Source organism: Mytilus edulis, chromosome 2 (assembly GCF_963676685.1).
Source record: "Mytilus edulis chromosome 2, xbMytEdul2.2, whole genome shotgun sequence".
Classification (NCBI taxonomy): Eukaryota; Metazoa; Mollusca; class Bivalvia; order Mytilida; family Mytilidae; genus Mytilus; species Mytilus edulis.
This window is the reverse complement of record NC_092345.1, coordinates 36,534,757-36,606,845: the sequence shown is the minus strand read 5'-3', so window position 1 is coordinate 36,606,845 and position 72,089 is coordinate 36,534,757. Positions and strand designations below refer to the sequence as shown.

Sequence of the window (72,089 nt, the reverse complement as noted above, 5' to 3'; positions counted from 1 at the left end):
TTGCAAATTATGTATTGCCAATTATGTTTAACAAGAAAAGATGTTGAAAGCAAACTTTTCGGCTAGTTCAAATGGGCATCGTGTTCAAATTAAAAAAATGATTGATTAATTGGTGAACGGATGTTTCACTCTCAGCATCAAATACGACATACGTTTTTTTAGAATATAGAAAATGAAATTAATAAGTTAGACATGCATTTGATATACAACATGAATAAATGAATAGATAATATACAAACAATGAATTATTATTGAAAATCTAACGTTAACATAATAGCCTGACAGTATTTAGATATGTGTTCGATATAACGACCAAATAAGTCTATATCAATCGCTAATCACTCAATACGTTGACGCTATGGCGACAATCTACTCAACTACGTATAATTGCCAATATTATTATTAGTTATCTGTTAAAATATTATCATTTGGGAATACACCAGTTTAATAACTATAACGCATATATCCAAGAACTGGATATTGCCGGATTAAAAACATCAAAAACAGAGTGTTCATTCGACGAAAATTCAGAAACGATTAAATTGTCAATCAATTATTTTTTTGTATTCGGTATTTGTATCGAAAATGCTATTTTCTTCGTTATAAAGTACTAGGTCTACATGTATAAAGTGTACTTGCTTGCACTTGTGTGTGAACGAAAAAAATAGATAAGCAAAAATTAGAATAGCGTTGATCATGAGAAATCCTGGATAAAGAAAAGGTGGGTGTCACAACAATGATTTCAGCGATCAATTGCAGATGCTTTGTTTCAAAGGGGAAAACATGGTTTATGATTAGACTGACTTCAAAGCAACAGGCTATCAAAATGGACTAAAAAATGATACTTAGATTTAAGGTTCCACTTAAGTCAAAATATAGGACACTGCATAAACATTAAAACTTTGCCTGTATTTTTCAACATAAAATGAATAAAGTCCTACATTACATGTAACAGTATTCATTCATAACAATTTTAAACAAATAAAGTCGTCTAGTAGGCCTCAGATTTTTTTGGAAAATTTAGTGTTCACCCCCAAAACCGGTTTTACCATAACACAAAAAATTCATTTTTTTTTAACAATTTACACAGTGTGTATATGTTACGTATGTTTAAATGAACATATGTTCCCATAGTTCAGGACTTTACAAATACAGGCAAAGTTTTCATGTTTATGCAGTGTCCTATATTTTGACTTTTGTGGAACCTTGATAACAGCATGTGTGTTGTATATATTGGTACACATGTGAATTAGTATTATTGGGCTCCCAGTAGGATTTTTGTAGTGCAATTAATTGTATATGTCTTCATACAGTTTTGATCTGTTTCTGTAAAACTTAATCAAACATAGTTATTTTTGCCAATAATGTATTGGATTTATCTTAAAAAATTCTATTTGCATCATAAGTTATATTCCCGTTGTACGCGCTTTTGTTTGTTTATAATCGATTATGCAACGGTTTTTTTCAATATTTTCAAAGTTATTTGTGTTTCGTGATATTCAAGTGATCGATATAAAGATCGCATTGGTGATAGAACCTTAAACAACTTTTAGACAGTCATATTGATTTTTAGCACCAAGATTCGCAATACAGATATATATAAAAAAAAAATAGAGAATGACAAGGAATAACTACTCCGACAATAATGCATTAATTCTGTCATAGTCTAGGTTTATTTATTATTTAGCCTATTTGTATTTCGAAATATCTTTAATATTAAGATTGATTAGATGATAGCAATTGGCTTCACAACCATTATCAATATTTCTGCATATTAAAGACCTGATCAAAATATTGATAAATTCAATAGGTTATGTCTTTAAAGTGGACTGACCGGAATAAAAGACGGAACTTTATACTGCCAGTAGGAAAAAAGGGTTTGTCACGTGGAAGCAAATTCATTTATCGTACAAAACTTTACGCCATGTCCTATGCACATTGTAATCCTGGCCTACAAAAGACTTATCAGTGACACTTGAATCGAAAAAAGGGAAATGACCAAATAAATTACGAAGTTGAAGAGCATTGATGACCAAATTATTCTCAACTTTTTGCAAAATACAGTTAAGGAAATCTATTTCTGGTATTAAAAAAATAATAAAAAAATCTTAGTATTTAAAAAATTCAAAGTTTTATAAAACTGGTAAATATGACATTACTGTCATTATGTATTAGGAGGTTACGTGAACTGAATATGACTATTTTAAAGATTTTATGCGTTTTGTGAGCAACAGGACAGGTCCCATAAGTATTAATACTTATACATACAACAAAGTCAATATAACGACCACAACAGTCTATGTCAATTGCTTATTACTTAACATGTAAATGTTGTCTATTCCACTTAATGTAATTGTAAATAATTAATTGTTTTTCGAAGTATCATATATATATAGTTGTCAATAGTCATGTTTTATGAAGTTCACACATAAACCAATGATTTGTTATACGTCGATGGATAATTTCAAGTAGTGACCATGATGGCCCATTTGACACCGGAAAAAGGTAGATGGCAGTAAAAGTCAACGACAGCAACCTAATTGCCAAGATACCTCTATAATGTCTCAATAACATTCAAGTGTTATTGATAAATAAACAAAAGATGATAATCAATTTTACAGCTATACACCGTCACGACTAAGCTCGTATTTTGTGTATTTTTTGTTACTTCATTTTATAAGATATTGAGTAAATATGACTTATTCCAAGTTTTAAAAAATCAACCCAGTGACCTCCTACTATTTTCATATCTTTACACGGAAGTGTGAAGCAATTATATAATCTTGTTAAACAAAATTATATGAATAAGTTTGTCAGACATTGCTAATTTAGTCCCTAAAAAGTCGTATTTATGACTTTCATGCTGCATTTAGTATCATATGACGTTCTTTTGATTATCTCTTATAACAGGCATCATAAAATTGATCGAATTTATATGCCCCATGGGATGCAGGAGGTAATATCAATGTGTCTAGTCTTCCGTTTAATAACATTTATACTATCAGCAAATAAAAATCAGAAAAAAAGACGAGATAGAACAGCTAGCGATTCATATGGTCATACAAGTTATCCATTTGATGACAGAAAAATAGATGCAATATCCAATTTATTTCGAATCCATCTTCTTAGAGGGTACCTTTTATTGTTTTATCAAAACACATTACTATGTTTATAATAAGTTAGAGAAAAGACAAAATATTTTCGTATTACTACTACATGTATATAAATTAGATAAGAATCGTCTCATATGCCAGATATTAGTGACTATCAAAAGTTAACCAAACAAAATACATATTTAAATTCCAAATGTTATTCTTAAATTTCAAATTGAAGGACATTTTGCAATAAGGAATGCTGATATATGTACCACTAAAATTTGGTTTAAGTCTGGAATATTATTATTCTGTTTGTTTTGATTAAGACAGACTGAGTATGTAACTAAAATTGCAAATTAAACATTTATAATGCACAGCATATATTGTCTTTTAAAGTATACACATTAACTTATAATTGTAGTAAAGAAGAAATTGACATTAAATTGAAATAAAACTAAGGAAATTAGTTCCACGTCTTTGTGAAAAACGTCATCAGTAATGTATAATTTAAGCAATTATAATTGCTTTCATGTACAATAAACGACACAAAATTGATATTGAGCACGATCAGTCTATTTATGTTGCTCAAATACTTATAAACTCTTTATTATGATATTTATTGATTTTAGTCCCAAAATACATTGTGTTAATTACGTAGTTATTTGATAATTATTTAGTTAATGCATTATGCTGACATTTAATACTTTTATTCTCACTGTAACATTGTTTATTAAAACTTCTATGATTATCTAGGATAAGTACCATTTTTTTTCTTTTGATAGACTTTTTATAAGAACAAATAGAATAATAGGAAAAGTGACATCTGTTATGTCGACCAAAGTTTTAAAAAAAAGAATCCTGTTAAAAAATGCACAAGAGGTAAAGAAGGGAACACTAGTATAACTGTGTTGCTTCAAAAAAAAACCCGGTAGCGTCTAGATTCTACACACTTGGTAAAGCAGGAAATGAAAATATACGTTAACATTCATGCATTTCTGCAAGAAACATACACCAGAACTTCTATTAGTTGTTTAAAAACATTCAAATTGTTACTTAATATAGTCGTATGTTTCGGGATGTAAAGACTTGTTGCACGATAAGCACGTGGCAATTGTTTACATACACTTTCTACATTTTACACGTGGTCATGTTATAGGAGCTTTTTGATTGGATGCAGCGAGTTTCGACTGCAACCAATAAAAATCATTACCGAATTCTATCTCAGTCTGCCAGGGGTGGAGAGGAGGGAAGTGGATCGTAACCCTAGGCTAGCGAAGATGGCAAACAACTGGCTTTCGAATAAATGTGTTTATTTAATTTCCAAAGCAAAGACCCTTTGAGTACATCAATATAGACACTAGGACTTGGGGAAACACTTGCTGTTATGTAAAAGTAAACCGTGTTAATTTTATATCAATATTTGAAATAATCAGTAAATCCTTAATCAGTCACACATATCCAACAGTTATGTTCTTATGAAGCCATCCATTTATAAACCCCGTGTTTGCAAGCAATATTTCAGTTTCTATATTGATTTCTTGCTTTCATTCTTTGCATTGTATTGATTCACAGAGAAAGTGGACGACATTGATTCAATTTCATTTCAGACTCCCACATCATAATTTAGTATCTATAGACAGAGAGAACTTGTACATTAAAATGAACAGAATTGATCATCTATACTTTTGCGTTGATTAGCACTTGTAAAAAATATTACAAACAACAAATGGATTGGAAATGACCGTTTCCGCTGAAGTCATCCCACACAAGTTAGTTTTATTAGCTTTACAGATCGTATATTTAACATACTATTTGAGAAAATGTTCTTTCTCAGAGACATTTAAAATGGCAGTTTTGACACGTGATCCGCTTTTATAAGATTTGAGATACGGAGGCAGTAAAAGGATATGGTTTACAGTATAGATTGACAGATTGTTGGTTTTCAGAATACAGAATAAAGTATTTAAAAGAATGAGTTATTTAATATACAGCATACCTTAATTTATTAGATTATCGTATACATGACATATGCATACTTATGTTATTAAATATTATAACTACTCAATAACATTAACAGTACCAATTGCAATCCGAATTTTCATTCCAGTACTAACCGATTAATTCGTGGTTTGATGCACCAATCCACTATTGTCTAATACGTTATTAACGGATATGACTCATCTATTTGTTAAGGGAAGAACACGACCAGTTTCGTTATTTGAGCAAGAATTACTGACCCTTCCATGGCATTTGAGTTATTCACAGGTTTTTATGAGGATCATGTAGCTCCAGTTTTCTGTGTAATGATTTGTGGAATTTGTGTCTTTTGTCGTTTTGCGAGAGAGTGCATGCGTTTTTCTTTGAGTATAGTTTTTTCTGCATTGTCCCTTTGGTGTCTCCTGTTGTTTGTTGCCTTTTGTGGCACTCCAGCGAATGTTGTGTGATGCTTTGAGGTGAAACTTAATCATAAAATTTATATTTTTTCTTTTAAACATTGTTTAACGACATGTTAGATTGCCATTTATAATGTGAATTTAACTCTTTAAAACAAAAGCTAGTGTTAAGGTTTCTCATTTTGTCATTCAATCAGATTTTCAAAAGATGACAAATATAATTTGATATTCCAAAAAAGGGCCCTTAGTACAATGAGGAAACAAACTGTAATCGATTTTTCGCTTCTATTCTCTTCTTTTAATTGCTTTGAAATAGACAGAATTGCTTACACCCACGAACAACACTCGGATAGGCTACCTACACTAATTTAAATGTCAAGTTGTCCACATGTTTTATGTGATGTGAAGGGAATATACGGTGTTTTTTAATCTAATTAACAAATACTTACCAAAAGAAGAAATTATTTTACGACTAAAGAAGAATGCTAGCAATTCAGACACGTGATTGAGTATGGAGGCCACACCAAATAATGTAGGACTTCCACCAATGTCTTGTAAGTGCCAAAACAGGAAAGTGAATATCAAACCAATACCAAATCCCATAAACCATGCCACAAATAGTACTGAAATATACTTGAATGTTGCAAGCATCTTTATAACAGCAATCCATTTTCCTAAAAATGGTTCTTCAATGGCATCGTCGGTTGGTTTAGATACAGCATCCGTGACCATATCTGGGCGCTTGTCAAGAGATATTTGACAGTCATTAACTTCCTGTTGCCCTTCCGGTTGCTCCGATGATTGCTTTTGAACCGCAGCTTTTGATTCTAAGTAGTTTATATCACTGTCAGCATCGTCGAAGAGCGGTCCAGAATGAGGACGCTTCTCGCCTGTGATTCTCTCCATCACCCTATCTTTTACCCGAACTACAATTTCCATAAGCTGAATGTCTCGACCGCCGTGATGGTGTCTGAATTGGAGCTGAGTTGCAGTTATCAAAGCACAACTCATTAAGACAGAAAAGACGGCAAAACAAATTGTATAGTTCTTTTCGGCAATGTGCTTTATACCACAAGGATGATCTGGAAATGTTGATGAATGGTCTAACGCAAGACCAACGAAAAACATTGCTAGACCCCAACCTAGAGAGCCGAACATACGTTGACGACCGTAATTGTCAATATCTTCACCGAGATATTCAAGTGTTACTGAATCGACAAACGTAATAGCCGGTGCACTAAAGAATTCGCCAATGACAATTAATAAAAGTAAAGTGAAAAATGTGTCCTGCACGTCTTTCTTGTCGTAATATATAGAACTAAACATAGGTTTTATAGAATCGTCAGATTTTCTATTTATCGTTGTTGTCTCAAGACCCTGTGTTGACTTAGTGGTTGACATGTTTAGAAGTTTGTGCATTCCCTTATGGACCTGAACAATAATCGGGTGGTGGGTACTACCTTTCATTTCCGATGACTTATTGCTGTTTTGAAGTACATTGTGAATGCCTTTGTATACATGATGAGCTACTGTATGTATATGAGGATGAATAGTAGTCTTACTTGCATGAATTCCGACTATGTCAACTGGTTGAATCGTAGTTGAGCTAGGTATGACCTTGTATCCGGGACCTTGATTAAGAGCACGTTTATACCTGAGGACATATCCAGGTGGTATCGCATGAGTGGCATTTCCAGTCAAACAATGGTCATGAGGGGGTTTAACAAATGCTATAGCAAGGGTGAATACTATCCAACACAACAACGAGAATAGAAGCAGTTCTTTGGCTTTTCTGTACCTGTCAGCAAGACTTCCCCAAAATGGAGCACTGCAAAATTCTATAAATGGTCGGAATCCCATTAAAAGACCACTCTGAGTCGGATTCATAGCCAACTGCTTGAAGTAAATTGCAAGCAGTGGGAAGAGTGATCCAAATGCCGCAAAGAAAAAGAAGTAAAATAATTTGCATATCAATAAATCTCTATTTACATACGTGAAAAGTGTATCTATAAGATCACGCTTTGGTTTCTGATTATTATATCCGGAATCTAACGAATGAACTTTATACTTTCTACTTTCTCTAGACGGTGATCTTTCCTCTGCGTCACTTTCATCCGAATCAAATTCCAGTGCCATGTCGAATTTTTGTTAATCCTATAAAGATATTTTTATTCGAAAAGTGCTACACGTACACAGATTATTTCCTGCCCGTTTCAATCAAGTTAGATAATTGCTAGCGCATAACTCTCAATGAATTTTCCAATATCTGGTGCGAAAATGCTTTCAAATGATTATAAGAGTCAAACGTCGGTTATTAAATGTAAAATTGATCCTGTTTATCTTCTAAGATTCTTCTTGATTGCATTTAAGTGTTATAAATCCCACACAATATGTCCAAAAAGCTTCAACATAGCTTTAACATAGCAGCAAAACTGTTTCAATACAGATTAAAACAATGTTGCACATAATAAACTATTGCAGTCTGTAGCACACTGTATGAACGGGTAAATCAATGCATAATTATGTGGATTTTTATAAGAGTTTCGTCCGTATGCAATAGAAGTTTTATATATGTAATCTTTTCCTAATTAGCTGGTCGCACTGTTAAATCACTTGTCAGGAAAAATTATTTTGAAAGTCTGTAAACTATCCTGTATTCAAATTGTAAACTCTGAAACTGATCAATATGTTTCTGTAGCGAAATACCAATAATCAAGCCTAATTGATCATCTAAGTCGACTAGATTCTTTCTAGTATTGATTTGTTTGGAACCTTTTACAAACGCGGCAAAGACGTTATTAATGCTGAGTGTTCACAACTGACAAGAAAATTCAAAATCACTATATTTTGGAAACTGCTATCGCAAAGAAATGGTAAAACATTCAAAGTACATCAGTAACATTGATTTTTTTGTTGCCAAGGATTATTTAGTTTCTACCGGCGAGAAGCGGAACTTTGTGTGACAAAACATTTTCTGGATGCTATCGATAAATATTTTATTTATCTTTATCCAGTTTAATTATAAGAAGACGTTATTATTAGACATTTATTTGTATTTGACTTCTATGTTTGTTCCATTGATTTTGCATAAAAAGATTAAACAAGACGGAACAAATCGAAAAATGATTAATGACTTTTTCTTGCACATATTTCACATTTCAAAAAGTTCTAAAAATTGATCATGACTTGAATAACATTCGATGCGAATTGTGTCTATATATAACAAAGATTAACAATATAGCATGTTATAATTCTTTCACTAAATGGTCAGTTTAATTGGATTTGTGATTTCAACGAAACATTTATTTTGTTACAGAAACAGATACAAACAAACAAAACGTTGTAACAGGAATCGATCGCAAACAATCAAATCGTCTTTATTTTCTTATCTTGGCCCTTTCATCCTTTCAGTTTTCTTTTTTAAAAAGTAATTTGTCATATATATGAATAGTAGGTTTTTCTTCGATTTTTTAGCAAAGTTTTACAGTTGCAACAGTGATACGAAGTAGTGCATGGTGTTTAAACTTTCATCTGTCACCTTCCTTTGCGTCTCATCATCGGAAAGAATATGAGCTTCCATTAGACACAAAGAATGTTTGATCTCTGAAGTTGCTTTTGCAGTTCTTTCTCGGTGTTGTGTAAAAAAAATAAAATTCAGACATAGTTAAGAAACAAAGCATAAGTTCGGGGAGATGGGGTAAGTTTTTTTAAAGGGGTACAATAAGAGGAAAATTCAAAGGGGTGTAATTATACTAGTAGTTTGTTTATTACATCTTCTTTTCTACGTCTAAATTCAATACGCTAATTTTTCGTTGAAATCAAACAGTAACAATCACTTTCCAAAAAGCACAAGACATTTCATTTGAAAACCTACAACGAAATTTAATCAATTGAAACTGTAATACAAATATTTTTTGAAATACTAAGGCTTTTCTACCTCAGGCATAGATTACCTTAGCTGGATTTGGTAAAACTTTTAGGAATTTTGGTCCACAATGCTCTTCAACTTCGTACTTTATTTGGCCTTTTTAACTTTTTTGGATTCGAGCGTCACTGATGAGTCTTTTGTAGACGAAAGGCGCGTCTGGCGTATATACAAAATTTAGTCCTGGTATCTATGATGAGTTTATTTATATCCAATCTATGGATCACCTGCAGATATTTCATAAACTAATTGAAATAGTTCCCTAACACGAAGATCATGGTACTATCCTCCTTTGGGTCACCAAATTTAGTTTATCATTTCAACATAAAGGATAAGCAAGGGTTTTCCTGCCAGAACACGACTATATTTCATTACCATAGTTAACCATGATAATTGGAGTACAAAGGAGATGAGAAATAAAAATATTGTTTTTAATACCATATTAATTCTAAGTTGATACAATGTTTAAAATCCATGTTTGCTTTTTTTCAACAGCCACCATACATAAAAGAAACAGTGGATCAATTGTTCTTTATCATTGATTAAAATTATTCTTAACTGAATAATGGTTCATTATAGAAATACTTATAGTGACCTAAAGTTGTTAACGTCTATTTCATTTAGTCTCTGGGGGAGAGTTGTTTTATTTGCAATCATATCTTCCTATTTTCAACTGTACTGATTATTACATAGATCAATTACATGATCCTCTAAAAAGCAAAGTATGACCAATGAAGAAACAGACAAATGAAAAGAAATACAGACTAACATAAGAAAAGACTCTGAATAAAAGACTATTGTTTTGTTGGGATTATTTTTTAATAACCTGGGCCCGATTTTGACAAGAGGAAAAAAAAACAAATAACTGGACTATATAGATGCTAATAATATTATGTCATTCAGTCAAGTATATGAAATGTATGATGTTAATTTCATTTTTGTCGCCTGATAATTAGATTTAACTAGAGGCTCTAAAGAGCCTGTGTCGCTCACCTTGGTCTATGTGAATACTAAACAAAGGACACAGATGGATTCAAGACAAAATTGTGGTTTGGTGATGGTGATGTGTTTGTAGATATTACTTTACTGAACATTCTTGCTGCTTACAATTATCTCTATCTATAATGAACTTGACCCAGTAGTTACAGTGGAAAATGTTAGTAAAATTTTACAAGTTTTGTGAAAATTGTTAAAAAAAAATGACTATATAAAGGGCAATAACTCCTTAGGGGTCAATTGACCATTTTGGTCATGTTGACTTCTTTTTAGGTCTTACTTTGCTGTACATTATTGCTGTTTACAGTTTATCTCTATCTATAATAATATTCAAGATAATAACCAAAAACAGCAAAATTTCCTTAAAATTACCATTTCAGGGGCAGCAACCCAACAACGATATGTCCGATTCATCTGAAAATTTCAGGGCAGATAGATCTTGACGTGATGAACAATATTAACCCTGTTAGATTTGCTCTAAATGCTTTGGTTTTTGAGTTATAAGCCAAAAACTGCATTTTACCCCTATGTTCTAATTTTAGGCGTGGCGGCCATCTTGGTTAGTTGGCCGGGTCACCGGACACATTTTTTAAACTAGATACCCCAAAGATGATTGTGGCCAAGTCTGGATTAATTTGGCCACGTAGTTTCAGAGGAGAAGATTTTTGTAAAAGATTACTAAGATTTACGAAAAATGGTTAAAACTTGACTATAAAGAGCAATAACTCCTAAATTAGTCAACTGACCATTTTGGTCATGTTGACTTTTTTGTAAATCTTACTTTGCTGAACATTATTGCTGTTTACAGTTTATCTCTATCTATAATAATATTCAAGATAATAACCAAAAACAGTAAAATTTCCTTAAAATTACCAATTCAGGGGCAGCAACCCAACAACAGGTTGTCCGATTCATCTGAAAATTTCAGGGCAGATAGATTTTGACCGGATGAACAATATTAACCCTGTCAGATTTGCTCTAAATGCTTTTGTTTTTGAGTTATAAGCGAAAAACTGCTTTTTACCCCCATGTTCTATTTTTAGCCATGGCGGCCATTTCGGTTGGTTGACCGGGTCACCAGACACATTTTTAAAACTAGATACCCCAATGATGATTGTGGCCATGTTTGGTTTAATTTGGCCCAGTAGTTTCAGAGGAGAAGATTTTTCTAAAAGATGACTAAGATTTACGAAAAATGGTTAAAAATTGACTATAAAGGGCAATAACTCCTACAGTGGTCAACTGTCCATTTTGATCATGTTGACTTATTTGTAGATCTTACTTTGCTGAACATTATTGCTGTTTACAGTTTATCTCTATCTATAATAATATTCAAGATAATAACCAAAAACAGCAAAATTTCCTTAAAATTACCATTTCAGGGGCAGCAACCCAACAACGAAATGTCCGATTCAACTGAAAATTTCAGGGCAGATAGATCTTGACCTGTTGAACAATATTACCCCCATGTCAGATTTGCTCTAAATGCTTTGGTTTTTGAGTTATAAGCCAAAAACTGCATTTTACCCCTATGTTCTATTTTTAGCCATGGCGGCCATCTTGGTTGGTTGGCCGGGTCACCGGACACATTTTTTAAACTAGATACCCCAATGATGATTGTGGCCAAGTTTGGTTAAATTTGGCCCAGTAGTTTCAGAGGAGAAGATTTTTGTAAAAGTTAACGCAGGACGACGACGACGGACGACGACGACGACGGACGACGACGGACGCCGGACGCCAAGTGATGAGAAAAGCTCACTTGGCCCTTTGGGCCAGGTGAGCTAAAAACGAAAAAATATTCTTGCTATGGATTGACTAAACAAAATCTTGCTTTGCATGCTTAAATAAATATGGCTTGATATAAAGTCTCAATACTAGAATTGAAATAACACATACATATGTCTGTTTCATTTTATTTTAATTCATTACCAATTTTCTAATTATATCTTTTTTTTATATAAATTTAATTAAAATATATAACAATACAACAATAATTATAAATTATATACACTATTCATTTAATTAATTCATTACAATAATAAAAAATATCACAAACCTTGTCCAACATAATTCCCTTCCCGCTTTTTCCTTATTTTTATGTATTTTAACAATAAACAATACACACACACACACAGTAACTGAGTACAGGGAATGATAGGGTCTTTTTATTTACAGATGCACAAGTAGCACCCACTCATTTAAAATATGGTAGAAACATCCTTTATTTAGTTTGCAAATTAAAGAAAATCTGAACCAAGCTTTTTGCAAATTGAAAAAAATACTGTAAATTCATAAATTATTGCATTGGTTTAAAAATGTGAATTATGCCACTGGGTGGTTATCACAATAATAAGACTTGCGATCTGATATTTAATGCATATTTGGAGATTTCCTAATATGGCAATAATTTATTTCATTTGTTTGTCCCTTCTTAAAAAATTTAAATGATAAATTCAAACACTCTGACTTTTACAAATAAAACATGATATTTGTATGCACAAAAAAGAAAGTATGGCACCATACATATCTTAGACAATCATATATATACATACAGGTTTAGACTAATAAAGCTTAAAACATGTATATAAAACTGACATACTTTCTACACATAGATTGTTTTTTCACCAGTTCAGATAATGTTACTATAAAATTTTAATCCTGGTATCTATGATGAGTTTATTATTAGACATCATCATTGTCATGATTGTTATCATTTTACACATTTAAAATAACAAGATTGAAAAAAATACTAATTTGACATTTTCTTAAGTTTTGCTTAAAATTCAGGTTGTTCAACAAAAAATGTAAGACAAAATTCTACAATATTAATATTTATACTGTATATGATAGGCAGAAGAATATTATAAAACTCTTTGATTTTAGAAATTCAAGAGGTCAACAAACTTAATTCAGGGTAGCTCTTCTACATAACATGTACATCAATTATATAATAGATTCACACAGATTTTCACACTAATCAAAGATATAAAAAATATTTATTGTTGACATAATTTTTTTTACACTTTAATGTCAAAGGATTGTGTACATGTGAGAGCCCTCGGAATGATATTGTTTTTTATATTTAAAATTCAAAGGGGCATAATTCCCTGGAGGTTTTATTTTTGATGAAACTGGTCCTGAATGTAAATTATCATTTTTAATTTTATGATGATAGAATTTAACAAAGGAAGAAATTTGATAAAGATTACAGGAATATCCTGAGATGACAGACAATGAAAGTCGTCAGATGACAATATCTCATACGTCCATATTACAATGGATGTGCTAACAGGTCCTTCAAAAAGCTTGTGTTACGTTAAATAAGTTTCAACTTGCTGGATTTTTGTGTATGCTGGGTAATGCTATCTGGACCATGTGCTATAAAATCTTTTTTTGTATATTTATTTTTACAATAGAGTCTGATTTGGTCTGTCTTATTTTCTATAAATTCCTGTTCTCATTTTAGTATATAATAACTGAATCTTGAAATATGTATCTTTTATCAATTTAACAATTTACATAGAAAGAAGGGATGGGAGTGGTTGTAATCTGGATTCCCTAAAAATAAATTAATCTTGACATCTCACAAAATAAACAGTGAATACTGCAGTCCCAAAAAAATGAAATCATCCATTCTCCAGTCCAGATAAGTGTAAATTCCAATCCCCAAAAGTGTAAATCCCAAAGGAGTATGTTCGATAAAGTCCCAAAATGGCCCCCTTTTTTAGCGTAAATTTAAAATCCGTATTTATCGACCAATATCACGATAAATTATAGCTAATACATTGACTAGCTAGGATATAACCCATTTTGTTGAAAATTTTACGTTTCTTTGTTTCATTATGACGTCACAAGTTGTACTCATATTGATTTTTCACGAAAAAATCAACAAAAATGGTAGAATTTCTATAGATTATTGGACAGGAAACATAGAGCGCATACGTCGACAACAACGATCTTTTAAAATAATGTTTGTGAAGACATTTCACATGTCTTATTTGAATCTTAAGCTTGTCGACGCCTGCGCTCTATGTTTCCTGGTCCTTTATTTGGTTGAAATCTAGCTGATTTTGTCACATTTTACCAAAATCCCTTATCTTGACCTTTTTTGGATGCAAAAATCAACGTGTTAGAATTAAACTTTGACAAAAGCAGTTCTGTTTAACTTTCTAACATGTCTTTAGGGCAACTTTAAACATGTATTACCTTGTAACTATGAGCTTTATAATTGGGGCCAAATATGGCCCTTACCGAACTTACTCCTTTCAACAAATATAAAAGCCCTTCATCCACTTCTTAAAAAGGTCCTTCAGGCCTTGTAGAAGAAGGTAATTGCAAGAATTTATTTCCAAAATGTTATGTCTGGAACATCATATTTTTGTCTTTTCCCCAGCTTTATCCAACATTACATACTAATGACCTAAATAAGAACATTCATCAATCTCTGTATTACTTAAAATTCACTCCTGTCTCAGCCTGTCTCTTAATTCCCAATCACATTACAAATTTACATAAAACACTTATTAAAATTCAGTATTACATAACAAAAAGATGTGACAGGAAACTATCTGCTCATTGTCAATTCAATTATATCTCTAGAGAATTCAATTAGATGATAATTATTCAATGATCAATAGAATGGAGAAATCAATAGAGTAAAATGCATTATTAACTAATTCATGATCTTTTAAATGATGCATACAAATACAGAAATCATTAACTAACAATGTACTTCTCTATAAAAAGACTGATAGTTAATTGTTAATAACAGTTTATTTTCAAAATAAAATTATTCTTTATACAGTATAAAAGAACGACAATTTAAGGTGGTACCCAACACTTTCACTAAAATTAATTTGGCTCGTTTAATTTTCATAAAATTTTGTCAAAGTATTTACTTTTCTTCCTTTAATCAAAATATAAAAATTTTGTAAATTTTGAACGAACCGTTTTGTCAGAAATATTACACTGCATGGTTATATAGCAATTAAACAAAAACCAATTTTGATCATTGAGAAGCTTAATATTCCTTTTACAACACAAAGTAATTAAAACGTTAAGCTGACTTTACAGAGTTATCTCCCTGTAGTGTTAGGTACCACCTTAACTTGCAGGAGAATTATGGTTTTTTCCTTAAAAATATAATTTCTGACTATTAGTAAGACAAAAAAACCATACCCCCTCCATCGCCCACACCCTTGAAACTAAATGATCGATCCTGAAGACCAATCTCATATAGCTACCTATGATATTAAAATTTTCCTTTACATGTTATGAATAAAAATTCCTGTGATGTTACCCATCTTACTGTTGCTCTTCTTTACTATATCTCTATAAACAATACAATATAGCACCAACTGAATCAATTTGAGACATCTAATCGCAACAAGTAAATAAAATTATATATTTAAAAATCTATCAATCAAAGATACATATTTCATTAAAAACAATTTTTGAGTCTTCCTTGCCAACTTGCGGAACAGTCAATTTATGCAAAAGATTCCGAAAATAATTTTAGAATATAAACTGACTCATTTTTTGTTAAAATAATATAGATGGAATGCACTGTTAACAAGAAAATGTGTCCATAGTGCACCATTTCTAACTTGAACTTTATAAAATTTCCATGTTCAGTGAACAATGAAATCTGAGACAAAAACCTTTACTTGGAATAATATAAAAAATGTTCACAACCTAATAAATTTAACTGTGAACTAAGTTTCAAGTTGATGTGTCCATATATTTATGGTTAACTACACAAAAACCAAATCTGTAACCTGATGTAGGACAGACACACTGATTAAAAAGTATGTCTCCCTACTATCATGAGCAGGGAATACACAATTTATTACATTATACAAAAGAGGGGATAATAATAATGTAATCTAAAACATTCATCTGCGCTCATCTGCAACCATTTCTAACTTGTCTTTTTAATAATTACAGTGGCCATATGCATATAGACATGTTTCTAATTTCTGTTTTATGAATGAAGTGCTGTGGTTGGCCTGGGGGTAATTTTGGGGAAGTTTTTTTACATGACATTATAACATCAAGATATTTGCTTTGTGGCATCAAATTTGCATTTAAAAGACAATAAGTGTTGGCTCACTAAATATAAGGACACCATATTAAAATAGATTCCTATTAATCATTTATACCTTATATTTATGGAGAACAGACAAGTTACATATATGTTACAGACATATGTCATGACAAGGAAACAATTGGTTTTTGGCCGTTTTATCTTTTAAGTCATACATTTTCAGCGTTTTGCACATGTTGCTTAAATGATTTCAATTCATTAACAATTGAATTTCATAGCAATATAAACAACAAAAAACTCAGTACTTGATTCTTTTACAACCTTTTGGTATTACATGTACTGGCAGTTTTCATTATCATTTCACAACCTCCTACTAGATCTAAACTTACTTAATAAATTCTAACATGTCAAATACCATTCCTCGAATTTTGGTAATAATGGAAAGAAGTTATTTTTTTTTTAAAATCACAATATTTTTAGAATAGCTTATGGAAGAATTCAAATAGAGAAAAATATTCAACGAGTGACCAAACAACACAATAATTCTCGAATGCGCGTAGCACATGAGTTAATTATCAGTGTTGTTTGGTCATGAGTTGAATATTTTTCGATATTTGAATTCTTTAATTAGTTATTCTTTTTATGACATTGGCAAATGGCTTTTTTAAAAGAAATTAATGTAAAACTTGTAAGGAACTATATCTTTTTTTCTACACATTCACATTTTGTTTTGATCCGCCGTTATCGACGTCTTGACAACGCCTATTGTCGTATGACGTCAGAGAGTGAAATAACCATGTTTATTACCACGTTTATTTCACATGTGAAATTATCTGTTTTTATTTAACTGGGAAATCAATGTAATTCCTTGCAACCAATGTAATTATTAGCAATATCTGTACATTTTTTTGAATGATGATTGACAATTCAATGGTCTCATGTATATGAATGTTTTGTCTTGTGTTATATCAATTATATTCCTCAATACTGAACATAAACAAGCTGGGTTTTTTTTCATTTCAAAAAAGATTTTTTAAGACAAATTGGAAGCAAGAAATACTACATGTAAAAATATAACACAATAATTAATAGTCAATCGATTTGTCTAGTTTAAATACTTTATAGAAATATGCAATCCTAAGAGTAATTACATAAGAACAAAGCAGTATGCATGTCTTCTACAAGAATATAAATTCTAACTAATTACAATTGTCATATAAATGTAATTGCTGGTTAATAAAATAAAGATATAAATATACAAGTACAAATAGATTCCTTATGTTCACAAATAATTGTGGCAGATCCATGATTTTCAGAGGAGGGACATTTAAAGTAAACATGGTAACGGGAAGGATTGTGCCTGATGTTCATATGATGAAATCATAATCTTTCAGTCAGTTTAGTTGAAGTCTGGAGCTGGCATGTCAGTTAACTGCTAGTAGTCTGTTGTTATTTATGTATTATTGTCATTTTGTTTATTTTCTTTGGTTACATCTTCTGACATCAGACTCGGATTTCTCTTGAACTGAATTTTAATGTGCGTATTGTTATGCGTTTACTTTACTACATTGGTTAGAGGTATAGGGGGAGGGTTGAGATCTCACAAACATGTTTAACCCCGCCGCATTTTTGCGCCTGTCCCAAGTCAGGAGCCTCTGGCCTTTGTTAGTCTTGTATTATTTTACTTTTAGTTTCTTGTGTACAATTTGGAAATTAGTATGGCGTTCATTATCACTGGACTAGTATATATTTGTTTAGGGGCCAGCTGAAGGACGCCTCCGGGTGCGGGAATTTCTCGCTACATTGAAGACCTGTTGGTGACCCTCTGCTGTTGTTTTTTATTTGGGCGGGTTGTTGTCTCTTTGACACATTCCCCATTTCCATTCTCAATTTTAAATTCATAAATTTCCTGTATTTTCTAACTTCCAGATGAACTAGAGGCTCTAAAGAGCCTGTGTCGCTCACCTTGGTCTATGTGAATATTAAACAAAGGAAGCAGACGGATTCATGACAAAATTGTGTTTTGGAGATGGTGATGTGTTTGTACCTCTAACTTTACTGAACATTCTTGCTGCTTACAGTTATTTCTATCTATAATGAACTTGGCCCAGTAGTTTCAGTGGAAAATGTTAGTAAAAATTTACAAATTTTATGAAAATTGTTAAAAATTGACTATAAAGGACAAAAACTCCTTAGGGGGTCAATTGACCATTTAAGTCATGTTGACTTATTTGTAAATCTTACTTTGCTGTACATTATTGCTGTTAAAAGTTTATCTCTATCTATAATAATATTCAAGATAATAACCAAAAACAGTTAAATTTCCTTAAATTACCAATTTAGGGGCAGCAACACATCAACGGGTTGTCCGATTCATCTAGAAATTTCAGGGCAGATAGATCTTTGACCTGATAAATTATTTTACCCAATGTCAGATTTGCTCTGAATGCTTTGGTTTTTGAGTTATAAGCCAAAAACTGCATTTTACCCCATATGTTCTATTTTTAGCTATGGCGGCCATCTTGGTTGGATGGCCGGGTCACCGGACACATTTTTTAAACTTGATACCCCAAAGATGATTGTGGCCAAGTTTGGATTAATTTGGCCCAGTAGTTTCAGAGGAGAAGATTTTTGTAAAAGATAACTAAGATTTACGAAAAATGGATACAAATTGACTATAAAGGGCAATAACTCCTAAAGGGGTCGACTGACCATTTCGGTCATGTTGACTTATTTGTAAATCTTACTTTGCTGTACATTATTGCTGTAAAAAGTTTATCTCTATCTATAATAATATTCAAGATAATAACCAACCAGATGCTCCGCAGGGCGCAGCTTTATACGACCGCAGAGGTTGAACCCTGAACGGTTGGGGCAAGTATGGACACAACATTCAAGCTGGATTCAGCTCTAAATTTGGATTGTGATTAAATAGTTGACACAGCATAGGTTTCTGACACAGAATGAATGTGGTCTAATGAACTTAAAATTTTTTTTTTGCCTTTGAGCAATTCACTATGCTGTTGAATATTAATCCTCTCAAAAAAATGTTTGAAGAAATTTTCTTTTTATTTATGAAATCTGAAATGAAAAAAATTGACCCCCCCCCCCCCAATTTTTTTTTCACATCCTCCTTTCCCATTTTTCAAAACTGATCTCAATTCAAATTTCTAATGAAGTTTGCAACAATAACTACTCATTTAAATACATCATAAAATATTAAAATGTAAAAAAAGTGCTTGTTATCACTGAATGGTAAAGATTGTTTTAATCTATCAGTTGGTAGTAAAAGTGAATAATGAATATACATTGTATATTGTATAAAACAATGATTTAAGTTGATTCAACTACTATTCTGGACAAAGAAAGATAACTCCAATTGAAATCCAATTGGAATTTCTTGCTATTGCACAATATTGTGCAATTAGATATTTCTTGCTATTGTGCAATACTGTGCAATTGAAAATATTTGCTATTGCACAATACTGTGCAATTGAAGATTTCTTGCTATTGCACAATACTGTGCAATTGAAGATTTCTTGCTATTGCTGAATACTGTGCAATTGAAAATTTCTTGCTATTGCACAATACTTAATATAATAATTTTGGATCCTGATTTGGACCAAACTTGAAAACTGGGCCCATAATCAAAAATCTAAGTACATGTTTAGATTCAGCATATCAAAGAGGCCCAAGAATTCAATTTTTGTTAAAATCAAACTTAGTTTAATTTTGGACCCTTTGGACTTTAATGTAGACCAATTTTAAACGGGACCAAAAATTAAGAATCTACATACACAGTTAGATTTGGCATATCAAAGAACCTCAATTATTCAATTTTTGATGAAATCAAACAAAGTTTAATTTTGGACCCCGATTTGGACCAACATGAAAACTGGGCCAATAATAAAAAATCTAAGTACATTTTTAGATGCAGCATATCAAAGAACCCCAAGGATTCAATTTTTGTTAAAATCAAACTAAGTTTAATTTTGGACCCTTTGGACCTTAATGTAGACCAATTTGAAAACGGGACCAAAAATTAAGAATCTACATACACAGTTAGATTCGGCATATCAAAGAACCCCAATTATTCAATTTTTGATGAAATCAAACAAAGTTTAATTTTGGACCCTTTGGGCCCTTTATTCCTAAACTGTTGGGACCAAAACTCCCAAAATCAATACCAACCTTCCTTTTATGGTCATAAACCTTGTGTTTAAATTTCATAGATTTCTATTTACTTATACTTAAAAGTTATGGTGCGAAAACCAAGAAAAATGCTTATTTGGGTCCCTTTTTAACCCCTAATTCCTAACCTGTTGGGACTTAAACTCCCAAAATCAATACCAACCTTCCTTTTGTGGTCATGAACATTGTGTTTAAATTTCATTGATTTCTATTTACTTAAACTAAAGTTATTGTGCGAAAACCAAGAATAATGCTTATTTGGGCCCTTTTTTGGCCCCTAATTCCTAAACTAACTCCCAAAATCGATCCCAACCTTTCTTTTGTGGTCATAAACCTTGTGTCAAAATTTCATAGATTTCTATTAACTTAAACTAAAGTTATAGTGCGAAAACCAAGAAAATGCTTATTTGGGCCCTTTTTGGCCCCTAATTCCTAAAATGTTGGGACCAAAACTCCCAAAATCAATCCCAACCTTCCTTTTGTGGTCATAAACCTTGTGTTAAAATTTCATAGATTTCTATTCACTTTTACTAAAGTTAGAGTTCGAAAACTAAAAGTATTCGGACGACGACGACGACGACGACGCAGACGACGCCAACGTGATAGCAATATACGACGAAAAATTTTTCAAATTTTGCGGTCGTATACAAACAGTAAAATTTCCTTTAAATTACCAATTTAGGGGCAGCAACCCAACAACGGGTTATCCGATTCATCTGAAAATTTCAGGGCAGATAGATCTTGACCTGATAAACAATTTTACTCATGTCATATTTGCTCTAAATGCTTTAGTTTTTGAGTTATAAGCCAAAAACTGCATTTTACCCCTATGTTCTATTTTTAGCCATGGCGGCCATCTTGGTTGGTTGGCCGGGTCACCGAACACATTTTTAAAACAAGATACCCTAATGATGATTGTGGTCAAGTTTGGTTAAATTTGGCCCAGTAGTTTCAGAGGAGAAGCTTTTTGTAAAAGTTAACGACGCCGGACGACGGAAGACAGACGCCGGACGCCAAGTGATGGGAAAAGCTCACTTGCCCTTTGGGCCAGGTGAGCTAAAAAAGGAGTAGGTCCGGTAAGGACCGATTTTGGCCTCAAATTTCAGATTCATCTGACGAAGGATTTTGACCACTTTTTAAACACTTAAGTGTCTTTTTCATTTCATTCAATTAGTTAATGTGAAACATTTTATCTGATTTAGTCATTAAAAACGATCCGATTCAAGCTCAAATATGAAAAATCTACCAAATATGCAGAAAAATGTCACTTTTCAGATGGTTTTTGTCAAAAATGAAAGTGGCCGCATCCGTGTTCATCCTCAACCTTTATATATGTTATGTATTATCATAAAATACAACTTGCATTTAGATACGTAGGATGAACACGAATGCGGTCACTTCCGTTTTACACGAAAACCGTCTAAAATTTAACTAAAATGCTAGAATTGTGAAGATTTCAGTAATTTAGCATGACTTAATGGTGCTAGTATCCGATATATGTGCATTCTATTGTCAAAAACAGCCCATACTTATGTAGCAGAAGCATTCTACTGTCCAATAAATAACTAAAAGTTTACATTTTAACAATTTTGTAAAACTGCTATATTTTGGGGCCAAAAAGGAGTCTTACTGGACCTACTCCTTTGTGTCTTGTAACCCTTGATAAAAATAATCCTTGAAAATATGAGGTTAAAATTATCTACAAAACATGATAGTATTAAAAAAAGTAAAAGAGTATGCTTTGCATTAACGTGTTATAAAATGGATATGCAGATTGTCATGAAAGATTGCACCATTCTCTCATTAATGGGAGACAAAAAATGAATACTTTTTGGCACTGCAAAATAAAAATATGTGTATATTATCTGAGAGACAATATAAAATTTATTGATATTTTATATCCAGTGAGAAAACTTCACAGGAAATATATTGAAGCTGACATAAACATATTTAAATTTTTAAATAATACATGAGCTGCGTTGGATAAAAATCTACCTTATGCAAATTAATATCAATACATCTGTTAACTTATTTCAGATTAAAAAATTCTCTATGCATAGTCTGTAACTATTTGCAAATTGACTTTATATAAGAATCTTGTAACACAGACATACATCCCTTTTTATTTCGTATTTGAATTTTCTAAAATCAAGCAAAGTCTTATTCATATACATGTATATATATACTTGCATAAGGTCTTTTTCTATTAGACACATCTCATACGTTATATATATTTCCAGATCTACAATTGTTAACACACCTTTTCATGTAAATATATCTACTTGAGCAGTTATTATACAATATTAAAAGTTAACAGACCTTTTTTGTAAATATCTCTATTAGTGAGCATTTAATATTCATAATACAATTTTATATCAGTTTATTAATCATTATTTTGACAAAATAAGCTTAACAGAACATGAAATTTGAATTTAGTTGCGTAGCTGCAGTATAGCATTGTAAGAATATCCTAACAAATAGTTTAAGACATTTTTTTTAATAAGAATTTTACAATTATCACTGAGTTTGTGGGGATCTGTCATTCTCCGGACCCCTTCTTTACTATTTATTTCCAATAGCTGTGCCACTAGTATTCATTACATAATTACATTATTAGTTTTACCAGAAACATCTAAAATTACATTACACAGGTAATTTTCACTAGGAACAGCTCAAGTCACAATGGGAACAGCTAAAACTGCATTGCACAAATATCTTTCACTGTGAACTGCTCAAATTGCATTTAATACCCAAATAACTCACTGGGAACAGTTGAAATTTTTGAAGCACACAGGTTTAATACTAAGTTATATATAATACTTGGAATAACTCAAATTTGGGAACTAAAACTGGGAACAGCACTTACTGCCTTACACTGGTAAGTCACACTGGAAACAGTTCAAATTTGTCTTACACATGTACGTAAGTCACACTGGAACAGTTCAAATTACCTTACACAGGTAAATCACACTGTGAACAGCTCAGATTATGAACATGTTTCTCTATTTGAATTGTCGTCTGCCTGAAGTCATATTTCTTCTGCAGCATCTGGTTAGCTCTTTCTAAAACACTTTGATGTTCCTCATTTGGACCTACAATATAATTTCATACTGATTGGTGTTAAAGATTCCTATTTTCAGTAAATCATGTGATTCTTCATAGTGCCTTATTTTGCATTTTTAGCACATACATGTAATATTAATTCTGAGGTTTTATGGTCTAAACGTTTATAAATCACAAGAATAATGATTAAGGATGTACACCTCTGAGGAGCCAAAAAATTCTAGAATTCAACTTTCTTTCTTAACCTGATTTTTTGGATTTACAAGACTGTAAAAAAAATCATATGGTGGTGCACTTCTTTTTAAGCTACGGCCTTTGAAAGTACTCAATTTTGATGATTTTCCCATTTTTCATCAATTTTTACCTAGTATTTTTACCTATTTTTGGGCTATTATCATTAAAAAAAATCACAGTTCCACAATTAAACTTTTTGTCATACTTTCAATAAAAATGAAGTGGACCAAACTATAGGTAGGTGTTGATTTAAGAAAGTTTTATCATATTTTGATGCTTTTTTGTGTCAAATTTACCATGCTGTCAATTTTGTAAATTTGTGATTTTTCCCTGTTTTAATAACAAAATGAATATTTTTTCAACTTCTTTGTTATAAATGATTGAAAAATACATATCTTAGAAATTTGAAAAGAAGAAAAGGATGTGGGATGTGCATGTTTCTGGTAAAATTATTTCTTGTATCCCTCACCCATTTTCTCAAAATTTTGGCTAAAACAACTGACTTGATTGGTAACAAAATTTGAAAAATTGATTGCTCAGAAACCATTCATTGTAAATACACAATTTTTTCACAGACTTAAGTTTGAATTTAACATTTTTTAAATTCATTGATATTTTCCACTTGTATCACATATTTTGGAAATAATTCCAGAACGAGGCAATCGTGTTATCAATTTTTTTGGTCTTTTTTTCGAATTGCATTGTAAACTAAGTAAAACTACCTGAACTTGCAATTCAACATTACAAAATTCTCTCCCACCCTGCCTTATTAAAATACTATAATTCTATAAATACTGTCATCTTTCACTGAACCCTAAATCAAGAGTGTACGAAAAGAATACCAAGCATATTTCATCCTAAACTTCCAGAAAAAAAACCCATTGAAATGGTATAATGTTTCATCTAATCACTGAAAAATCATAGAACTTACCAACTGTCAGATGGACAGACATTACATTTTTGTCTATAGTCAAGGACCATATCAATAATGTATGAGCTGATTTGACACCCTCCACTCTCTTTAAATCTTCTATCACAGTTTTATAACACACATCTCTTGGGACTCCTATAGAATATATAAATATTTTGGCATAAAAATAATTCAAAAACGGGTTTAATTTTAATTTTAATTAAATTTTTCATGGTCTATTCCATAAAAGGAAAAAAACACAGTATCTTATAACTTATTTGTTAGGGATTTAAAATGACATAATTCAGTGAATTATCTGATCATGTCACATTTATGACCAGAAATGTGTTGATGTTAAAGGCAAAAGTTTGGGTCATAAAGATCGTGAATTATGTAAAAATGACCGAAAAAGCCTTGAAAACTAAAAAGTATATGACCGTTTCATGCTTTGCCCAGCCGGACTTTTACCGGACATTATACAAATGACCGGAATATATGACCGTTTTGGAAGCCCTGGTCATAAGAAATTATATCAATTTTCATCATTACATGTGCAAAATGTAAAGTATCTTATGCATGTGTTGAAGCACAGTAATAAAATTATCTTGCACCAGATGCGCATTTCGACAATACATGTCTCTTCAGTGATGCTCATTGCCAAACTATTTGAAATTCAAAGCTTATATAAAAGATGAAGTGTACTTATTGTGTGTACTGTGCACAGACTTACCTTCCATCATGACACGTAAAGTATCTCGTAGCACAGTTATTGTTGTAAATATCACAAGCACAGAAAATATAAATGTACAAATGGGATCTGCTAACTTGTATTTAGGGTCTTCCTACAATCAAAAGAGTATAAAAATTATATTCAAATCTTATAGCCAATTTTAACCTAAGTGGATAATGCAAAATTATAGATTTACATTGAAAAATATTTGATAATCTTATTATTCATTGGAATTGGAAATACATATATGTGACAGTTTGAAAAACATTTCCTCTTATTACTACAGCTGCAATGTGGAGAACAAAAAACAATTTTTAAACTCATTGTTGAAGTCTTACCTTATACAGATAAAAGAGAGACCACTTGTAATTCCAAATTTTTGTTCTTTAAAAAAAGCTGTTTTAGGTGACTCCAGGTTGCTTGTATTCACCACTAGCTAGGTACATGTATGATTTTTAAATATAATATTGTATCTACATTTAAGGTATGCCAGTCTCATAAATTGGATTTTCCAAGTCTTCCCTGACAGCAAGTTCTTTTAAATATAATAGAATTACAAATGCATTTTACAATTCAACTCACATACCGTAAATTTAATAATGAATGATGCTATAAGAACTCCCACGCTCTGTATAATGTCACCTATCACATGTATAAAGGCAGCTCTGACATTTATATTTTTATGGTGTACATGTTTTGGTTTATCTGCGACTTGAGATTCAAGTTCAATCTCCTGCTCATGATCAGATCTATCATCTATCAGTGGTGTATATGAATGTTCTGTCCTACTGTGGTGACTGTTACGTTGATGACTGTGTCCATGGTGACCAAATGATTGTCCTTGACTTTTACAACATACTTCAGAATGAAGAACAATTCCCATTCTACAAACAATAAAAGAAAATTTAAATAAAACTTAAATAAGGCTTCAAAGTATGTTTATGGTTCAAATACGAAATAAAACTATTTACTGAAGATCCACTAAAATGATAACATTGTGATGTCTTTTCTTGTGGTATTCCTTGTGTTGTAGGGTTGCTGTCATAATGACTTTAGCCTGATATCAATTATTCAATTTAACATAATCTTACAATTACACTGTACCAAAATGTAATATGTAAACACATCGTGACATGATGAAACACCCATTTCAAAGATAAAACATTTACTAAAACTGAATATTAAACAGAGTACAATTTACATATATTTAAAACAATATTAGAAAAGCTTTTGCACTTAAAATTACATCATTTCAGTATAAAAACTAGGAGATAAATTTGATGTTTGCCAAAAGATCCCATATGTGCACCCAAAACCAACAGATGTTTAAAACAACTGCAAGTCAATGTACAGCTTTGTTCCTATGTCTGCTGTTACGCCACTATCCCAGATTAGGGGAGGGTTTGGAACCAGCAAACATATTTAAACCAATCTCACTCTGTATGTGCCTGTTCCTAGTAAAGAGCCTGTAATTCAGTGGTTGTTGTTTGTGGCTGTTTATCATATTGGTTTTTTCTATTCTTTTGTACATAAATCAGATGTAAGTTTTCTCGTTTGAATTGTTTTACATTTGTCATTTCAAGGCCTTCTGTAGCTTACTATCGGTATCGGTTTTGCTTATTGTTGAAAGCTGTACTGGTAACAAAAGATGTTAACTTCTATATGTCTTGGTCTCTTGTGGAGAGGTGTCTCAGTAGCAATCATTCAACATCCTCTTTTTAATATTCAATAATGAGCAAAGCCCTAACTACAGGTGTATATTAAATATGTTTATCATATTTAAAAAAAAAATTAATGTTTAAATGCCACTTTTAAGCACCACATTTAGGCTATTTAGTGGTGGTCAGTTGTTATTGGTGGAGGAAGCCGGAGTGTCCAGAGATAACCAATGACCCTCGATAGGAAAACTAACAATCCATATTCCTAGTCAATTAAGATTGGAGTCCAGTGCACCTGCATGAGCTGTGTTTAATAATATACAGTATAAAATACAGATAAATTGCTTGTGTAATACGGTCAACGATAATCGTGCTGAATCAGCTATTTGTGATGATATTGATATCAGTCACGGTTGAAAAGGCTTTATCACACCTTTAATCTGTATGACGTCACATCATCCATTGCAGTCACTGTTGCACATAACTTATCAAACCCATAAACTGTATGACGTCATGTCAAACCTCTAATCTGTATGACGTCATTTCAAATTCATAATCTGTATGAAGTCATGCCACATAAAAAACATCTACATCTATATGTATTTATCATATACTTAGCATTGATATGATAGCTTTTGCATATGTGAAATGAACGGAAGTACACAAGCCATAATTTCCCACCCAGGCTGATAACTCCTTATCAGGGGCATCTAGTGCACAAAACCCATAACAGTGCCTCTCATGCAAGTTACTTCCTGTATTTCCGGTACCTAATACATGGCCTTTTTCATATGGGCCCAGGTATAGTCCCTTGACCCATATCAGCACTTCGACTTCATCTCGGGCTGATATGGGGGTCTCTGGTTGATAACCAGGCCAATATGGAAAAGGCTATGTATTAATCTCTGTGTAATAAAGTGTAAATGTATATGATATGGCTTTTTCGATATTGCACATGTACACCATATCACCCCAGTGTTCTTGCCACAGGGCCTTTTAGAATCATGGTAATGTGATGCTATAATCTTAAACGTGATGCTATCTGAAATGGTTTTCTTATAGATTATGTTATGAATGTGATGCAATAATTTTTAGAAGGAAGATGGTACATGTATTTCAATTTCCCCTGTTTACCAGGATGCTAAATGAAATATCTGGGGAGAACACCAATATCATCCCTGGAGCAGAGCTCTTGGGATTATATTGGTGACTCAGGTTGATACAGATGTGATATTGAAAAAGCCATATGATATTCTCTATATACAGTAAGCTTTAAATGACATAGAAAGTTATTGTGCATAATATCAACTTAATTAAAAGGTGAATTTGTAAACTGGAAGTACATGAACTGTGGGTTCTTTTATTTTTTGTGGGTACCAATTTTCGCGGTTTGAGAAAAACTTGCATATTCAAGGATATTCAATTTCATGGTTTTGGCAAAGTCTGAATTTTTATATATGTTCCTTCTGAAAATTGGCAATTTGTTGAATATTAAAGTTTGTGGTTCGCCTGTACCCGCATAATCCAAGAAAATTAGGATCCAACAAATATCAATGAATTCACAGTATAAGTTATCATACTCACACAATATTAAAGGCTACTCCCACACTAGCAGTAACTAACATTTCATTAGGATTGACATTTTTATAGTGATTGTGTTGTATCCTTTCCACAGCCATATAGCACAGAACACCAGTCACTAACCATATAATGAACACACTGAATAAAGCACCTATAACTTCTAAAATTTAAAGGAAAAAAAAAACAGGTAAAGATACTCAATAAATTGCATTACATTCATATAACTACATGTATGAGATGATGTGGTGTGAGTGCCAATGAGACAACTCTCCATCTATGGCACAATTTATAAAAGTAAACCATTATCATGATTATAGGTCAAAGTTCGGTCTTCAACACGTATATACGAGAGAGTTTGATCGATTACTGATCGATGACTTCAAGTAATCAATCGAGTACTGATCAAATATGATCGATGAGTGTTCGATTACCAATCTGATCGATTAGTTAAGTCTGGATATATGACCCATATATACATGATATACAAAATGTATACATAATATACTAGTATAAGAAAATGGAAATTATAAATTATGACAACATAATGTAGCAGTGTAACATGTGCATGTTATCATGTCAATCTGCATTCATTATAAATGTTTTGTTTCTGTAATTGAATATGAGATTTTACATGTTTAAGTGTTTAAATTGTATCATTCATGTCATTAGAGCACTTAATCTTTTGAAACAGAAGTAGAAATAAATAAACTAATATTTATAATTCAACCTTTTTTTAGTAAATCTCAATTTTAAAGAATAAATATCATAGTTTCATAGTTTATTAAAGAAAACTCAACCGCAGAAGACTGCGTAACAGGAGCATATTATACACAATATAAATCACAACATATTTCATAATACATACAGTATACATTTTTAGATTATACATCTTCAGAAATAAATCTCTGTTTATTGCAATTTTAAATCAGACAAGCATCTTTTCTACCTTTTGAATAAAAATTGACAGCTTAGACAGCACATTGTTATTACAATATTTAAGCATACCCAGTACTTTTTTAACATTTGGATATTTTAAATAATATAGAGGTATGAACTTCCCCCTTAAATCTTTGTATGTATTTTACAGGTTTATTGTTTCCAATAAATTTCAAAAATTACAACAGCTGTTCTAAATGTGAAAATCTATTTTTATAAATTTATTCATTTTCAAATAACTCAATGACAATATTTTCATCCTTAAAGTATATTCATTGACATATTCCCTATTTCCATTCTTAATTTTATTGAATGCATTTTTTGGACTATAAAACCGGAGTTTAAAATTGTGAGTCCAGACAGATTTTCTTGAGTGTCGGACTCCCGGATTCATCTTAGTGAGGTTACCCTGGTTCTTCAATTTTGTTTACCTTTGTTCATACATTTTGTACATGTACATTGAATTGTTGTACATCTATCATGTCACATTGTGAAAGGAGGTTTCGGTTCATGTGTTCTGTTGAAACATCTGTTCAACATTTTTGGTTATTGTTGTTATCCAATTTGCTTATTATACTATAAAGCTTCTAACCTGCTCTATGGAAGCCAAACGACATGGTCTTGGTAGCTGGTTTCTTGGACAGATACATGGCTAGAAGACTAATGAGAAAACTAATCAGATCACTGGCCAGATGAAGAACATCTGTAAACAGGGCAAGGCTGTTGGATAATACCCCTCCTGTAAAGATCAGATTGTTGTTATTTATCATGTTAATAATGTAAAGACAAGTTTAAACTATACATGCTATATATACACTGATATATAGTTATTTCAATTTCAGCAATACTGAAAAAATAAGCAAGTGGTTTTTCACTGTCTTATTTCCTGAAAATAAGGAGGTTACAAAAGCATTTATGCAGATAAATAAAACATATCAATGTACAAAAATGTACATGTATAGCAATTTTTTTGGCACTGTCAAAAATCTTGTTTTTATTAAAATACAGAAGCCAGCAAAATTAAAATAATTTTAACACTTTTTCCATATTTTCGCTTAAAAAGTTTTTGCCGGTAGTCAAACTTCATGTACCATACGTAACATTATTTGTATAAACACGATATACATGTATATATCTACCAAAATTTAATGCAAGTTCAAAGAACTAACCAGATGCTCCACAGGGCGCAGCTTTATACGACCGCAGATGTTGAACCCTGAGCGGTTGGGGCAAGTATGGACACAACATTCAAGCTGGATTCAGCTCTAAATTTGGAATGTGATTAAATAGTTGACACAGCATAGGTTTCTGACATAGAATGAATGTGGTCTAAAAAACTTAAAATTTGTTTTTTGCCTTTGAGCAATTCACTATGCTGTTGAATATTAATTCCTCTCAAAAAAATGTTTGAAGAAATTTTCTTTTTATTTATCATGTTTATGAAATCTGAAATGAGAAAAATTGACCCCTCCCCCCCCCCCCCCAATTTTTTTTTTCACATCCCACTTTCCCCTTTTGCAACAATAACTACTCATTTAAATACATCATAAAATATCAAAATGTAAAAAAGTGCTTGTTATCACTGAATGGTAAAGATTATTTTAATTTATCAGTTGATAGTCAAAGTAAATATACATTGTATATTGTATAAAACAATGATTTAAGTTGATTCAACTACTATTCTGGACAAAGAAAGATAACTCCAATTGAAAATTTCTTGCTATTGCACAATATTGTGCAATTAGATATTTCTTGCTATTGCGCAATACTGTGCAATTGAAAATACTTGCTATTGCACTATACTGTACAATTGAAGATTTCTTGCTATTGCGCAATACTGTGCAATTGCAAATTTCTTGCTATTGCACAATACTGTGCAATTAATGTGCAATTGAAGATTTCTTGCTATTGCTGAATACTGTGCAATTGAAAATTTCTTGCTATTGCACAATACTTATATAATAATTTTGGATCCTGATTTGGACCAACTTGAAAACTGGGCCCATAATCAAAAATCTAAGTACATGTTTAATAACACAAATAATTTCGAAATCAGAATTAGTAATAGTAAATTACTGATAGAAGTTGGTAGATATACTAGAACACCTGGAATGAAGATGAGTTCCATTTCCTCATTCAATGTAAAGCGTTAGAACTTAATAGAAATGTACTCTTTTGTAATTTAAGTCATATATATAGTTCCATCTTTTGTTAATATGTGTGAACAAGATAAGTTTAGTTTCATTTTGAAAAGTAATGATACGGACATAAGTACTGTAAGTGTAGCTGGAATAAGCGATATGTATGATTTGAACATTCATTTAAAGCAAACATAATGTTGTTAAGAGCTTTTATAGTATTAAAGCTGATTATAATAGCTTGAATTAATAATATTGTATGAATAACACCTCCACGCAATGTAAATATAAAATATGTATCTCTTTAATAATCATGATCATTGAGAAAATATGTTTAATAGTTTTTTTGGGTTTTTTTTGTTTGTTTGTTTGTTTGTTTATTTTTGTATTTGTATTTTGTAAATGTCGGCTGGTATCATTTCTGTATAGGAATTTACACCAATAAAATTATTTGATTTGATTTGATTTGATTTGTCTAGATTCAGCATATCAAAGAAGCCCAAGAATTCAATTTTTGTTAAAATCAAACTTAGTTTAATTTTGGACCCTTTGGACTTTTATGTAAACCAATTTGAAAACGGGACCAAAAATTAAGAATCTACATACACAGTTAGATTTGGCATATCAAAGAACCCCAATCATTCATTTTTTGATGTAATCAAACAAAGTTTAATTTTGGACCCCGATTTGGACCAACTTGAAAACTGGGCAAATAATAAAAAAATCTAAGTACATTTTTGGATTCAGCATATCCCAATGATTCAATTTTTGTTAAAATCAAACTAAGTTTAATTTTGGACCCTTTGGGCCCCTTCTTCCTAAACTGTTGGGACCAAAACTCCCAAAATCAATCCCAACCTTCCTTTTATGGACATAAACCTTGTGTTTAAATTTCATAGATTTCTATTTACTTATACTAAAGTTATGGTGCAAAAACCAAGAAAAATGCTTACTTGGGCCTCTTTTTGGCCCCTTATTCCTAAACTGTTGGGAACTCAACTCCCAAAATCAATCCCAACCTTCCTTTTGTGGTAATAAACCTTGTGTTTAAATTTCATTTATTTCTATTAACTTATACTAAAGTTATTGTGCGAAAACCAAGAATAATGCTTAGGGAGCTACCCATGCTACCATTTGATTTTTATGGGGGGGCTAGGATGAAAAATTTTGTCCTGCATTTTTTTTTTAGCGGTAATCTCTGTCCTGCTTTTTTATTTTTTCACTCTTATCGGTCCTGCCTTTTTTTTTTTAGTTTATCCTGACTTTTTTTTACCTAAATTGTCGTCCTGACTTTTTTTTTTTTGCAAGTGTCTCATCCTGCCTTTTTTTTTTTACTCAAAACTCCTGTCCTGCCTATTTTTTTTAAATTTCATCCTAGCCCCCCCCATAAAAATCAAATGGTAGCTCCCTTATTTGGACCCTTTTTTGGCCCCTTATTCCTAAACTGTTGGAACCAAAACTCTCAAAATCAATCCCAACCTGCCTTTTGTGGTCATAAACCTTGTGTCAAAATTTCATAGATTTCTATTTACTTAAACTAAAGTTATACATTGTAATGCGAAAACCAAGAAAATGCTTATTTCCCCTAAATTTGGGCCCTTTTTCATGTTTTTGGCCCCTAATTCCTAAACTGTTGGGACCAAAACTCCCAAAATCAATCCCAACCTTCCTTATGTGGTCATAAACCTTGTGTTAAAATTTCATAGATTTCTATTTACTTATAAATACTAAAGTTACAAATGTATAGTGCGAAAACCAAATGTCTTCGGACTAAGACGACGACGATGCAGACCACGACACCAAAGTGATACCAATATACGACCAAAAAATTTTCAATTTTTGCGGTCGTATAAAAATCAATTAGCCGGTGTCATATGGTATTTTGAACCCCCTAAAAAGTGAACCCGGGGTCAAAATACCATGCGGTAAAATGACCCCGGGGTCATTATACCGCATGGTATTTTGACCCCGGGGTCATTTTTCACATATGGTATTTTGAACCCCCCTGCGGTATATTGAACCCCCCTGTTTTTGATAAATAGTATTGCAGATAATCTAATTTACAATTTATTGGCTATCATTTTTTTTAATTTGTGGTTTTAAGTAGGGGGTTCAATATACCGCATGGGGGTCAAAATACCATGGCTAAGCAAAATGTTCAAAATATCTTTTCCAGCATGTTTAACACATACAAACCACTTATTGGAGTATTATAACTATGTTAAGGAGTTAGAATAGCTTGAATTTTTGAAATTCAAGGTCTATAGTAGGGGGTTCAATATACCGCAGGGGGGTCAAAATACCATGGCTATATATATATAAGTAAAATTTTCAAAATATCTTTTCCAGTATATTAAATACATACAAACTACTTATTGGAGTATTATAACTATGTTAAGGAGTTAGAATAGCTTGAATTTTTGAAATTCAAGGTCTATAGTAGGGGGTTCAATATACCGCAGGGGGGTCAAAATACCATGGCTAAGTAAAATTTTCAAAATATCTTTTCCAGTATATTAAATACATACAAACTACTTATTGGAGTATTATAACTATGTTAAGGAGTTAGAATAGCTTGAATTTTTGAATATACTGGAAAAGATATTTTGAAAATTTTACTTAGCCATGGTATTTTGACCCCCCTGCGGTATATTGAACCCCCTTCTATAGACCATGATTTTCAAAAATTCAAGCTATTCTAACTCCTTAACATAGTTATAATACTCCAATAAGTGGTTTATTTTTGAAATTCAAGGTCTATAGTAGGGGGTTCAATATACCGCAGGGGGGTCAAAATACCATGGCTAAGTAAAATTTTCAAAATATCTTTTCCAGTATATTAAATACATACAAACTACTTACTGGTGTATTGTTACTATGTTAAGGAGTTAGAATAGCTTGAATTTTTGAAATTCAAGGTCTATAGTAGGGGGTTCAATATACCATGGCTAAGTAAAATTTTCAAAATATCTTTTCCAGTATATTAAATACCTACAAACTACTTATTGGAGTATTATAACTATGTTAAGGATTTAGAATAGCTTGAATTTTTGAAATTCAAGGTCTATGTTAGGGGGTTCAATATACCAAAGGGGGGTCAAAATACCATGGCTAAGTAAAATTTTCAAAATATCTTTTCCAGTTTATTAAATACATACAAACTACTTATTGGAGTATTATAACTACAATGTATGTTAAGGAGTTAGAATAGCTTGAATTTTTGAAAATCATGGTCTATAGAAGGGGGTTCAATATACCGCAGGGGGGTCAAAATACCATGGCTAAGTAAAATTTTCAAAATATCTTTTCCAGTATATTAAATACATACAAACTACTTATTGGAGTATTATAACTATGTTAAGGAGTTAGAATAGCTTGAATTTTTTTAATTCAAGGTCTAAAGTAGGGGGTTCAATATACCGCAGGGGGTTCAAAATACCATGGCTAAGTAAAATTTTCAAAATATCTTTTCCAGCATGTTTAACACATACAAACCACTTATTGGAGTATTATAACTATGTTAAGGAGTTAGAATAGCTTGAATTTTTGAAAATCATGGTCTATAGAAGGGGGTTCAATATACCGCAGGGGGGTCAAAATACCATGGCTAAGTAAAATTTTCAAAATATCTTTTCCAGTATATTAAATACATACAAACTACTTATTGGAGTATTATAACTATGTTAAGGAGTTAGAATAGCTTGAATTTTTTAATGCAAGGTCTATAGTAGGGGGTTCAATATACCGCAGGGGGTTCAAAATACCATGGCTAAGTAAAATTTTCAAAATATCTTTTCCAGTATATTAAATACATACAAACTACTTATTGGAGTATTATAACTATGTTAAGGAGTTAGAATAGCTTGAATTTTTTAATGCAAGGTCTATAGTAGGGGGTTCAATATACCGCAGGGGGTTCAAAATACCATGGCTAAGTAAAATTTTCAAAATATCTTTTCCAGCATGTTTAACACATACAAACCACTTATTAGAGTATTATAACTATGTTAAGGAGTTAGAATAGCTTGAATTTTTGAAATTCAAGGTCTATAGTAGGGGGTTCAATATACCGCAGGGGGGTCAAAATACCATGGCTACATGTAAGTAAAATTTTCAAAATATCTTTTCCAGTACATCAAATATATACAAACTACTTATTGGAGTATTATAACTATGTTATGGAGTTAGAATAGCTTGAATTTTTGAAAATCATGGTCTATAGAAGGGGGTTCAATATACCGCAGGGGGGTCAAAATACCATGGCTAAGTAAAATTTTCAAAATATCTTTTCCAGTATATTAAATACATACAAACTACTTATTGGAGTATTATAACTATGTTAAGGAGTTAGAATAGCTTGAATTTTTTAATGCAAGGTCTATAGTAGGGGGTTCAATATACCGCAGGGGGTTCAAAATACCATGGCTAAGTAAAATTTTCAAAATATCTTTTCCAGCATGTTTAACACATACAAACCACTTATTAGAGTATTATAACTATGTTAAGGAGTTAGAATAGCTTGAATTTTTGAAATTCAAGGTCTATAGTAGGGGGTTCAATATACCGCAGGGGGGTCAAAATACCATGGCTACATGTAAGTAAAATTTTCAAAATATCTTTTCCAGTACATCAAATATATACAAACTACTTATTGGAGTATTATAACTATGTTATGGAGTTAGAATAGCTTGAATTTTTGAAATTCAAGGTCTATAGTAGGGGGTTTCAATATACCGCAGGGGGGTCAAAATACCATGTCTAAGCAAAATTTTCAAAACATCTTTTCCAGTATATCAAATATATACAAACTACTTATTGGAGTATTATAACTATGTTATGGAGTTAGAATAGATTGAATTTTTGAAATTCAAGGTCTATAGTAGGGGGTTCAATATACCGCAGGGGGGTCAAAATACCATGGCTAAGTAAAATTTTCAAAATATCTTTTCCAGCATGTTTAACACATACAAACCACTTATTGGAGTATTATAACTATGTTAAGGAGTTAGAATAGCTTGAATTTTTGAAAATCATGGTCTATAGAAGGGGGTTCAATATACCGCAGGGGGATCAAAATACCATGGCTAAGTAAAATTTTCAAAATATCTTTTCCAGTATATTAAATACATACAAACTACTTATTGGAGTATTATAACTATGTTAAGGAGTTAGAATAGCTTGAATTTTTTAATGCAAGGTCTATAGTAGGGGGTTCAATATACCGCAGGGGGTTCAAAATACCATGGCTAAGTAAAATTTTCAAAATATCTTTTCCAGTATATTAAATACATACAAACTACTTATTGGAGTATTATAACTATGTTAAGGAGTTAGAATAGCTTGAATTTTTTAATGCAAGGTCTATAGTAGGGGGTTCAATATACCGCAGGGGGTTCAAAATACCATGGCTAAGTAAAATTTTCAAAATATCTTTTCCAGCATGTTTAACACATACAAACCACTTATTAGAGTATTATAACTATGTTAAGGAGTTAGAATAGCTTGAATTTTTGAAATTCAAGGTCTATAGTAGGGGGTTCAATATACCGCAGGGGGGTCAAAATACCATGGCTACATGTAAGTAAAATTTTCAAAATATCTTTTCCAGTACATCAAATATATACAAACTACTTATTGGAGTATTATAACTATGTTATGGAGTTAGAATAGCTTGAATTTTTGAAAATCATGGTCTATAGAAGGGGGTTCAATATACCGCAGGGGGGTCAAAATACCATGGCTAAGTAAAATTTTCAAAATATCTTTTCCAGTATATTAAATACATACAAACTACTTATTGGAGTATTATAACTATGTTAAGGAGTTAGAATAGCTTGAATTTTTTAATGCAAGGTCTATAGTAGGGGGTTCAATATACCGCAGGGGGTTCAAAATACCATGGCTAAGTAAAATTTTCAAAATATCTTTTCCAGCATGTTTAACACATACAAACCACTTATTAGAGTATTATAACTATGTTAAGGAGTTAGAATAGCTTGAATTTTTGAAATTCAAGGTCTATAGTAGGGGGTTCAATATACCGAAGGGGGGTCAAAATACCATGGCTACATGTAAGTAAATTTTCAAAATATCTTTTCCAGTACATCAAATATATACAAACTACTTATTGGAGTATTATAACTATGTTATGGAGTTAGAATAGCTTGAATTTTGAAATTCAAGGTCTATAGTAGGGGGTTTCAATATACCGCAGGGGGGGTCAAAATACCATGTCTAAGCAAAATTTTCAAAACATCTTTTCCAGTATATCAAATATATACAAACTACTTATTGGAGTATTATAACTATGTTATGGAGTTAGAATAGATTGAATTTTTGAAATTCAAGGTCTATAGTAGGGGGTTCAATATACCGCAGGGGGGTCAAAATACCATGGCTAAGTAAAATTTTCAAAATATCTTTTCCAGTATATTAAATACATACAAATTACTTACTGGTGTATTGTAACTATGTTAAGGAGTTAAAATAGCTTGAATTTTTGAAATTCAAGGTCTATAGTAGGGGGTTCAATATACCGCAGGGGGGTCAAAATACCATGTCTAAGCAAAATTTTCAAAACATCTTTTCCAGTATATCAAATATATACAAACTACTTATTGGAGTATTATAACTATGTTATGGAGTTAGAATAGATTGAATTTTTGAAATTCAAGGTCTATAGTAGGGGGTTCAATATACCGCAGGGGGGTCAAAATACCATGGCTAAGTAAAATTTTCAAAATATCTTTTCCAGTATATTAAATACATATAAATTACTTACTGGTGTATTGTAACTATGTTAAGGAGTTAAAATAGCTTGAATTTTTGAAATTCAAGGTCTATAGTAGGGGGTTCAATATACCGCAGGGGGGTCAAAATACCATGGCTTAGTAAAATTTTCAAAATATCTTTTCCAGTATATTAAATACATACAAACTACTTACTGGTGTATTGTAACTATGTTAAGGAGTTAAAATAGCTTGAATTTTTGAAATTCAAGGTCTATAGTAGGGGGTTCAATATACCGCAGGGGGGTGAAAATACCATGGCTAAGTAAAATTTTCAAAATATCTTTTCCAGTATATTAAATACATACAAACTACTTATTGGAGTATTATAACTATGTTATGGAGTTAGAATAGCTTGAATTTTTGAAATTCAAGGTCTATAGTAGGGGGTTTCAATATACCGCAGGGGGGTCAAAATACCATGTCTAAGCAAAATTTTCGAAACATCTTTTCCAGTATATTAAATACATACAAACTACTTATTGGAGTATTATTACAATGTTAAAAGTTAGAATTGCTAGAATTTAAAAAAATTTAAGGTCTATAGTAGGGGTTTCAATATACCATGGACATGATGGAAGGGGGGTCAAAATACCATGGCAAAGTAAAATGTTCAAAACATCTTTTATCATGTTCAATACATACAAACTACCTATTGGAGTATTATTATGATGTTAAGGAGTTAGAATAGCTTGAATTTTTGAAATTCAAGGTCTATAGAAGGGGGTTCAATATACCACAGGGGGGTCAAAATACCATGGCGAGGTATGTATTAAACTTGTTGGAAATGATATTTTGAAAATTTTACTTTGCCATGGTATTTTGACCCCCCTGCGGTATATTGAACCCGCTACTCTAGACCTTTAATTAAAAAAATTCTGGCAATTCTAACTTTTTTATGTAGTTAGAATACACCAATAAGCAGTTTGTATGTATTAAACTTGCTGGAAAAGTTATTTTGAAAATTTTACTTTGCCATGGTATTTGGACCCCCCTGCCGTATATTGAACCCCCTACTCTAGGCCTTTGATTTCAGAAATTCTGGCAATTTGAACTTTTTTATGTAGTTAGAATACACCAATAAGTAGTTTGTATTTATTAAACTTGCTGGAAAAGATATCTTGAAATTTTACTTTGTCATGGTTTTTTGACCCCCTGCGATATATTAAACCCCTTTCTAATAGACAATTAAAAAAAATCTGGCAATTTTAACTCTTATATGTAGTTAATATACACACACAAGTAGTTTGTATGTATTAACTTTGATGGAAAAGATATTTTGAAAATTTTACTTTGCCATGGTATTTTGACCCCCTGCGGTATATTGAACCCCTCACTCTAGACCTTTAATTTAAAAAGTTCTGGCATTTCTAACTTTTTTATGTAGTTAAAATACACAAATAAGCAGTTTGTATGTATTAAACTTGCTGGAAAAGTTATTTTGAAAATTTTACTTTGCCATGATATTTTGACCCCCCTGCGGTATATTGAACCCCTCACTCTAGACCTTTAATTTTAAAAGTTCTGGCATTTCTTACTTTTTTATGTAGTTAAAATACACAAATAAGTAGTTTGTATGTATTAAACTTGCTGGAAAAGTTATTTTGAAAATTTTACTTTGCCATGGTATTTTGACCCCCCTGCGGTATATTGAACCCCCAACTCTAGGCCTTTAATTTCAGAAATTCTGGCAATTTGAACTTTTTTATGTAGTTAGAATACACCAATAAGTAGTTTGTATTTATTAAACTTGCTGGAAAAGATATTTTGAAATTTTACTTTGTCATGGTTTTTTCCCCCTGCGATATATTGAACCCCTTACTAATAGACAATTAAAAAAATCTGGCAATTTTAACTCTTATATGTAGTTAATATACACACACAAGTAGTTTGTATGTATTAACTTTGATGGAAAAGATATTTTGAAAATTTTACTTTGCCATGGTATTTTGACCCCCTGCGGTATATTGAACCCCTCACTCTAGACCTTTAATTTAAAAAGTTCTGGCATTTCTAACTTTTTTATGTAGTTAAAATACACAAATAAGCAGTTTGTATGTATTAAACTTGCTGGAAAAGTTATTTTGAAAATTTTACTTTGCCATGATATTTTGACCCCCCTGCGGTATATTGAACCCCTTACTCTAGACCTTTAATTTCAGAAATTCTGGCAATTTGAACTTTTTTATGTAGTTAGAATACACCAATAAGTAGTTTGTATTTATTAAACTTGCTGGAAAAGATATTTTGAAATTTTACTTTGTCATGGTTTTTTCCCCCTGCGATATATTGAACCCCTTACTAATAGACAATTAAAAAAATCTGGCAATTTTAACTCTTATATATAGTTAATATACACACACAAGTAGTTTGTATGTATTAACTTTGATGGAAAAGATATTTTGAAAATTTTACTTTGCCATGGTATTTTTACCCCCCTGCGGTATATTGAACCCCTTACTATAGACCTTTAATTTCAGAAATTCTGGCAATTCGAACTCTTTTATGTAGTTAGAATACGCAAATAAGTAGTTTGTTTGTATTTTACTTGCTGGAAAAGATTATTTGAAAATTTTACTTTGCCATGGTATTTTGACCCCCCTGCGTTTATTGAACCCCCTACTCTAGGCCTTTAATTTCAGAAATTCTGGCAATTCGAACTCTTTTATGTAGTTAGAATACGCAAATAAGTAGTTTGTTTGTATTTAACTTGCTGGAAAAGATATTTTGAAAATTTTACTTTGCCATGGTATTTTGACCCCCCTGCGGTATATTGAACCCCCTACTCTAGGCCTTTAATTTCAGAAATTCTGGCAATTCTAACTCTTTTATGTAGTTAGAATACACAAATAAGTAGTTTGTATGTCTTTTACTTGCTGGAAAAGATATTTCGAAAATTTTACTTTGCCATGGTATTTTGACCCCCCTGCGGTATACTGAACCCCCTACTCTAGGCCTTTAATTTCCAAAAAATCTGGCAATTCTAACTCTTTTATGTAGTTAGAATTCACCAATAAGTAGGTTGTATGTATTTAACTTGCTGGAAAAGATATTTTGAAAATTTTACTTTGCCATGGTATTTTGACCCCCTCCCCCTTTTTTTACCACGGAAAATCAAAACTACCCTTCTATATATATATATATACATAAGTTATAATTACAAATAATTAAAGCATTCAAGCTACATATGGTCTAGTTATAATGTGTCAATAAGTATTTTGAATGACATTTTGTTGGTAAAGACTTCAGAGCACTTATACCAAGCAAAGATATTTCTTTTAATTAAGCATGGAAAATGTACCTCCCCTTCTTGTATGAATGATTTTTTAATCTATGATAAGCTTTAGAATAATGTAAAATGTTCTAATATTCATCTAGGATGAAAAAAACAGGGGGGTTCAATTTACCATGGGGGTTCAATTTTCCATACAGGGGGGGGGGGTTCAATTTACCATGGGGGGGTTCAATTTACCATAGCGGTATTTTGACCCCGGGGTCAATTTACCATGGGGTTCAAAATACCATATGACACCGGTGCCCTACATTTTGTACATACATTTGTACATGAATATTTGTTCTTTATGTCATGTTGTGCCAGCTGTTAATAATGTATTAATTAATTCTCCATCAGCTGGACTCATGTGCATACATTTGTACATGAACATGTACATAAAAAAAATTTCTCATGTTTTATAAGAATATAGGAAACTATAAAAACCAGATGCTCCGCAGGGCACAGCTTAATACGACCGCAGAGGTCAAACCCTGAATAGCAAGTATGGACACAACATTCAAGCTTGATACAGCTCTGAATTTGGATTGTAATTAAGTAGTTGACACAGCAGACTTAGGTTTCTGAAACAGAATGAATGTGATCTACATGTACAAATGTACTAGACTAAAGAGGGTATAGTGCTAATTTAGAATACAAACCAACAGCTTCTCCAATCATGAACATTACACAAAGGGTACAAACAGCAATCAACTGATTTCTTGCAGTTTTGTCATTGTTATTGTTATCATTGTTATGGCAGTGCCATTGGTCCAACAATGGGCTGTCACTGTCCGACCGATCAAACTGGACTGGGACAGCCAATCGTTCTTCATGGTTTGAAATACTCTCTCGACCAAAGCTGGAGTAGCTATTACCAAGGTCAGATATATTGTCATGATCTTGATTGTCTGGAATGTGGTTTATAGAATTTGTGTTGGAAGATTCCTTTTCTGTTTGAGAAGGTTGGAAATCCACTAATAATTCTGATGTTAATGACACTGTGTTATTGTGAGTTGATTGGTAATGATTATGGTCTTTGTTTCCACCCTCAGCAACATCATTGTAGTTGCTTACGTGAGTCATCACAGTATCCAAGTCAAATATTCATATCAATCTGACATATATATTCAATTTCGTGACAGTCCTACAGGAAGTGTTGATTTAATGTGTATGTCATGTGATTTCTTAAAAAAGAAAGTCTGAAGACCGAAATGAAGTGTGTTCAAAAAGTAAAATCAAGATTCACAATTGTTTTACTCTCTATATATATTATAGTTATATTTTTTATTTAGTGTGTTATCCAGTTGATTTATTTATAAATACATGCATATGATATGGTATAATTATCAACGCGTAAATAGACTAAAAACAATAAATAAGAAAAATTATATCCGGAATTTGTTCGTGTCTTTTCGATGACAAATCGACTTTGTAGTTTATTATTCGAATTTCCGTTTCAGTTGTGAGGATAAACAATTTTTCTTTAAACAGTTGAATCCTTTGTTCAATGTTTTAGAAAAGAAATGGAATGTGAATATACCAAAGACAGATTAAGTGAAGCACTTGTCCTCGCAAGAACTAGAGCAACTGATTTTGAAAGCGTGAAAAAGCTCAACTTTTGGTATTTTTTTAATTATTTTTAAACATGATGAGTGATGAGTTGAAATGATGATTGGGGGGGGGGGGGGGGGGGCTAGAGGGGGTCTCATCCCGATTTCCCGGTTTTAATATCAGAAAATCCCGAAATCCCGGACATATTTTGTTAAAAATCCCGATCCCGATAAGCAAGAAATCACCATTTATTTAATAAAGAGGTCCTCCACTATTTAAGATAACGAATAGAAACATCTGACACAACTTTTAAAGGAGGCTGTCCTGGTAAACTTTAAAAATTAACCCCTTTGAGTAATGTTGTTCTTAATTATTTGCTTTCAATTTGTGCATTTTGACCAATATATTTAGTACGTACAAATGTACATTTTAAACACGTCAAGTTGGGGTATTTGTTTTCTTCAAAATTAATTGCAGAATGCCAGAAATATTTTTATATAATATTCGATTATAGAGAAGACTGTGTCTGTTAAATTAGATGTGTAGTAAAAAGGCGAAGAAAAAAATACATGTGTTTCAGGTAACATCCCCTAAAAAAATAGGATCGGTAGGAAAGCAAAATAGTTTTTTTTTAAACGTTTTTGACTGGTTCATATGGTAGAAAAATTCTGACTTAACAAGTGCTTGTCCACATAACATCCAATAACCTTTTGAGAGTAGAGTTAGATTATAGGTACTTAAAATTAGGGTAGATATATATATGGGGGCATATGTGTTTTCTTTTAGGTCTTACTCTTATTGAAAATATCCAAATCAAGAAATATCCAAATCAAGTCTAACTTTTGGGAAGGGTTGTAAAGAGGTGTTATGTTCACGGACAAACGCGAAATAAAATTCCAATTTCACGATGAACGAAAAAATTTTAAAAAATGCTTGCACGTTGCCGTTTTTACTAATTTCACAGTAAAGCAAAAACTTTTTTCACGGAAGGTTGTGAATTAAAAATGGTAAAACACGTTGCACGAAAAAAACCTTTACCACACTCTTTGGGTATACTGATACTCTAAATCAGAGCAACACTAATACCAAGGAGCTTAGACATTTATCATGAATTTTGGTTAGCATTTCATTCGCGTACAGTGGATATTAAATATGGCACTCAAAAAAACAAAAATAACAATAAGATCTGGATCTACTCTGTTTCTAGATACGATTCTGATTGAAGTATAATGAAGGGAGTGGCTATTTTGCCGGCTCTGGCAAAATAGCCTCTTAGGTGCTATGTTACCGGCTCTGGCAAAATAGCCTCCTTGGCGCTATTTTGCCGGCTCCGGCAAAATAGAGATTCAATTAGAGTTTTGCTATTTTGCCTGTCCTATTTCAGATTTTTAATCAAGATGATATGAAATATATTTTTTAAGGAAACTATTTATGCACAAATGATATATGTGGCTAGATGTCAAGAACAATTTAATGTTCGCCTTGCATTCCTGGTCAGTTAAATTCGGAGAACTCTACTCATTTAATTACATGTACATACGTTAATTTCTGTTGAACATTAAACGTTCAAAATAGAAAACAACAAAATGTGATGTTATAAAACAAACTTGATTTTCGACAGATATGAAAAGCTTCAGCAGGTTTTAGAGCAATTTGAAAACGACAACTATGTGTAACTGAGGAATTGTGAAACGAGGACTACAAAAATCATGAAAACCAGATAAAAAGATTAATACAAAAAAATTATTGTACACACAATGCATAGAAATCTAGCCATTGACAGCATTTGTTTTATGATTTTATGAATGCTGAAAACTAAAATGTATATTAATTATCTGCATTTCAGTCTGCAAAAGTGATGCAGACGCAAAAGAAACAGGTTTAGTAACGCTCATCGAGCAGTTTGAAATTGTTGGGTGTTACTTTTTGTTTCAAAACTAATATAATTTTTTTATTAAAAGTTTTAATCAGAATGTCTATTTTTTTTTATGGGTTTGTATGCTTTTCTTATGTGTATTTATTATATAAGAAATATATTTTAGTCTTCCTATCAAAGAAATAAGTACTAGTATCAATTTAAATGTTTTGCTTTATTTTAGACTTCCTATTAAAGAAAAAAGTACTACATGTAGTATCAATTTTGATATTTATGTTTTTCTTTTTTCAATATTTGAAAAATACACATTTTTAGAGACTACTTATTCTAAAAGTAAAGAATGTCAATTTAAATAAATTTTTAAAGAAGACATTTTAGTATAGAGATTCCTTATTAAAGTGTATGTTTCTATCTTTTTTTCTATTCTTAATTTCTATACTTATATTAAAATCTTAGTTAAGACCGGCAAAATAGCAAAACTCTATGTAAATCACTATTTTGCCGGAGCCGGCAAAATAGCGCCAAGGAGATGATGAAAATGGCACTTTTATCTGTCCAAGGTACAGTTTTTTGTCAATCCCATTATATTTCAACATAAAAATCCCGATTTCCCATGGCTAAAAACGTGGGTTTCCCGTATCCCGATGATTTTCTATCCCGAATTCCCGATCTTTAAACAAGGCAATCCCAATTTCCCGATGATTTTCTATCCCGAATTCCCGATCTTTAAACAAGGCAATCCCAATTTCCCGTTGATAAAATTGGCCAATCCCGGCGTCCCGAAAATGGTCTAGCCCCCCCTCATGATTCAATTTAAATTAAAGTTAGAATCACACACCCAAAAGTTCTCACTGCAAGAAACATACAACAAATATTTTTTTTTAAATCTACCATTTTTCTTCTTAAAAACTATGGAGAGAAAGAAAAGGAAAGATTTTGTACATGTGTATCTTATGGGTCACTTTAGCTGCGGAACCGTAGCTCTTAGGACCTAAGAGCTACGGTTCCGCAGCTAGGGTCACTTAGTCCAAATAATTATGACGTCTTGAAAGGCTATTATATTTTTTTTATTTGACGCCTTACTTCGACGTAAGGCGTCAAAGAAAAAAATTATAATAACCTTTCAAGATGTCAATTATTTGGACTAATGGGTCACTGTGAAAACTGTCTAAATAGCCTCACGGGACACAATTACAAACGATTTTTTAACTGTGATTAAAAAAATTTGGGATCGTTTAATGGTACGATGTCATCGTCGTTGTCTACGTTGCGTCGTCCGAAGACACTTTGGTTTCCGAATAATAACTTTAGTTAAAGTAAATAGATCTTTATAAAAAAAATTCAGAAGGTTCAATACCACAAAATGAAGGTTGGGATTTATTTTGGGGATGATGGTTCCAACCATTTAGGAATTAGGGGCCCAAAAGGGTCCCAAAACAAGCATTTTTTCTAGTTTCAGGATAATTACTTGTGTACAAGTATTTCAATTGCTCTGAAATTATATCACAATGTTTAAAACCACAAGTAGAAGGTTTGGATTCATATTCAGGGTTATGGGGCCAAAGTTTAGGAATTAAGGGCCAAAAAGGGGCCAAAACAAGCATTGTTCTAGTTTCCAGACAATAACTTGTGTGTACTTGTATGGATCTCTGTGAAATTGTACCACAATGTACAATATAACAAAGAGGAGGCTGGGATTAAGTTTTGGGTTAATTGCCCAAAATATGTAGGATTTAGGGGCCTAAAAAGGGCCAAAAAGAAGCATGTTTCTAGTTTCCAAACAATCATGACGATAACTTGTGTTTAAGTGTATGGATCTTTCTGAAATTGTACTACAAGGTTCAATACTACAAAAGAAAGCATGGGATTGAGTTTAAGGGTTATTACTCCAATGGGGGTTTCAAAAAGTGGGGGGTGCGGATTTTTTGTTTACCATTTTTAAAGGGATTCCTTTTTTTTCAAAAATTTTCAAATTTTAAATTTTGAAAAGTTTCAAGAAGAAATATTCAATTGCACAGTATTGTGCAATAGATTTGTTAGATCTTTGACCACATTAATTTTGTGACAAAAACCCATATTATGTAAAAAAAAAAATTGATCACAATCCAAATTCAGACAGTATCAAGCTTGAATATTGTGACCAAATTTGCCCCCACTGTTCAGGGTTCGACCACTGGGGTCGTATATAGCTGCGCCCTGCGGAGCACCTAGATAAAAATAATTGTTTGTTATGAAAAAACGTTACCTGATGACAGCGTTTCATTGTTCAAGCGCTATCATTGGTCAAGAGTAATGTATTTTCAGAATGTATGTAACTTTAATCAACCGATAGATGGCCCAACATTGTTAATACAAATATTGGCTTAATCTGCCAAGGATGGAGTGCAGGGGAGTAGATTGTAACACTTGGCTAGTGAAGAGGCATACATGTATGAAATCAACTGTTCAGTCAAATATTTAGTATAAAAAATAAGATTTGGTATTATTGACAATGAGACAGCTCTTCAAAAGAAATCAAAATGACACAGAAATTATCAACTATACATGTACATTGTAGGTTACAGTATGGCCTTTCAATAATGATTAAATCTATACTGCATATACATAAATTTGTAGTCAGCTATAAAAGGCCATGAAATTACAAATGTAAAACAATTCAAACGAGAAAACTAACAATTTTATGTACAAAATAGTGAATGAAAAACATATGTAACACAGCAACAAGCAACATCCACTAAATTACAGGCTCCTGACTTTTATAAAACAACAAAATTTATATAGCATTGATAACGGTTCATATACATGAAAATTGATATAACATTAAATTTATTGTTTTTAATAAAGTCAGGTCATTCATCAGCATGATCATAACATTAAAGAATTGTGTGCATTTCGTGTATTTATGACATTTACATAGTTTTATTTTTTACAGGGGTTCAGGAATTAGAGATGTGAGTGTTGTGAAGAAACTTCCAAATTTAGAAGTATGTAGCTTAAGGTAGGCCATATTTCCTATCTATAAAAAGACTTGTTAAAGTACTAACACAAAAACAGGGGTGGTGTTCTGGAAAATATCCTAAGATTCATCCTACATATAGGACACATGGATCCTTATACCAATGTTAGGATAGACTCTTAAGTTTCATTGCATGTTAATCTTCACATAACCATTTAACATGATCTTAGGACACTTAATTTCGGAGTCCTAAAGTTAGGAGGGAAGATGCAATATCTTAAGTTAAGAGATGGTTGAGAACATGAAATACATGTAGGACAAAGATGTGTCTGCCATAAGATGATCTTAAAACACATGCTACAATGTAATCCTAAGATACATTTGTAGTTTCAAGATCACCACCCTATTATAAATTAAAGCTAGATTTTCAAGATTTTTGAATTAAAATCTACATGTACTGTGAGTAATATTGAATCTGACAGTGATTTAAAATGTTATGTTGTTTTGACAACAATGAACCTATAATGGTTTTTTTTTTATCTTTTCAATGACACTTGCTTAAGCCAGCAGGTGTAAATGTGGTCTTTGATCAATGTAAAAATTATAAATAATGAAATTCATTTTGTGTACTGTTTATTGTCATGCTGTTGTCAATTGATACATTAGATACAAGAAGATGTGGTATGAGTGCCAATGAGAAACCTCTACATCCTATTCGCAATTTGTGAAAGTAAACCATTATAGGTCAAAGTACATTCTTTAACGCAGAGCCTTGGCTTCCACAGAATAGCAAGCTATAGAGGGCCCCAAAATGACTAGTGTTAAACCATTCAAACAGGAAAACCAATGGTCTAATCTATATATAAAAAACGAGAAACAAGAACTTTTAAGTTGGAATGTCTCTTTAGAATGTGTTGCCTCTCTTTCTCTTATGATTGTTAAAAAGCTTTGAATATAATAATTTGAATACTAAATATAGCTGAAATAATGATCGGCACAATAAGGGACAAATGCCTATTAAATCCATTTCTGGGGTTCATAAATCCTGTATCCAATTGGTGAAATCTGACGTTAATGCATTTTTCAAATGCATTTTTTTTTTTATTAATTTTATTGGTTTTCAAAGACAATTCAAGTATAGACCTATCATTAAAATGAAATTGTTTGTATGTTTTATTAATAAATTAGCTTCTTATAATTCTTTGCAGTGTGAATAACATATCAACATTGGAGGACTTTTCAGAATGTGAAAATCTTAGGGAAATATTCATTAGAAAAAATAAGATTGAAGATTTATCAGAAATTTGTCACTTAAAGACATTGCCAAACTTGAAGAATTTATGGTTGGCAGACAACCCATGTGATCAGACAGAAAACTACAGACAAACTGTGTTGAAAACTCTACCAAATCTTCAGAAGTTAGACAACATAGGTAACCCAATTTTGTTATTTGATTGTAGAGCATTAGAGTGTTGTGTCATGTAGTGATCTCCCCCACAAACTGTGTATCAAGAATCTTGGTTAACAGCAATTTTTTAAATAGCTTCATGTATCTAGAGGATCTAGGCACAATCTTTATGAAATCATATCAATATACATATAGCTTCACATTCAATCAATATACATGTAGTATCACATTTAATCAATATACAATATACAATATACATGTTATATCACATCCATAACTTAATCTGAAAAATATCATTTCAGATAACCTTTCATTCAATCAATATAGCATCACCTTATCATAATGCTAAAAAGCCCATGGAAAATCATTTGAGTATTGCTGTTTTTAGTCAAATATGTGAATTTTTACATGTTTATGATGCCACAGTGATAGCAAAACTATGAATACAAATGTACATTGTACATATGATATCTCATCACATCTGCACTGAGAAAAAGTTTCCAAAGATTTGCAGTTCTTGGGCCTTATTATTCATTTTATCAATACTGTACAATTACAAATGTACCTAACTAATTTTTCTTGTTGATATCCTTATGACATGTAGCTATATATATAGAAGACACATTTTTTTCCTTTTAATATCTTAGATTATTAGGTTTAAGATATTTACTTTTTTTACACATTATCAAAATACATGTACATTGTATCACTTATTTCCAATATTTTAGCTGTGTCAGAAGATGAGCTTGCTCAAGCCCAAGAAGATGGTGTAGACTTGTCAATTGATGTAGATCAAGATGAAAATGAAGAGGTCCAAAATGAGATAACAGATGAAACACAGCAAAAAATTAACAAAGATGAAGAAGAAAATAAAATTGACGCAACAGAAAGTGAAATTGACACTAAGTCTTCTGAAAATGAAACTCCTATTTCAAACGGTGCTACTAAAAAAGATATTCATAAAAAGAAAGAACAGAAGACGAAAGAAAAAGGACTTGCAGATTCAATGTTAGACCCAGTAACATTGTCTTGGGAGGAAACAAAGTATGTACAGTGGAGGCATATAAGAGGGAGGGGAAAATAGAATGATATTCCTTGCTAAAGAAGTCAGTTGGCAGGGGCAGATACAGGTGGGGACATGGAGGGTGTGCATCCCCCTAAATTTGCAGAGCATGGCAAAAATTTAAGTTCTACACAAAATTTAAAAATTATTCCATTGAACAGAAACTGAGTAATATGTCATAAGATATATGGAAAAAATAGACATTGGATGTAGAGTTGTCTCATTGGCACTCGTACCACATCTTCTTACGTCTATGTGATTAGACAGATTAGACAGACAGATAAACAAATAAGATGTAGTATATCGTTGACTCTGTGATAGGGATTTTAAAACCAAACTTATTGCTTGTCAGAGTATACTCAATTTACATTAAATCATCTTTCTACCTACCTGGATTGTACCTGGATTACTGCAGCAATATTTAAGTTTAAAACTTCCTTAGCTGCCTTTTAATTTGTTTAATCAAATTTTATGATTAACTGATACTAATGAATTTAATTTTATGATGATATATGTAATATTTGCCATTTGATGTTAAAAACTTTTAATATTTAATCAATCAGCTCATGTAGGTACTTGTAATGCTTTCAGTAAGATCAGAGAAGAGTTAGGATTGAAACCTTTGCCATTAGAGAAGATAACATCTCCCAGACCAGTACGGAGTACTAAAGAAAAGTCACGGGTATGAACTGTTTATATTCTAATTACCAGGGATGGGGTAATTGAAAATGTAATGGTAATTAAGTGTAATGCATTACAATTTTCCATGTAATTGAATGTAATGTGTAATTGAGCATTTTTTTAATTACTTGTAATGGTAATTTAATAAATTACAATGAAAAAAGCATGTAATGCTCAATTACTTTTGAATTACATTTCAATTACATGTACTTTATGGTGTTAATGATAAGGATTTATGTTTAATAATATAAATTGTAAAATTATTTTTATTTTTCAAATATTGATCATGTTGATATCACATACTTTCTGTAATTTATTCTAAAGTTTTTATATTACTTATTTGACCAACAGATTTTTTTTCTGAATAGTCTTATGATTTGAAAAAATACATATGTTTTTAAAGAAAGATCTTTAACTACATGTATATGGATGGAAAAGTAATAAATCACCATGTTAAACAAAAACAAAAAAATGTGTGAAAAATCTTTATGAGAGTTCATTTAGAATTTAAATTTACTACACACAATCATTTTGTCAAATTAGTATACACAAAAGGATTATAGAGATAAAAATTAACAGCTGTAAAAACAAACAGCAATTAAACAGATTAAAATGTCCAGGGGCATTATGCCACTATTACATGTATTTTATCTAATTAGCAAAATATTGCTAAGATATAGACATTATATACATTGTTTGTACTAAAAATTATTTTCAATGTTGTGACAAGCATACCTTTTAATAATTATAAAGTGATTTTCTTTTTATTTATTTATAATTTCTTTATTCATGCTATGTTTTATTTAAATAACTTCATTTCTGAGATGTCAAAATACCCCTTAATGTATTGGCAAGTTAATAGGAACTAATTTCCTCTTCTATCAACACATCTATTGATTATGGAAGTATAATACCTCCATGTTCTAATCAAGCAATATATGCCACATTAGCTCCTATAGAAATACTTTTGAGAATGGCTGTCAAAGTGTACAGACTAATGACAAAACATTAAAATTACTCATGATTATCAAATGCAATGCTTTAACTATGTTTACATGAATATTTTACACATACATTATACATACATGTATAATATTGGTTAACAAATATTATGATGAAATGTAATGTGTAATTTAATTAATTACTTTAGTAAATAAAGTAATTGTAATTTAATTAATTACATTTCAAAAACTGTGTAATGTGTAATTAGTGTAATTGACCATTTTTGCAATGTAATGTGTAATTTAATTAATTACATTCCAATGTAATTGACCCCAAGTCTGCTAATTACTACTAAAATATAGTGTTATGATACTCAGAATACATGTAGTTGGTTTTATTTGTACATATACTTATGACATCAAATTCAATATTTCACTGCTTCATATAAAAAAAGAAGTTGTGGTATGACTGCAAAAGAGGGGCCAAAGATACCAGAGGGACAGTTAAACTCATAAATCAAAAATAAACTGATAACGCCATGGCTAAAAATGAAAAGACGAACAGGCAAACAATAGTACACATGACACAACATAGAAAACTAAAGAATAAGCAATATGAAACCCACCAAAAAGTGGGGGTGATCTCAGGTGCTCAGGAATGGTAAGCAGATCCTGCTCCACATGTGCAAATGAGACGATGCAAATATTCACAAGAGACAAAATGACACATAAATTAACAACCATAGTCACCTTATGGCTTTCAACAATGAGCGAATTCATACTGCATAGTCAGCTATAAAAGGCCCTGAAATGACAAATGTAAAACAATTCAAACCAGAAAACTAACTACCTAATTTATGTACAAAATAATGAATGAAAAACAAATATGTAACACAGCAACAAATGACAACCACTTAATTACACGCTCCTTACTTGGGACAAGCACATACAGAATGTGACGGGGTTTAACATGTTAGTGGCCACCAAACCTTCCCCCTTATCTGGGACAGTGGTGTTATAGTTGCTGTGAAACATAAGAACGAACTATAAAAATCAGTTGAAAAAGGCTTTTAAAAAAATCATCAGATGGATACAAATAAAAATACATCTATTAAAACACAGAGTAGACGTGGTCAGTTCTATTTATTATTATTAAATTTTCTGGCAACATTTGGATCTCAATGGTCTACTTTTCATACTTGCATTTAACAGTTTTTGTTTTATATTATAGATCACTTATTGTTTAAATTACAGCAAAAAAAATTTTGTATTTACATACCATTAAAAATTTACACCCTGCGAAAATAACCAGCCATACAGTACCTGAATATATTATTTGTGACTTTGAAGTTTGTGCTCATTTTGGCCTTTTTATTACTGTAGTCTAATATTTCATAGGCTTGAGTTAGTTTGTTTCTTAAAAAAAACCAGTTCTGCTTTTCAGGAAACCGTTAAGAAGGGCATTTTACACCAAGGGTAGAGTTGTATATAAAAGATTCAGGGAATTGTATTATTTTGAATAACTTCAAACTAAATAAGCACAAAACCATGGCTTTGCATCTAAATATTTTTAGATAACACAATGCATATATTTTTATCTTTTTCAGAATGCCCATGTGTTACAAGCTGTTTTGCTTCTTTTAAGAGATCTGGATAAAGACCATCTTGAGATTGTTCAGAACACAGTACAAAGGATGCTCTCGTCGGATTCTTAAAACAATGATTAAATTTTTACACTTTAAATCATTCACATGTTAACTAATTTTCTTGCAATTGTTCAATGTTATATTGATTATTACAGAAGCTTTCAGGAAAAATCTGTGTTATTCAAGTTTGTGTTATTAAAAGCTACACCTTACATTTTCCATCGGACGTTGAGTAAACAACAATAATTCGATCAATTACCTTACATTTTTCTAGAAATTTGCTAATTTAAAAGATTTTTTTTTTCTCAACATTTCATATTTTTAAACTGATATTTCATTAATCTAAATCTAAAAGAAAATCAGTAAACTTGTAAATGATTTATTTTGTATTGTTTTTGTATAAGATACTACAAGAAAAAGATTCTGTAATAGTTGCATGCAACTTGCATTTATGTATTTATTCCATGTTACTAGAATGATATATGTTTTTTTATAATTTTTTTCATTTAAATCATCATATTTTTGTACTCTTCCTTAAATTATTGAATGGGAAATTATCCTAAGTATTACAGTGCTTATCCAGTGACCTTTAGGGTATCACAATAGCAATGGCCAAAACAGTTTACCAAATTGCAGTTAGATTTCTTCTCCAACTAACTAATCAACTGGTAAAATGTTTTAGCAGATTGCTCAAGTGAAATGTTGTTAGTATGAAGTGAGTGCTGTGAAATCAAAAGTAATACTTACCATCCAGATCCAGTTAGTTGATATCTTTGTCATTTGTTTCAAACACAAAAATGACTTACTATAGTATGAGTCACTGAATAAGAAGGTCTAATTTTGACATGGAAACTTCTATCATAAATAGATTTTATAAATAAATAGTTGAAAACATTGTTTTGTAAGTCGATAATTTATAGCTAATTACTACTAAAATATAGTGTTATGATACTCAGAATACATGTAGTTGGTTTTATTTGTACATATACTTATGACATCAAATTCAATATTTCACTGCTTCATATAAAAAAAGAAGTTGTGGTATGACTGCAAAAGAGGGGCCAAAGATACCAGAGGGACAGTTAAACTCATAAATCAAAAATAAACTGATAACGCCATGGCTAAAAATGAAAAGACGAACAGGCAAACAATAGTACACATGACACAACATAGAAAACTAAAGAATAAGCAATATGAAACCCACCAAAAAGTGGGGGTGATCTCAGGTGCTCAGGAATGGTAAGCAGATCCTGCTCCACATGTGCAAATGAGACGATGCAAATATTCACAAGAGACAAAATGACACATAAATTAACAACCATAGTCACCTTATGGCTTTCAACAATGAGCGAATTCATACTGCATAGTCAGCTATAAAAGGCCCTGAAATGACAAATGTAAAACAATTCAAACCAGAAAACTAACTACCTAATTTATGTACAAAATAATGAATGAAAAACAAATATGTAACACAGCAACAAATGACAACCACTTAATTACACGCTCCTTACTTGGGACAAGCACATACAGAATGTGACGGGGTTTAACATGTTAGTGGCCACCAAACCTTCCCCCTTATCTGGGACAGTGGTGTTATAGTTGCTGTGAAACATAAGAACGAACTATAAAAATCAGTTGAAAAAGGCTTTTAAAAAAATCATCAGATGGATACAAATAAAAATACATCTATTAAAACACAGAGTAGACGTGGTCAGTTCTATTTATTATTATTAAATTTTCTGGCAACATTTGGATCTCAATGGTCTACTTTTCATACTTGCATTTAACAGTTTTTGTTTTATATTATAGATCACTTATTGTTTAAATTACAGCAAAAAAAATTTTGTATTTACATACCATTAAAAATTTACACCCTGCGAAAATAACCAGCCATACAGTACCTGAATATATTATTTGTGACTTTGAAGTTTGTGCTCATTTTGGCCTTTTTATTACTGTACAGTCATTCCCAAAAAATGGGTACAATTCGAATGTAGACACTGTTAAAAAATAAATTTCAACTGAGCAGAGAGAGAGTGCTGTTTTCTTCTGTGTCTATATCTAGTCTGTCATTTTTTAAGTTTTTACTTACACCATTTTTGTTGTTTTCAAGTTTTAGCATTTTTTGTAAGACAAGGTAAGTATGAACGTATCGGAGGTTAGTGTTGTATAAAGTCATCTTAAAAATTGCATTAGAGAAAAACACAAGATTTAAATCCAGGCTCATGTGAAATGGGTTACATTAACCACCATATCAAACTGATGTATACGTATTATTCTGTATATATTGAAAGCAAATACCAATTTTAAGGTCTGAATCAATATAGCGTTTAAAAAATAATTCAAATTAGTAGTTTTCACAACTTATTTAGTAATGAATTTGAACTAATGAAATGTTATGCTGTACAATATTTTAGTTTCATAATACAGCTTTCCATGAAAAACCCTATTATATATGTTTTGAATCACTTGTATGTATTTTTTATGCTTGTATTAATCCACACCCCCATCTTTGTTACGGAGGTTAATATCAAACCAGTATCTAAATGCTGATACAAAGTAACACTTAACTCTTTAATGCTAGCTTTTCTTAACAATTTATTGACATTACAAACTAAAAAACTGTTTTCTATCAAGTTATATGTTTCTTTTAGTCAAATGGACTTGTTCTTATCAAAATCTCCGTAACGATTCATGAACTTTCACTCAAAAATATGTTTTACCTAAACCGAATACTGTTCAACTTAATTTTATTAGCTCTATACATATAATGTCATCTTCCTTCACACTATAATGTATATATTATACTCAACTATGAAGTTTTGGGGTCAAAATAATTTCATTTCGAAAATTTCTATCCTCCGTAACGACATTTAAAACCTCCATAACGGACAATTCCAGTTCTTACCAACAGCAAACATATAAATGAATGTAAATATTGGAATTAAATGACAAACAAGACAACAGAATTAAAAAAAATTCTTAGTAAATCCTTATCGAAAAAGAGTAAAGTCCTGTTAGAGAAAAAAAATTTTTTTTTCCTTAAATTTCTATCCTCCGTAACGTAAATCAATGATATCGGTTATGATTTACATCACCTTTTGATATTTATTAGTGATAATTGATGGACTGATTTGGTATCTATAACAATGTACAAGAATTTCAATTGGTATGATCGTGTTTACATGCATGTTTAGATTTTTTTTAATTTGTATAACCTCCGTTACATTGATGAGTCCTAACTGATCTTGCAAATGTTTGCCATTAACCGCTGTTAAAGTTATGATTGTCGTCGTAATTACACAAGTTGTGTTGTAGACTATTTTACATCTGAGAAAATGGCTGATATAACGTTTATTAAACGTTATAATGTTGCTCACATAAAAGGAAAAAACAAGTTAACCTACCTTTCTCAAAACAACATTTTTTTTCTCAAAATCTGTATTTTGTTTGTCTGTTTCCTTTATAATAAATGCTGTCTGCTACAAAAATGACTTTCGGCAGTGTCAGCAGCCGCTGATACTGATAAAAAAGTCTGACAACTTAACTGTAAATAACTGCGTCACGGAGGTTATTCAAACGGAGGTTAGATTTATTTACATTATACATGGAAATATGTAACAATATTGTTGAGTTGCTTTCTCAAAACTGATTATTGAGAAGCTTTATGGGTGATTTCAATGAAATAATCATCAAATTGATTTGTTCTTGGTTAGTACGTTCCAAAATACGAGTTACGTAGGTTGGATTCTTATATGCGACAATCGAAAAAAAGAGAAAAAGAAGATTTTTTTTAATTTTTCGTTTCATTGCAATAAAAGTTAAAGGCAGGATTTTAAAATTTGATGTATCAACTTTGCTTAAAGTCACTTTGGGCATGATTTCCAATCATATAAATATGTTTTGACTGTACCTAAAGATACGTTACGGTAGGTTATACGTTTATCGGCGACATTGGTTTAATGGGTAAATCTACGTGTATATTATAACTTTTGATTCTAAAATATTTTTGTGGATAAAAATCAATATAGTGTCAAATAAAAAAAGCAAATCTAATCATGATTTAGATGAAATAAAGTATTTTAATTCACACCGATATTTGGAGTTTTTCTTGGCGACATTCGGAATTCGTGTGATACCCGTATATCAAATAGAAAATCACACAAATATATTTAAGATATACATCACAAAAGAATATAATTTTATTTTAGTATACATATTAATCACTTAGAACACGAAAAAGATTATCTGTGACATATGTTAAGCTTGCATTTTGTGGTTATTTGCCGGCGACACTGTAATTTTGTAATTGTACCCATTTTTTGGGAATGACTGTGTAGTCTAATATTTCATAGGCTTGAGTTAGTTTGTTTCTTAAAAAAAACCAGTTCTGCTTTTCAGGAAACCGTTAAGAAGGGCATTTTACACCAAGGGTAGAGTTGTATATAAAAGATTCAGGGAATTGTATTATTTTGAATAACTTCAAACTAAATAAGCACAACACCATGGCTTTGCATCTAAATATTTTTAGATAACACAATGCATATATTTTTATCTTTTTCAGAATGCCCATGTGTTACAAGCTGTTTTGCTTCTTTTAAGAGATCTGGATAAAGACCATCTTGAGATTGTTCAGAACACAGTACAAAGGATGCTCTCGTCGGATTCTTAAAACTGATTAAATTTTTACACTTTAAATCATTCACATGTTAACTAATTTTCTTGCAATTGTTCAATGTTATATTGATTATTACAGAAGCTTTCAGGAAAAATCTGTGTTATTCAAGTTTGTGTTATTAAAAGCTACACCTTACATTTTCCATCGGACGTTGAGTAAACAACAATAATTCGATCAATTACCTTACATTTTTCTAGAAATTTGCTAATTTAAAAGATTTTTTTTTTCTCAACATTTCATATTTTTAAACTGATATTTCATTAATCTAAATCTAAAAGAAAATCAGTAAACTTGTAAATGATTTATTTTGTATTGTTTTTGTATAAGATACTACAAGAAAAAGATTCTGTAATAGTTGCATGCAACTTGCATTTATGTATTTATTCCATGTTACTAGAATGATATATGTTTTTTTATAATTTTTTTCATTTAAATCATCATATTTTTGTACTCTTCCTTAAATTATTGAATGGGAAATTATCCTAAGTATTACAGTGCTTATCCAGTGACCTTTAGGGTATCACAATAGCAATGGCCAAAACAGTTTACCAAATTGCAGTTAGATTTCTTCTCCAACTAACTAATCAACTGGTAAAATGTTTTAGCAGATTGCTCAAGTGAAATGTTGTTAGTATGAAGTGAGTGCTGTGAAATCAAAAGTAATACTTACCATCCAGATCCAGTTAGTTGATATCTTTGTCATTTGTTTCAAACACAAAAATGACTTACTATAGTATGAGTCACTGAATAAGAAGGTCTAATTTTGACATGGAAACTTCTATCATAAATAGATTTTATAAATAAATAGTTGAAAACATTGTTTTGTAGATGTATATTTTTGTAGCTTTGTCTTCTAAGACAAAGTTATTGTGTAATTATGATTCGTATCATATTTTCTATACAAATTACTGATCTGCTGGCATTAAAGGGAAATAATTTTTATTGAGTTATTGTACACTAAAAAATTAATCAATGATACCTGGCTTCTGATTTTGCCTACAATTTTTTTCAAAATTTTAATCATCTTAAAAATAAATTTCATTGTTTCTTTTCAAAACAGAGGATAAAAGTTTAATAATCATAAAAGTAATGTTACAAACAAATTAAATGAGGAAAGTTGATATTTGTCAGACAAAAATTGTGACAACATTTTGCTGATTTTCAGTAATGTAAATTATTTCCCTTTAATGGTAGCAGATAAGTAATTGCTTTAGAAAAAAAATCCAAATTACAATTATGCACTAACTTGTTGTTGGAAAACGGAGCTATAAATTATCGACTTACAAAACAATGTTTTCAACTATTTATTTATAAAATCTATTTATGATAGAAGTTTCCATGTCAAAATTAGACCTTCTTATTCAGTGACTCATACTATAGTAAGTCATTTTTGTGTTTGAAACAAATGACAAAGATATCAACTAACTGGATCTGGATGGTAAGTATTACTTTTGATTTTACAGCACTCACTTCATACTAACAACATTTCACTTGAGCAATCTGCTAAAAAAATTTACCAGTTGATCAGTTAGTTGGAGAAGAAATCTAACTGCAATTTGGTAAACTGTTTGAGCCATTGCTTTTGTGATACCCCAAAGGTCACTGGATAAGCACAGTAACTATAAAAACATTTTTATACACATTGGGTTTTGATTGAATGGGGTTTACAGAATAGAGAATACCGGGAAAACAACAAAAGGTCATAATTAAGGACAAAAATAGAAAGAAAAAAATAGAAAAACAGACAAAAAATAAAAATAGTGAAAAATTGGATGCTAAAGTATAAAGAATAGACTGGGAAAAAGCATAAAAATATAAAGAATAGAGAAAACTGACATAAGAAATAAAAGAATAGAGAAAATTTACCTATAATTAAAAAATAGAGAAAATATACTTAAAATTAAAGAATAGAAATTGAAAAATAACATAAAAAATTAAAGAATAGAGATTGAAAAATAAAATAAACAATTACATAAGAAATTAAAGAATAGTCAAAAATTACATAAAATATTAAAGAATATTTAGAAATGAAGGGCTCTTGTTCAGACCCTCCCACATGTCACCAGGTTTCAATGGTTTGGACGTTCAAATAATTCCACAGACCCTGCATAGGTTTTGTTTTGATTCATTATGGTTAATATAGGAAACAATGATTAAAAGACATTTATGTTTTTCATCAAACTGCAGATGTTTACATTCTCAGAAAAAAGATAATTTCACAAAACATATTGGTTAGTATAAGTATGTTTTATTTAATATAAGTTTTATATGGTCAGAAATGGTTCAGAATGTCTTTATATTTATCTATTATAATCAACAAAAAAAGAAGATAAGAATTGAAAAGTAAACAAGTTATAATTTCAGCATCACAACACATTAAATCTTTTTAAAATTTAAATAAATTTAATTCACCATTACATTTTTTTGCTATTTAGTAAGATATTTTAGTGCAATATTTACCAGATATTTACACATCTCATTTTCACAAATTATCTCTACATAGAGCAACACAATTTGTATTCAAGGATTCCAAGTATTGCTTATTTCTAAAAAAAATAAATCCAAATTGTTAAAAAAAAATATAGAAGGAATTAATTTTGATCCTTGAAACTGAAAAATAGATTGTAATATCAAATATTGATTAAAAAATTCTTCAATATTTATAAGATATTAATAAAACAAGATGAGGTATATGTTTATGAGACAGAAACTCTAAACCACAAATGCTGAAGTTATTTACCCCCATATAAGCAGATCTATGTTAAAGCATTCAATTTTTCTTCAGCATCCATTATAAATCTAGAATGATACAGCATTGTTGTCATATATATTATGGATACAACATTGCAATAAAATCTGTCTTGCGGATATATATTTTGTTGTAACTTTCAGCTGTAATGATTTTTTTATTCCTATGGGCCATCTCTAGACATCCATGACGGTTTTCATTATCGATTGTTTGATATAATGTGTGGTATTTTTAATCAAATTGTTGAATGTGGACATCTTGTTTTTAGCATTTTCACTTATTGTGCAGACGTTTTTTTTTCTATTTTTCTTTATTAGAAGAGATCAGTCATTTCTAAATAATTTTTTAGCAATTTTGTGAGCATTTGCAATCACATGACATCCATTGTTTGTTATAGTTCAAAGTCCAGTTGTAAGATAGCTTTACAATGATCATATCCTCTGAAACAACTGAGCCAATCTTGGCCACACTCAATGATATAGTTATTAGAAATGTGTCTGAAGACCGACATGGCTGAAAATTCACAAATAATAGAAGACGGTCTTGAAATATAGTTTCTGGGTACCGACGTTGTTTGTCATCTTAAAAACGTGATAGTATTCTTTTTTTAGCTCACCTGGCCCATAGGGCCAAGTGAGCTTTTCTCATTAGTTGGCGTCTGTTGCTGGATTTCATATTGTTAACTTTTACAAAAAACTTCTCCTCTGAAACTACTGAACCAAACTTAATCAAACATGTCTACAATCATCATTGGGGTATGTAGTTTCAAAAATATGTTTGATGACCTGGCCTGCCAACCAACCTGACCGACATGTCTAAAAATAGAACATACTGGGTAAAATGCAGTTTTTATACGAAAATTTTTTGGTCGTATATTGGTATCACGTTGGCGTCGTCGTCGTCGTCCGAAGACATTTGGTTTTCGCACTCTAACTTTAGTAAAAGTAAATAGAAATCTGTGAAATTTAAACACAAGGTTTATGACCATAAAAGGAAGGTTGGGATTGAATTTGTGTGTTTTGTCCCAACAGTTTAGGAATAAGGGGCCAAAAAGGGTCCAAATAAGCATTTTTCTTGGTTTTAGCACAATAACTTTAGTAAAAGTAAACAGAAATCTATGAAATTTTAACATAAGGTCTATGACCACAAAAGGAAGGTTGGGATTGATTTTTGAGTTTTAGTCCCAACAGTTAAGGAATAAGGGGCCAAAAACAGATCCCAAATAAGTATTTTTCTTGGTTTTTGCACAATAACTTTAGTATAAGTTATAGAAATCTATGAAATTTTAACACAAGGTTTATGACCACAAAAGGAAGGTTTGGATTGATTTTGGGAGTTTTGGTCCCTACAAATTAGGGGCCAAAAGGGTCCAGAATTAAACTTTGTTTGATTTCATAAACAATGAATTATTGGGGTTCTTTGATATGCCAAATCTAACCGTTTATTCAGATTCTTAATTTTTGGTCCTGTTTTCAAATTGGTCTACATTAAGGTCCAAAGGGTCCAAAATTAAACTTGGCTTGATTTTAACAAAAATTGAATTCTTGGGGTTCTTTAATATGCTGAATCTAAGCATGTACTTAGATTTTTGATTATGGGCCCAGTTTTCAAGTTGGTCCAAATCGGGGTCCAAAATTATTGTATTAAGGTGGTACCTAACACTACAGGGAGATAACTCTGTAAAATCCGCTAAACGTTTTAATTACGTTGTGTTGTTAAGGGAATATTAAAGGGGCACTAGCTGTCAAATTCATTGTAATCGATTTGACTCAAATTCTCATATTTGGTTTATAACAATGTAAAACATTTATCCAAACTATCAAAAGTCTAAAATAAACAGTTTACAGAGCATAGGGTAGATAATATAAATGTTCGTTTCGTGTGTATTTTAGTCCAGACGCCATCTAATTAACTATCGATTTGACCTCAGATGACCATATAAGCGATGTAAACAAAAATAAAGATACCGAATAGATTAAACCAACACGTGCAATTGCATTTTTATAGGTCTGTTCGATTTTATTTTATAGATTAAAAATAGATGTTTCTCATTGTTTTTAACCATATAAGAATGATTTAATGTGCATCGAATTAGTAATCAAATGATTTACCGTAGTTTCACTTTCATTGTTGACATTCTTTTTCTTTAAATAACCAGTACACGTACAATGCATGCGTTGTCAATCTCTAGCTAGGGGTTAACTTGAAGTTCACATGAATACCGGTTAGAATGATGATGACGTTTTCACTTGCAAGTGAATCAGTCAAAAATTATGTTTAATCGCTTATTTCAACAAAATTAAAGGAAATTGATTGCTAAAAGCAAATTATTATTTCATTATTCCAATTTGATTAATGATTGATCTAAAAAAAAAATCATACTTTATTTTTTTTTATATATCGTAGCTAGTGCCCCTTTAAGCTTCTCAATGATCAAAATAAGTGTTTGTCAAACTGCTATATAACCAGTGTAATTTTTCTGATAAAATGGTTGGTTCAAATTTTTAATTTTTTTTATATTTTTATCAAAGGGTCAAAGTAAATACTTTGTCAAAATTTCAAGAAAATTAAACGAGCCAAATTAATTTTAGTTAAAGTGTTGGGTAGCAAGAAATCTTCAATTGCACAGTATTGTGCATTAGCAAGACATTTTCCATAGCACAGTATTGCGCAATAGCAAGAAATCTTCAATTGCACAGTATTGTGCAATAGCAAGAAATCTTCAATTGCACAGTATTGCACAATAGCAAGAAATTTTCAACTGCACAGTTTTGCGCAAAAGCATGAAATATTCAATTGCACAGTATTGTCCCGTTTTCAAATTGGTCTACATTAAGGTCCAAAGGGTCAAAAATTAAACTTTGTTTGATTTCAACAAAAATTGAATATTTGAGGTTCTTCAATATGCTGAATCTAACCATGTATTTAGATTTTTAATATTTGGGCCCGGTTAACAAATTGGTCCACATTGAGATCTAAAGGGTCTAAAATTGAACATTATTTGATTTCATCAAAAATTAAATTCTTGGGTTTCTATGATATGCTGAATCTAACCATGTATTTAGATTTTGGATACTAGACCATAATAGGTAAATGTCCAGTTTAAAATTTTTAAGTTTTTATGTTTAAGTTCTTGGACCACATTCATTCTGTGTCAGAAACCTATGTTGTGTCAACTATTTAATCACAATCCAAATTCAGAGCTGTATCAAGCTTAAATGTTGTGTCCATACTTGCTCCAACTGTTCAGGGTTTGACCTCTGCGGTCGTATAAACCTGCGCCCTGTGGAGCATCTGGTTGGCTTTTAACTCTAAAACTAAAGCATTTAGAGCAAATCTGACATGGGGTAAAACTGTTTATCAGGTGAAGATCTATCTACCTTGAAATTGTCAGATAAATCAGATAACCCCTTGTTGGGTTGCTGCCCCCAAAGTGGTAATTTTAAGAAATTTTTGCAGTTTTTGGTTATTATCTTGAATATGATAATAGATAGAGATAAACTGTAATAAACAATAATGTTCAGCAAAGTAAGGTCTACAAATAAGTCAACATGACCAATATAGTCAGTTGACCCCTTAAAGAGTAATTGCCCTTTTTAGTAAATGTTTAACAATTTTTTTTGTAAATTTTTGTAATCTTTTACAAAAATCTTCTCTGAAACTACTAAGACATATTTAACAAAACTTATCCATAATCATCATAAGGGTATCTAAACTAAAAAAAAATGTGTCCGATGACCCCACCTAGGAACCTAGATGGCTGACATGACTAAAAATAGTACATTAGGTAAAATGCAGTTTTTGGTTTATATCTCTGAAACTGAAGCATTTAGAGCAAATCTGAAGGATTGTTTGCATTTTTTTGTTTTTAAATTTTATCTTTATCTTTATTATAGTATCTAATACTATGAATTATGATTTTAACCTTATTTTACATGATTTCCAATGCATCAGTAAATACAAATGAGCGACACAGGCTTTAAGAGCCTCTAGTTTGTCTTAATGATTATTACTGTTTTTGGTGATATCCATTTAACATGGCTTTTATAATGAGATTTGTCTGTATGCCTTTTTGTGCTTCTTTGTTACATATTTGTTTATTTTCATAGTGTTATGGTTTATAACACAATGTTGACTATTTTTGACAATTTTATCTATCATGTCTGTTTTTGTATTTGTTCACACATCATTGTCAATATAATGGAATTTTATGCAACTGTTATAAAAGTGAGAGGGTAAGCTATAAAACCAGGTTTAACATGTTTAATCCACCATTTCTACATAAGAAAATGCCTGTACCAAGTCAGGATTATGACAGTTATTTTCCATTCTTTCGATGTGTTTGAGCTTTTGATTTTGCCATTTGATTAAGGACATTCCGTTTTGAATTTTCCTCAGAGTTCAGTAATTTTGTGATTTTACTTATGAACATATTATGGTAAAATGGAATATATGTCCATTATTTTGAAAGAAACAACAGATCGTACATTGCAAACATGTTCCGAATGATGAGAACTACCTTCTATCTATTTATATCAAAACTGTCAGATGACCTCTTGTATGATAGAGTAAATGCGATTAATTGACAAATTTTACCACTTTATTCTGACTATTCTGACATTGGACTCGGATTTCTCTTAAACTGAGTTTTACTGTGTGTACATATTGTTGTGCGTTTGGTTTTTTTCTACATTGGCTAGAGGTATAGGGGAAAGGGGAGAAATAAAACATGTTAAATCCCGAGGCATTTTTGTGCCTGTCCCAAGTCAGGAGCCACTGGTCTTTGTTAGTCTTGTATGATTTTTAATCTTAGTTTCTTGTGTATAATTCCAAGTTTAGTATGACGTCCATTATCACTGAACTAGTAACATATTTGTTAAGGGGCCAGCTGAAGGATCCCTCCGGGTGCAGGAGGTTCTCGCTGCATTGAAGACCCATTGGTGGCCTTCGGCTGTTGTCTGCTCTATGGTCGGGTTGTTGTCTCTTTGACACATTCCCCATTTCCATTCTGGCTTATTATCTTGAACATTATTATAGATAATCTTAAACTTTATTTCCCAAAACTTATCACCAAGATATGATTTACAAATTAGTTGACATGACCGAAATGATCAACTTGTTCCTTATCAGAGTAATTTACTTTTTATGATGATTTTTTGGCATATTACCTTAAAAACTATAATAGATCGATAGATACAAATTTTAAGAAGAAAAATGATTAGTAAGACAAAGCTGAATAAACGGTATGGTATTTGCTCATTGTTGAAGGCCGTACCGTGACTAATAAATGTTAATTTCTGTGTCATTTTCGTCTCTTGTGGACGGTTGTCTTTTGTGGCAATCATACCACATCTTCTTTTTTTTTATAGTAAGTCTACATTTAAGTTTATTAAGGAAACATCATTTGACTTCCTTCAGGAGTAATCACTCTTATTTAATGATTTATTCATTCTGTTTTTGTCTATTGTTTTGAAAACTATGAAAGAAGGAAAGAATCTTTTAAAAGAAAAAATTAATAAAAAAATCATGATCTCCAAATAGGTCAGGTAACATGTAGATGAATTTGTCAGTTATCATCCTACAGGAGTTGTTGCCCTTAAATGAATATTTACCGTGGTTTTTTTTTTGGTGCAAAGAGAAAATGTAAACAAAATCTTATCAGTAATACAGGTTAATTATTCTTGAATAATATTCTAGCTAGTCTTAAATATTGGAGTGTCCATTGGCGAAGATGCACAGATACCTAGGTGAGTGACACAGGATCTTTAGAGCCTATAGTTAGGTTGTTCTCACATTGCGCTGTTATACAACTGTCACTGGTCATTTGGAATGATTGAGTGCTAAAAAAAACTCTGCCACAATATGTGTCTGTCCCAATTTTGGAGTCTGAATTTCAATGATTGTTATAAGTTGCTATCTGTCATATTTGGATTTTCCCATTGTTTTTTTTTAATCTATATTTAGTCGTTTGAATTGTTGTCATGTTGGTGCTTTTTATAGCCTACTATATAGTATGTGTTGTAATATAAACATATTTGCTTAAACCAGTTTCATATGGACTCTGGTCTATATTTAATCAGTGCAGATCATACTAGGCGCCTTATTTAAAATAATTAGATATTTTGATATGACCTGTTAGATCTCTAAAAAGAAATATTACTATTGATTTTGATTAAAGCCACAACTTTGGGAATTGTAGGTCTCCCTTGAAGCTAATGTATCCAAATTTTATAATGACTTCATAAAATCGACGTTCAGATTTATTAGCTCATACCACGTCATTGGTTTTCTCTGAATTGTTTTACTTTATTTATCCATGGTCTTTCTATACCTTACTGTTTGCTTTTTATTTCAGTTTGAAGGCTATCCTATTGATGGCATGTAGTTGTTAACACCCTTGTACTTTTGTTGATTGGTTTCCCATTTGCAAATATAGCACTCTTTATTACAGTTGACAATTAGACTGAGGTTACAAGTTAACACCAGTGATCATAAAACAACTTATCTTTAACACAGAGCTTTGATAATTGCGAAGAGTCAATTTCGGACTGGAGTTCAGTGTTAGATGCCACATGCTGGCAAAATAGAACATATATTTGGTCATGCACTACTTGAGATTTGCCTTTTTGTTTCATCAAACTTTGTCAATTGATAATCACTGAGAAGACAAACCTGTATTAATTCATATGCCATTTGAATTCTCCAGTATAACAAATTAAGGTAACAGTGGTTTACTGATGTTCAACTTGTAAATAGATTAAAAAGAGATATCAAGTAAACCAAAAGGAAATTCTAACTCATAAGTCAAAAATAAACAGACAATGCGATAGTTAAAAACAAAAAGACAGACAAACTAAATTACACGAAACACAACATAAAACGAGAAAACCTATTCCCACCAAAAGATGTGATCGCTGGTGCTCCAGAAGATATCAGATCCTGGTCCAAATATAGCACTTGTCGTAAAGTTCTTTTTAGTACACACTAAGTGTTAACTTTAATTTGGAAGGTCACAATCCGGAAAAAGAGACGAGGCATTAGGAACATATCCGCTATCATCTGTTAAACGGATATTCCATAATGGTCAACCAAGGCGTGATGTCATCGGTAAAATTTACTTAGGGATGATTTCAACTGCACCATTTGGAACTCTAGGTTTTATAGCTTCCTTGTGGGCAGCAACCCTCTATCAAGGAAATACAAGCACTGGAATATTGTATAAAATGGAAGATATATAGTCCGTATGCAGGTGCTGCTATGATGTTGCTACATAGAAATAGAAACTTCACAATTGGGAAGCTGAAATAATCCCTTTTTTCGCAAAGTTTTTGTTTTCGACCGACACTTATTGTCCATTTCTACATGGAAGTCAACATATGGGGCAGACTTAACTGCATCAGTTGTATCCTCGACGGGGTAGATGTTAGTTCGATGAAATAGATGCTTTTTAAAATTATTTAGTGACTGAACCAGATCAAGTTGATAAACTGCTGAAGCTGAGGAGGGAATCACACGCACTTAAATGATCTAGAATTGATGTGTCGTTAGTGTAAGCGCTCTTGCTATGCATGCATCACCTGCCAATCGAATTTACTCAAAATGTCTTAAAATCACAGGACAGAATAAGTTAAAAAAATTAAAACAACATGTTGAATCATTTCATGCATCCGAAGCGCTTTTCTGGATTTACCTTCATCAGGACGCTCAAAGCCAAACATTTGGAATCCGAGGATGTATAAGTACCGAAACCGTTGAAGCGCTTTATGACAAAAATACCTAAAACAAATAGCCAAATTCATCTAAGGTCAAATTACACATACGATGACGTCACTGGAATCTAAACATCTAAGACCGCAAAAATCCTAACAAGAGTAATTCTGTCAAGTTCTGGAAAAAATGTGAAGATTCACTTGGTGGTTCTTCCCATTATTAAGTAACATGTAGTAACTTGAGCAACTCGATCGGTCCCACATTTGCTTACTCTTTCGGAGCACCTGAGATTATCCCCTGTTTAATGTAGGGTTCGTGTTGCTTAGTCTTTATTTTTACAAGTTGTTATTACAAGTAAGATTATGTTGTTTCAGAATATCATCGAATCGTCATTAATGGACATGCACTTTAACTGCCAACAAACTATCCAATTCAGGGCCGTAACTACCTATGAGGCAGGGGGGAGGCAACTGCCTCCCCTGAATTTTCTACACCAAAATTTTTTTTTGAAGTAAAAAAATAAAATATTGACAATATGTACACGTAGAACTTGAATTTATATTATAAACAACACAAGTTAACAGTTTTAACAGTGTTATCATGATAGGTAATATCTGTCATTTTTCGGATTTTTGATCGAAAGTAAACCGTTTCAGTATTTGTTTTATTTTTAGTTTTTTCGTGTGGCCGTCCGTCTGTTATTCAGTATTGAGGGGGTCAGTATTCGTATGAGAAAACACATGAAACTTTGCATTCGATAATTTTGAATAAAAACTTAACTATTCACTTTTAGTTGGGGGCTCAATTATTTAAGCAGAGGAAGTTCCTTTTGTATTGTGAATCTTTTAAGATATCGGAAATTCGTTACCGGCTGAATCAGCTGTTGGATCGTTTTTTTTTAAAGTTTCCCGATCGTACGAGAACATTATGGTCAATGTCTCAGTAGTTAAACACTCTCATTCGTTGTACCAGGGACTTTCTATACTAAGTATATACTAGACTAGTATAGAAAGTCCCTGGTTGTAGTTATATACATGTCTGTTCAGCTTCAACACTATTGAAATTCAAGATCCTCGATAAAAAAATTTCTTGCGTTTATAATCTTGCTTTATATGTTTTTTGAACTTACCAGTTTCTAAAAAAAATATCTTTAAATACAGAAAATACAGATAATAATTGTTTGCATGAAAATTGCTCAAAGGATCCAGCAAAACTGATCTTTCTTAAAGTGAGGAAATCGAAGGAAAACGGGTAATTTTAGCCATATCATTTGAGAAAAAAATCCACGGTCACAATATATTTAATGTTAACAATTATAGGTAAAAGTACAGCCTTCAAGACGGAGCTAGCCTTGGCTCACCCGAACAGTAATCTCAGCTTGTTTTTGCATAAAAGTTGCTTCCAGGTTCAAGCAATACTCACTGGGGTAAAGCTGATGACCGTAACTGCATTCACGGTCATCCCAAGATGTCGGATGAAAAATTAGGTCAGTTTCTGTATTGTCTGTTAAAGTGTTTCTATATCATTTTCTTTACAAATCATTCATTGAAACGATGAAAATTAATAAAAGAATTACTCGGAAATCACTAATTACTTCAGAGAAATGTGCATGAAACGGGAAATTCGATTTGAAAAAATCGTGAAGATGACCGTAAATCATAATCAAAATATTTTCAAGATGACCGTAACATATAACAAGGATGACCGTGATTGGTAAAAAGATGACCGTAACTTGTAAAGGATGACCGTAATTTGTAAAGACTGACTGTAATTTATATAGGACGACCGTAACTTTTATAGGATGACCGTCAATTCTAAGAAATATCCGTATTTGTATTGAAAGCTTTTTGTTGAGTTTGTCAAACTCAATAGGGGCTCGGTTGGCGGATATAAATATGTTTCATAAATTTCTTTTTTTAAACTATAATATAATTGGCCGTATTTGGGATTTATGACAATGATAGTAAATTGCATATTTCTCGTAAACAATGAAATATTTATTGATAACGACGTTAAAATTTTAACACAAATTGACAGCGATACGACGAAAATTTGAAGAAACATGAATGTGTCCTTGGTACACGGATGCCTCATCTACACTATCATTTTCTATGTTTAGTGGACTGTGAAAATGGGATAAAACTGTTATTTGGCATTAGAATTAAAAATATCATACCATAGGGAAAATGTGTACTAAGTTTCAAGTTGATTTAACTTGAAGCTGGACAAACGGACAAACAAACAGACGAACGGACGAACGTACGCACATACCAGAAAAACATTATGCTAATTAATGGAGCATAAAAAACATTAGTAATACATATGGATATTCGGTAATCGAGCCCATGTGTATGGTTCCAGAGCAAGCAGATTAAAATCTTAATTTGTCTTGATATATGCAGGCGGAAACACTCTTGAAATAGAACAAAAGAATCGAAGCTCTTTGTTAGAGAAGGCGATAAATGTTTACTGTAATGTTTACTATAGTGACAAATTTTTTAAAAGTTATTAGAAACAAATACAACGACAATTTTCTTCTCAATTACGAAGTGTTTTATTTTAAAAACACCATTTGCATAAGTTTTCAATTTATCTATTACATAGTAATGATAAACAATAAGATATCAAGTCGACGACAAGGGTATCTATAAGTTGGATGTAGAAAAAGCTTAACCTCCGATTTATTTAATTTTTTTAACGAGGGACGGAGAACATATCAATCTTTTAGTTCCGAAATTTTCGTGTCTGCCCTTCCATTATGTGAATCAAATCAAGAAAAAATTCCCCAAAATATGCAACGATTGTATCGAAAAGAGAAAATCGAGTGCACCTTTTTATGTTAGGGCATGTTTGAGGTGTATATTTAGCTTTA

At 31.4% G+C, this 72,089-nt stretch overlaps 3 protein-coding genes across 3 annotated transcripts in view; 1 reads left to right on the top strand and 2 right to left on the bottom strand.

Moving 5' to 3' along the window:
* The window catches only part of LOC139512099 (major facilitator superfamily domain-containing protein 6-like), a 17,652-nt gene extending 9,252 nt beyond the window's left edge, over positions 1-8,400 (bottom strand). The window contains exon 1 of the mRNA XM_071299484.1: positions 5,938-8,400. Within this exon, the coding sequence (XP_071155585.1) occupies positions 5,938-7,624 (1,687 nt within the window). The 5' untranslated portion in view covers positions 7,625-8,400. The remainder of the gene's footprint in view (positions 1-5,937) is intronic.
* Positions 8,401-17,092: 8,692 nt separating this feature from the next.
* LOC139512098 (proton-coupled zinc antiporter SLC30A2-like) lies at positions 17,093-43,122 on the bottom strand. Its single transcript, XM_071299483.1, has 9 exons — positions 42,618-43,122; positions 30,351-30,497; positions 28,826-28,982; positions 26,170-26,467; positions 25,584-25,695; positions 24,875-25,009; positions 22,665-23,738; positions 22,286-22,581; positions 17,093-17,842 (listed from the first exon to the last, which is right to left on the bottom strand). The coding sequence occupies exons 1-7, from the start codon at positions 43,039-43,041 to the stop codon at positions 23,599-23,601; spliced, it is 1,413 nt and encodes a 470-aa protein (XP_071155584.1). The 5' UTR covers positions 43,042-43,122; the 3' UTR covers positions 17,093-17,842; positions 22,286-22,581; positions 22,665-23,598.
* A 276-nt stretch (positions 43,123-43,398) lies between these two features.
* On the top strand, positions 43,399-54,251 carry LOC139512097 (cilia- and flagella-associated protein 410-like). The gene is made up of 6 exons (XM_071299482.1): positions 43,399-43,579; positions 48,318-48,383; positions 49,550-49,773; positions 50,478-50,793; positions 51,404-51,494; positions 54,042-54,251. The coding sequence occupies exons 1-6, from the start codon at positions 43,482-43,484 to the stop codon at positions 54,147-54,149; spliced, it is 903 nt and encodes a 300-aa protein (XP_071155583.1). The 5' UTR covers positions 43,399-43,481; the 3' UTR covers positions 54,150-54,251.
* The last annotated feature ends 17,838 nt before the right edge of the window (positions 54,252-72,089 follow it).

Excerpts from the sequence above, each read along its gene's own strand:
- LOC139512098 (XM_071299483.1), bottom strand. The coding sequence starts at position 43,041 with ATGACTCACGTAAGCAACTACAATGATGTTGCTGAGGGTGGAAACAAA. Across the intron at positions 28,983-30,350 it reads GTTTGGCTTCCATAGAGCAG|AAGTTATAGGTGCTTTATTC; the intron begins GTTAGAAGCTTT and ends TTTAAATTTTAG. Across the intron at positions 25,010-25,583 it reads TTTACGTGTCATGATGGAAG|GAGTCCCAAGAGATGTGTGT; the intron begins GTAAGTCTGTGC and ends TATATTCTATAG.
- LOC139512097 (XM_071299482.1), top strand. The coding sequence starts at position 43,482 with ATGGAATGTGAATATACCAAAGACAGATTAAGTGAAGCACTTGTCCTC. Across the intron at positions 48,384-49,549 it reads TTAGAAGTATGTAGCTTAAG|TGTGAATAACATATCAACAT; the intron begins GTAGGCCATATT and ends AATTCTTTGCAG. Across the intron at positions 49,774-50,477 it reads TCAGAAGTTAGACAACATAG|CTGTGTCAGAAGATGAGCTT; the intron begins GTAACCCAATTT and ends CCAATATTTTAG.